This window comes from Centroberyx affinis, unplaced genomic scaffold (assembly GCF_046629955.1).
Source record: "Centroberyx affinis isolate AG114_WGS23_722 - 3 ecotype Tasmania unplaced genomic scaffold, CSIRO-AGI_Caff_v1 ptg001579l_1, whole genome shotgun sequence".
Lineage (NCBI taxonomy): Eukaryota > Metazoa > Chordata > Actinopteri > Beryciformes > Berycidae > Centroberyx > Centroberyx affinis.
In genome coordinates this window covers 7,120-79,208 of record NW_027280029.1, presented here as the reverse complement: position 1 = coordinate 79,208, position 72,089 = coordinate 7,120, and the positions used below count along the sequence as shown (strand labels likewise).

Sequence of the window (72,089 nt, the reverse complement as noted above, 5' to 3'; positions counted from 1 at the left end):
GACAGGTGAGTAATCATATGTGAATGTGGACTGGACCCGATTAAAGAAAGCTGGGAGGATGGTCCGAGCGTGACTAAAAATGCAATTGCAAAAGTGAAATTGCATGGGAGAATTTACTCCAGGCACTATATCAATATCACCTCAATCAGCAAATGACACCTCAATCTCAACCATGACTTGGGTTTTCACACAATTAACTGTGACGTGATCCAAGAATCAAACCCAAGCACCCAGGTGAACAATATTAACGTTGGACTACCAAGTCGCACAAGATTGTGCCTCAATCCATTGTGTTCATCTCAATCAATTTGTAAACCTACCTAGTTGTGCCAGGAGGTTCTCCACAGGAATGTCTTTACAGGAAGATGTGTTTGAACAGCTGACCAGGAAACAGATGGACTTCTCTTTCCACCACACATACCGCCCATTGGCACGGCACTCTGGGTTGGCTCGACCTGTAGCAAGGACAGAAACGTAAGAAAATACCGTCAGCGGTTGCCGCTTATCCCACATTTCTTCGTGGTTTCTGCGAACGGTGCCTTCTACATGGAACCAGAATGAATGTCAATGAACCTGACATTTAAACCCACAGTGTGTAATTTCTGCAGCTAGGGGTCTCTCAATCGAAAACGATAACAAAAGACGTAGTTTGATGACGTCGTGAAGTAGCGTGGGATCACGGGAGTTGTCGTCTTCACCACCATTGCCGGTGAAAATCTATCTGACGTGACTCAGGCAGAAATCATAATGTATTAAAGTTTTATTCACGTTCCGTTTAGTCCCGTTTATTCACGTTATGTCATTTCATTCTAATGAAACAGCCGCAAGTAACGTTAGCTAACGTATCGCGACATAATGTTTGCTTCACCCGTACGTTTGCGCTTTAACGGGGACGGCTTCGGCGACAGAACGCGCAGCAAACGGGAATGAATGATCGCGATCCGTCACGAGTGAGCGATAAAAACAATAGAATGAAAAAAACAACAAAGTGGCTAGAGCGGCTAGCTAGCTAGTTGGCCGACTTCCTTCCTCACTCTCTGACGGATCATCTGGTGTTTCCCGTGTTTCCCCGGAAGTTAGGGGGTAAAGGGGATATGACGCCATGACAGGAAGTTAGGGGGTAAAGGGGATATGACGCCATGACAGGAAGTTAGGGGGTAAAGGGGATATGACGCCATGACAGGAAGTTAGGGGGTAAAGGGGATATGACGCCATGACAGGAAGTTAGGGGGTAAAGGGGATATGACGCCATGACAGGAAGTTAGGGGGTAAAGGGGATATGACGCCATGACAGGAAGTTAGGGGGTAAAGGATATGACGCCATGACAGGAAGTTAGCGGGTAAAGGGGATATGACGCCATGACAGGAAGTTAGGGGGTAAAGGGGATATGACGCCATGACAGGAAGTTAGGGGGTAAAGGGGATATGACGCCATGACAGGAAGTCAGGGGGTAAAGGGGATATGACGCCATTGACAGGAGACCAAATGAAACGCACCGTTACCTTGAAGAAAATTACGGATTTCTCTGGGTTTGAACGTTGCTGGAAACATTTGGGATAATGTAAGTACACAACTCAACAAAATATATAACATACGTCTAGTCGTTTTTAGATATTTTAATGCGCAAATGTTACATATTATACCTTTAATGACAACTAGAGTGTCAATGCAACTACAGTTCGCTTATGTGGTTAAAAACACCTAGAACCCTAACCCTAACCCTAACCCGAAGGTGAGACTTGATTTCTCAGCTGCTAGCATAAACCCCCCTTTGACAATGCTCCTGCTGGTCCTACGAATTGGTCTCCATTCAAATAACCGGAGCAAAACGCCGGTCACATGTCAGTCAGATGTTCACTTCAGCAAACTGTGACCCTCATTGAGGCACTTGCTGAAGACGTTCTGTAATTTCTTTATAAATACATTTACTTAACAGAGGATTAACAGAACGACAGAAATAGAACAGACAGCCACTTTTCCTTTTACATGATTAGGCAATTGAATTGAGTTTATTGAATACTATACTGTATGAATTCGACACTTTGACACCCGTTGATGCCTCATAATTCAATGCTGGTTCCATTCAGTTAAACGCATTTTTAGAAGCCCAGCTGTAGCTGTGCATCGACAACCAGGATTCAAGCCAACTTTTTTTTGCTTTCTTGGGAGCTCTTCGCATGCTTAGGTCACGACACAAGGGTCTGGCCTTTCAAATCGGGCCTGAACGTCTGGTATCTGTCTTAAGACTACATCGGCTTCATTTGATCTGGGAGAGGGGACACAGCACACACAGAGATAGAAGGGAAAAGAGAGGCCTGTTTATGTTGCCTTTCAACCATGACACACACACACACGCACACACACACACAGGCCTAAGGGAGACATCTTGAAGCAGCACACCTCGGTCTCACCATCCGGACAAGGAACGCCTCATGATGTGCGCCTCTCTTTTTCAATCTCTCTGTTAAACCGGCCATCTCTAGTCAATCTCTCCCTCTCTCTTTCTCCTTCTCTCTTTGATGAGGAGACCAGGTGTGGGTGGAGCAGTGGAGCAGAGATTATCTTCTTTTCATAGAAAGAAAAGAAGAGAATCGGTATCTAAGAGAATCCCCGAGACTAGCTTAGACACTCTGCTCCATTAGCATTGCACTAACATCATAGTACCTATGCAAAGTTCCATCTTTATTTAACTCAGTCCAACCATTACTAAGGACGAAACCAACACTTTAAGAGGGTCTAATACTGGATCCTGATTGGCTAACAACACCAGCTCCTCTAATTCAAATGAGGTAAACCTGCTGAGTGGAGGCTTTCCGGTTCAAATGCTGCTATTTAGTGAAGGGAACCAATCAGGAGCAAGTCCAGTTGTGATGCGTTGACAGCTTTAAATTTAACTAGACAAAAAAAATTGAACAATTTCTTCATTAAAAATCTTTCATTGTATATGTAAATAAATAGAGGACAATTTTAATACATATAATAGCGCGCCTTTAAAAAAAATGTATGACAAAATTCTGAGTATTAAACCTTCAGATACCAACAAATTCCTTTTACTGAAAATGATAGTGTTTAGTGTTATTGGACAAAAAAATACAGAGACATAATCTATTTTCTCCTTTAGAGAGCAACATCCTTCCATGTGAAAAAAATTAAAATATAGACCAATTCCAATAACCGATGTATCATTTTTTTTTTTTTGTCTTTAGCAAGACTGGTTCTCTCTTCTGTTGCATTCACTCATCAAAATGATAACTAAAGTGCATATTTTCTGGAGAACTGAGATCCAATAATCTTATACAGCTGTGGTGCTTGGGGGGGATAATTCTAGTTTCTAAGAGCTTTCATCTTCTGACTGAAAAATTTGGAGTCCAGGAGAAAAAGACGCGATGCCAAATTGTAGTTTGGCTGAGCTATTCCAATTCCCTGCTTTTCTTGCTGTTCGTGTATTCAATGGGAATCGTGTTTAATAATTTCTACAAATCATAACCCATTGTCGTTTTGAAATGAAATGAAACGGAACATAAAAAGTCAGACGCACACCATCAAAGTCTCCACGGCAACGAAAAGAAAGTTTGCTGCTGAAGTTGACTGACATCTCACAATGCTGACCGTTATGGCTTTTTTTTTTTTAGCCAGAATGTGGACACAGCTTTACACCAAGTTAAACCTCTGTCCATCTCTCTCTCTCTGTTGCATCCCTTTCACTCCAGCTTTACTTCTATATCTCTCCCTACCTGCCTTCCTCTGTGTGTCCCGTCTCTCCTTTCCTGGTGAGCTGTAATTGGCTAATTAGACAGACAGCTGGCTGGTTTAACTGTTTCCACAGCTGCTCTCTGCTAATGGCCCAGAGAGAGAGAGAGAGAGAGACAGGGTGCACTTGTTAAAAGGTTCCTGGTGGAGCGGAGGCGTGCTGGCTGGCTGGAGTTGGTCCTCCTGGTGGCAGGCTGTCGACCTGCCCGCTATGAATCAGCAATGAAAACCGACCAGCAACCAAAACTGAAAACCACATGGTAGCGGACAAAGAATCTGACGAGTAATCACTCTGTAATGGCCAAATATATCAAAACAAATATTTGAAGTCCATGCACATTCCCTTATCTTTTGAGTTGTTGAAGGGGCACTAGCTTATCGATTACAACTTCGACAGGGACAGGTCTCTGGAACAGCTTATGGTAGCCTTAATGAGATCTTTCCTCATTATATCATGATGTTTAATCGTTAGTCAGTTGTTATGAGGAACGCCGGTCTTGTGTCTGGTGTCCCCCAAGGTTTGATTCTGGGTCCCTTACTGTTCTCTATTTATCTATTGCTTTCCTTTTGGTCACATCATTATAGGGCTGAACGATTTTGAAAAAAATATCTAATTGCGATTATTTTGACTGCTATTGCAATTGCGATATGATTTGCGATATTAGAGGGAATGATCATTTTTACATCATTATTCTCATTTTCATTGAAAAACGTATTCAAATGATTATGGTGTGACTTTTGCGGGGATCTGTACCAAACAAAGATGTTTTCTTAAGTCTGTAGAATATGATGTGTAGGCCAGGACATCTCTGCAGCACCACAATATTTAATTTAAAATGCTATTTTGACACATTTCACCTTTAACAAATATTTAGCCTCCTGCGATTTGAAAATTGCAGTAGGCCATATTGCGATTTCAATGAAATTTCGATTAATTGTTCAGCCCTACATCATTAGCAAGCACAATATATCTTTCCATACCCATGTGGCATCGCTAGATCCAAACCCATTATCACCCGACACACGCAAGCGTTTTGTACTGATCAGCTGTTAAAGATGCCGGCAACTATAGAAGTTTAGTTGTTAGTAGTTTAGAAGTTAACTATGCATACAGCTACTAGTAATTCAGACAAGCCTTCTAAAAAAAACTTGTCCAGGAGGAGGTAAAAAGGCAAAACGCAAAAAGGAGTCTTCAACAGCCCATATCTATGGACATGAGCTAGTAAGTGAGTTAGTGAACATAGGCCATACTACGATACGCCATAGTGAATGGTAGTTTCTGATTGGTAATCTTCGTGATGTAGCGTAACACTTTATACCACAACGTATACCACATAATGCGTAAGAAAGCCTGCTTTTTAAAGTATTCCTTTCACACAGCACAACAAGCCAGCTTTTAACCAGCTTCAGCAGGCGGTGGTATGAAAAATACCGACCTGACCCTTTCACACAGAACTCAAAGCCGCCAACAAGCCGGCTTCAAGACAGGTTGGCAGTACATCGTAGAACTGATTTGAAGATTTTACTGTTCGCCTCCAAGGCTCATGCTGAGCTGTCCAGCACCTAGCTACATCTCTGACCTTTAAAAACCAAGCTAAATATGAAGGCCTTCCCAGTAAGGCAGTGATTCTCAACCTTTTTCATATCAAGGACCCCTAATTTAGTCCACATTAGGGCCACGGACCCCCCATTTGATGAGATTTTGTCTCTCAAACCCATGATATGATTTAGTCCAATTCCATGACTCCATTCCAGAGTATCTGTATTGCAGGTAGAGAGATAACAGAGAAACTATGATCAAAACAGTCATTCTTCTACATTCTCTACTTGTGTTAACTTCTTGTAAATGAAATAATGCTGAAGTTTAACAATTCAGCAGTTTGCTTGGGGACCCCCTGGAACCCCCTCAAGGACCCCTGGTGGTCCCCGGACCCCACGTTGAGAACCACTGCAGTACGGGAACCAGTATTATGGAACAAGCCGCCTGAGGAGATCAGGCTGGCCTCTTCAGCTTCTTCTTTTAAATCACTCCTAAAAACATCCTTTTCTAAACTTGCTTTTATTGCTATTTTATCATCTGTTTATCAATGCTGGGTTTTTTTTGTTGTTCTATGAAGCACTTTGTTTCGAAGAAAGCGCTCTATAAATTACGTTTATTGTTATTATGGGCTCGATTAGCTAATGTTAGGCTAAGTTAAACTACATTCAGCAACAGTGATGCTCTTCGCCTTAAAATGAGTGCAACCAGAGAGAGAGAGAGAGAGAGAGAGAGATGGGGGAGAGAGAGAGACTTAGGCGGGATGTATGTAGAGGGAGTGGTTAACTCTTCTGCCTCTAAACATACCCTGGGTGTCTCCGTACACTGTGCCACCCACACACACACTCACAAACATACACACACACACACAAAAAGGTCTTCTACGTTGGAATGCAGAATGCACTGGTATTTATAGCTGCGTGTGTCACACCACACACATATACAGTAACCATCAGCCACATGACTAGACTGACCGTGTTTTCATTTTTTTTTGGCTTGATGACTACACCAACAGCTTGACTTCTGTTGGATCCTCAACGCCCGCTCTGTGTGTGTGTGTGTGTGTGTGTGTGTGTGACTAGTGTTGGGTAAAGCGGGCTATGTGTGAAGCAAGGGAGCCGGTAGAGATGCTGGGATTTAATTAGGCCTAAAACATAAAACATGTCCTGACACTGGGGTGGGGGTGGGGGGGGGGCATGGGGGGTCAGAGAGAGAGAGAGAGAGAAGCAGACAGAAGGAACAAGATGAGAAAAAAAAAGAAAAAGAGGACAAACAAAAAGAAAGGGGGGTGCTAGGTTGGCCAAGGAACTGCATATCTCTCTCTCTCTCTCTCTCTCCCTCTCTCCCTCTCCTCCCCCCCCCCACACAGCGGCCCCTTTTATCCTCAATCAGAGCCACATGGCTGCTTTGAAATTATACCTCCGCCAAGTACGGAGATGTGATTTAGGCAAAAGACCAAGAGGACATATGGCTTTAGTTCTTTTAAGAGAAGAGCGTGATAGTGTGCAGACAGACAACTCCCATATCTTACATCTCTATTTCTCACTTGCTATCCATGTCTCTCTCTCTCTCTCTCTCTCTCTCTCTCTCCCATCTCTATCGCACACTTCCTAATATAGTGCGAGCGAGCGAATCCCTGACGTTATCGCTTTGGAAAATGTCGTGACCTGATCCCGGTGCAGTCGCCGAGGCTTGTTTTGTTTTGTTTTGTTTATTAAAATGACTGAGCATCTAAGCCGTAATTGGAAAAACGTTCGCAGTTTGGCAAACTATTGTACAAATATACAAACTGATGCTCCAAAATTAATATTTAACCAGTTCTGACAACTGTATCAATTCGGACTTAATTTACAGCAAATTTAATGGGTCAGTTTTGACAGTTTCCATGGAGACGGACACTGACGCTCCATCCCGACTGATTCTTAGGATTTCCATAGGCTGAGCTTCTTAAAGACACTTACATTTGAAATTATGAAAATGTAATTGTAAAACACCAATAAAATATTTCACATATTGAGTATTACACCTTTTTTTCCTAGATATATTTATCATATGTTCCTGCTCAATTCTTTTATTTCAAGTTCAACAGCTTATGTTAAGCTGTCTATCCTTTTGAACTTGTTTAATCTTATCCATGTGGTATTTATGAAAACAAAATTATACATTTCTAAGGGTGCGTTTCATATTCAAGCCTATTTGTCTATTTCCAATCATATGCCCTTGCCCATGCGTCTTGTTTTTGCCCACGATTAAAGTTAGGCCAATAGCTCACAATTATGTTGATTTTTTGAACAGCCTTAGTGTAATTTCTATACTCCAAACACAGTGGTAATAAGCTGCCATGGAGCAATTATCAATATCATTGTTGATGTAAATGAAGGAGGGGATAATTCTCACATTCAAATGATGTCATTTGAATTTCAAAAGTTTAGAAAAAGGCTGTATTTGTGTTTGAAAAAACTATCCAAATCTGGGATGGTGTTTTTTAGAAGCATTTTAATAGGCGACATAAGGCAATATAGCCTTGTAACAATTTAATATATTCATTACAAGTCATTACAATTGAATTTTTTTTTTTATATGAACAGTAGATATTAAAGTTTTATGTCATTGTCGGTTACTATCATCCCATATAAATCCCCATTTAGGTCCTTAAATGTATATAACTTCACCTTTTTCTGACGTTTCAAAGAGCTGCCCCCCCTGTGAATGACTCCCGTTCCCAGACTTACATTCACTGGAGCAGTTCGTTGCGTCTGCTGTGGTGAAGTGGGCTAGGATGCCGGCATGGTCCGGCCTGGGCTCCTTCTTGGCCACCGTGGAGCACAGGGACGAGCGCGGGAGGAGGAGGAGGAGGAGGAGGAGCTGCAGGCAGAGGAGGTGAAGACCCGCCGACGGACAGAGCCGAAGCACCGAGGGATACGGGGACATGGTGGTGGAGGTGGTGGTGGTGGTAGAGGGGGGGGGGGGATGGTGGCATACACACACACACACACACACGCTCACATGCACAAGCGCGCGACAACACACTCACAGGGGAAGGAGGAGGAGGAGGTGGCCAACATCCAAGTTCTGGACCTATGCAGAACACACAACAACACAACAACACATTTTCAGTGGTTTGCATCTTGGCCGGCACATGGTCTCGAGGTTTTGAAATTGCATCTTTGTGGGTGTTGATCAGGGCAAAGGGCGAGGGTAATGGTTCAGAGGTCATTCAGCATTCTGCATTCAGCCTTTCACTGCAAATCTAGGCAAGAGCTTCTGTGTAAGGCAGAGAGGATTTTGGCTGAAGGCTTCAGAACACAAGGCTGAGAACAGCAGGTCCACCAGAGGCCAAATGTGACTCATGACTACCACCTAGTGTCGTCATGGTGGAAATCTCACTTAGTCTTACTAGTCATCTGCTCTGTAGCACACAGTGGACAATTTGTTCATATAATAATAGTGTGATACATTAATTACAGCATACCCCTCTTGGGAAATGAAGTGTCCTTGAGCAAGACACTGAATCCCTAGGTAGGCAAGCAAAGAGTTTCCCTGTAGGGAACAGGGATCAATTAAGTATCACATTATTATTGGTAGTAGAAGTAAGGGCTGAACAATTATGAAAAAATATCTAATTGTGATTATTTTGACTGATATTGCAATTGCGATATGATTTGCGATATTAGAGGGAATGATCATTTTTTACATCATTATTCTCATTTTCATTGAAAAACGTATTCAAATGATTATGGTGTGATTTTTGCGGGGATCTGTACCAAACAAAGATGTTTTCTTAAGTCTGTAGAATATGATGTGTAGGCCAGGACATCTCAGCAGCACGACAATATTTCATTTAAAATGCTATTTTGACACATTTCACCTTTAACAAATATTGCGCCTCCTGTGATTTGAAAATTGCAGTAGGCCATATTGTGATTTCGATAAAAAATGCTGTTGAAAATATTGTAATTGTGGGTACAGCGCACTTGAACGACCCAATAAACTGTTGAATAAAGTGTTACCCAGCATGCCGAGATGTGACATTCTCACTTTTTGTTTAACTTGTCACGCATGTACAACAACTTTTAGCCAATAAACTTATTAAAATATTACAAAACTAATGCGAATATTCTGCTCTTAATTCTGCCGTTGTAGCATCAAGTAGCTCTGTACCACCTGGTTTCCAAAATGGTCACCAAAAAGCTACTTTTATTTCATTTACGAATTTAAAACTCTCTTAAGTACGAGCTGATGAGGAGCACAAGAAGGCAGCAAGACTCTTCCACCAGATCACTGTAGGGGGAACAGACTTTGTGAGTGGCAATATCCAGGAGATATTGAGGTAAATATTAGACTTTTGGACCCACAGTGCAATCGTTTGGCTTCAAAACACTTGGATTATGCTCCACAAATCTGGAAGATACCAAAGGGATGAGAGAGGAAAAAGGTCTAACGTTGGTGAGTCCAGCTTTCTCTGGACAGAGTGCTGCTCACTGCTGTTTAGGAGACACTTTAGGTTGGAAATGTCAGACAGAAACAGGGACATTTTTACATGCAATTTGGGAGTGTAAACTTGTTTACCCATTTTGGGAAAAGGTACTAGAATACATAGGGAAGTGGTTGGGTTCGACAGTACCTGTATCGCCAAGACTATGCCTACTGGGGGACCAAACAGAATTGCCCAATATATCAAAATATGACTTTGCAGTGATAAATGTAGGGGTTGTCACGGCTGCCCGAATGATCCTCAGATTATGGAAAAGTACATCCTCTCCAGATCTTAAAAAAATGGGACAGAATCTATGTTAGAAATAGTGTCATAGGAACACATGTTAGCTAGGGTCAATAGTGAAGGTGAGAACTTTAAGAGGTCATGGGACCACTTTTTCACTCATAGCATTGCTGGGACACGGTGATGATCTGGCTGTATTGCTATAATTGCTAAATGTTTATTTTGGTTGTTCTAAATATGTGCATTTACCATGGGCCTTTGGATGTTTTATAACTAAAGGTAATAATACTGTCTGTTTGTGTATGAGTTGTGTGTGTGAGTTTCTGCTGACTATACCCAACACCAGAAATTCATTTAGGATAACAGGGTGTCTCAATTAGTGGGGATGGGACTCTCTTCTCTGTTGCAGTCCCACTTAGTGATTTATGCTGATAGGAGGGGTGGATTTTTACAGAACAATCTTGCCTAGTCCAGCTTTAACACCCTACATACTCACGAATTACAGCCTATCATTTATCCATTGGCATCAGGTTAAGAGGGGCCTTTGGGGCCTTGAAGGTTGGTAAATTGTTAAATTGTTCATTGGAGCATATCATTTCACCACATTGATCTGACCCAATTTGCAAATCCCCATCCCGGCTGAGGCAAATATTGACTATTTAACATTACTTTGTGTCAAGTATTGCTCGTGTATCAACACCTAAAGTGCACACAATCAGAGAGGCACATTTAAGGCAACTGACTCTGCAACCCATGCACGGCTAACGTTACAGATCGAGTTTATCAACTTAATATGGAAGCAGTTCTATGTCAGTGGAGGCATTCTGAGTGGGTGACAACGTGACGAGCAATGACTTCATTCAACTGTAGTACAACACCTCATTGGCGACCTGCCCTAAGTGTACACAGGATTAAACCGCAAACATTCAAAGGTTAAGGTGCCAACGTGGAGGACGGAAAACACCAACTACACTGACTGTCTACACTGGAGCAAATTAGCCCCCATACTTCCCGTTCTCTCTAGAAGGAGACCTTCACACCAAACTTCATTCAAAAACCTGACAATTTTATGTTGCCTTACTTATCAGCAAAGATACACACTTTAAAGAACTGGATGTAACACCTTTAACGAAACGTTAGGGTTCACTTTTCGATTCGGCATACATTAAACACACGGCGCAGTTATGTATTTCAATAACGTTACAACATCAACTTTTCGAAATAGTCCACTTCATATCCGCAAAGTCTTCCACCAAAATGACATTCAAACCAATGTAAAAAGTTCGCTTGTATGCCAAACTGACCAGAAGATTGTAACGATTCATAAAAGGTATTGAGTCGTGTTCTGCCCCGTGTGAACCTTTGCTGATAAGCAACCCAACATTAAATTGCCAGATTTTTTTTAATGGAGTTCGGCATGATATTTTCTCCATACAAATGGAACGTCTCGGGGCTAACACTTGACCAAGTGGAAGCTAACTACTTAGCTATCTTGTTAATTCCCTGAGCCCAAATTCGATCATTTCCCTCAACCACGCATTTTCTTCTGAAGTTAACTTGGCAGTAAGCTATAGCGTTGTTAGCTAGCTAACTTGGGTATCAGGGTATGAAGCAAGTGACACGAGTCAAAATGCCAAAGCTAGTTATCACTGAACGCCGCAGCCGGATGTGCAAGGCGTGAAAGTGGTGAAAACACATTTCTACCATCAGTAACTAGCCAAAGAAGATACATTTAACGCACCCAGTCTGCTAGCTAACGCTAACTAGCCTGCCTCGGCAGGGTGGGATATTTAGATAATGCTGACCTATTGCCAACTGTTACCCTATCGCTAACATGCAAGCTAACAGTTCTGTAGTTTTGGTGACTTACCAGCTGCCAAGGATGAATATGCTGTCCTTCATTTGCGGAACACATCAAACACGCGTATCCTGGTTGGCTTCAACACTTCCTTGTGGTAAGTGCTTTGAAAGCCCAGTGTCATGTTGTCTGGCTAGTAGCTTCGCTAGTTGCTACAGTTATTGCAGTAACTGAATGGCAGGTGACTCTTCATGTGATCATCCTGCACTTCAATAAAAATCCACCAGGTGGTGTCATTACCCTAAAGGTGCTCCTACTACTACTACTACTACTACTACTACTACTTATACTACTGCTATTACTACTAATAGTACTGCTGCTAATAAAATATATAAATTCATTCAAATATATTAATTCATCCTTGTGTGGCATTCGATCAAAATATTATGTTAGAATGAATTCTGGTTAAGGGCTTCCAGTAGACAACCACTGTAGTATTGATCAATACTGTAATAACAAAAGGCCAATATCAGCCCAATCTAATCCTACTCATGAAAAATTAAACCCACTAACATCAAGAAGGAACCAAGAGATAAAAGATGGTAAAATAATATAATTGCAAATAATAGGATAGAATGCATCACAGAAATACTAGTCTATCAAAATAGGTTTTAATAAGTTAACATGAAACAACCACGAATATTGGTAACAACAACAGATGTGTTTTCAGAAATGGATGAATTTCTATTTCATTTTATTGAAAAGATCATATTTTTATGTAGGCCTGCTTCATTTGTAATTCACAGTATACATCTCCTCAGGTACCATGACACCGCTGACACCACATTTGATACAGGTTGCATTCAATACAGGTATTTGATCAATGTAAGAAATTATTATATGTAGAGACTGACTAGATATTAATTGATCAGTGTGATGAATTATGAAATGTAGAGACTGACTAGATATTATTTGATCAATGTGATAAATTATTAGATGTAGAGACTGACTAGATATTATTATGTGATCAAAGTGATAAATTATTGGCTGTAGGTCACCAAACTATCAGTTTAGAAGGAACATGGGTCCTGAATTTTTCCCTGATGTCACTTCACTATATATGGCTTCCAAATGATTTTCCCTTGATCTTTGCTCTCCATTATAATGATAAAAACTAAAAGATCAATTTTGGACTCACTTAGACTAAGGTATGGACCATGCTTTGCCATAGCCAACCGCAGCCCATGAAAAAATGTAAAATGTGAAGCCTAGTTCTGGTAAAGACCACCTCAGTTGAGACCAAGGCCTGTCGAGATGTGTCAAGATAGTGTCAGTAGACGTATGTAAAATTACTGGTGTAAAATCTGCTTAAGTAAATGTAAAAACTTGGCTTTATAATGTACTCAAAGTAGAAGTTACTGAGTTACTTTGAAAAAACAGACGTTGTTGCATATGATCTTTAGTGCAAGCGAGTGGCATCTAAGGACAAGTCTTATAATTAGGTTTGTCTCGGTTGTGTGGATTCAAAAATCATAAAAAAGAAATCAACTAGTACTCCCACACTGATAAAAAAGGAAGAACTCTAAAAGAGGTTAACTGATGCAAAAAAAAGGAATGGCATTTATTTACATCAGAAGCGAAGAGACAGAAAGTGCAAAAACTGAAAAAGTGCACAAAAAGAATGATTCGGTCAGTAGGCCATCAACAGTTCTCAGAAACTGTGAACTTCTCTTTTAGATTTCTTCCTTTTTTTTATCAGTGTGATGTCATTGTTTTTTATTAGATCTGATCTTTTCCATGTAATATAAAAAGGATGCAGAGAGGACAGAGAGTTCAAACTAGGCTGTTTAATTGTAGAGATTCAAGTAAAACATGAATACACAACAAGCCCAGCCCTCTTTCCTTTACCAACATACATCATTCATGCAGTGTTTTCAGAACCAAATAAAGGTAGATACAAACAGGTCAAGGCCATGGGTTTGGATCAGATGGCATTCACTGACCTCCCCTTACCAATAGTCCTGAATGTTCTAGAACTCCATTATGATGAAGAATTCCATTACAATGTCCCACATGTCCTAAACATTCTAAAATTCCATTACGGTGTCCCAAAGCGTCCTAAACACTCCAGAACTCCATTATAATGTCCCACATGTCCTAAACATTCTAAAACTCCATTACGGTGTCCCAAAGTGTCCTAAACATTTTAGAACTTCATTATGATGTCCCACATGTCCTAAACACTCTAGAACTCCATTATGGTGTCCTAATGTGTCCTAAACATTCTAGAACTTCATTATGATGTCCCAAGTGTCCTAAGCACTCTAGAACCACATTATGATGTACCAAGTGTCCTAAACATTCTCAAACTCCATTATGAAGTCCCAAAGCACCCTAAACACTCTAGAACTCTATTATGATGTCCAAAAGCACCCTAAACATTCTAGAACTCCATTATGATGTCCCAAAGTGTCCTAAACATTCTCAAACTCCATGATGATGTCCCACGTCCTAAACATTCTAGAACTCCATTACAATGTCCCAAGTGTCCTAAATATTCTCAAACTCCATTATGATAAATATACACACTCTAGAAATACATTATAATTTCCAAAGTGCGCTAAATATTCTACAACCCCATTATGATGTCCCAAAGTGTCCTAAACATTCTAGAATGTCATTATGATGTCCCAGGTGTTCCAAAAAATCTAGAACTCCCTTATGATGTCCCACATGTCTGAAACACTCTAGAATTCTATTATGATATCCCAAAGTGTCCTAAACATTCTAGAACTTCATTATGATGTCCCACAGTGTCCTAAATAATCTAGAACCCCATTATGATATCCCAAAGTGTCCTAAAATTATAGAAGTCCATTATGATGTCCCATGTGTTGCAAACATTCTGGACTTTCATTATGATGTCCCCAAGTGCCCTAAACACTCTAGAACTCCATTATGATATACCAAGTTTCCCAAGCATCCATCCAATCATTCTAGAACTCCATTATGATGTTCCAAGTGTCCCTAAATATTCTGCCATTATGTGCCATTATGATCCTGAACATGATGGAACTCCATTATGAGGAGACAATAATCTCAAACATTGTAATGCTCAATTATTGTAGAATTATTGTTATTGTTAAGCAGTTATTTCATTCATGATTCCCACTCTTTCTTTGTTTGTTTGTTTGTTGTTGTTGTTGTTTTTTTTACATTCATTCAGTGTCAATTGGTCTTATCTTGTGGTGGCATGTTCCACAGATGCCTCTATACCCTTGAACAGATCACTCCAAAAATAGGGGGCATTAAATAATTCATCACTGTTATCGACCTCTATTGGTGACCAGTGGGAATTGCAACAACATCGACAGGTCTCTGGCACAGCTTACTTTTCATTGACACAAATAAGTCAATTTTTTACGAGAGGAGCAAGCTGTAGCTAATTAGAGCAGAGGTCCAACATAACGTCTAGGGAAGAGCTAATACTGTATATCACCATGTTAAATACTGGAAGAATAATACTGCTTTATCGTTTGCTTTTTTGGCTTGAGAACAAGGCTTGAAGTGTGTTGATGCCGATCGCCCACTGGTTCCGTTCTCTATCTATTGAGCAGTTAAAAATGTGACCATAAGCATATTAATGATAATTCTATGATATACTTTCTCTTTGATCACACATTTTTCATTTATTGTAGTTCCCCTTTTTATGCCTACATAAGTGTCATTGCTAATGGCACAAATCTGTAATGTGATGACATATTCACATTTTGACACAAACAAAAACGGACTGTTTACAGCTACAGTGTGGATTCCTGTGTCATTGCAGCCCCGGCAACAACAGCGCTGCAGTTCTCTACGCTGGCGGCAGATGAAGGCAGCGCCTGCGGGCTGCAGAGCCTGACTGGCGGGGTGAAATGAGGACACGCCGCGGGTCGGTTGGTCGGCCGGTCACGGTGTCAAACATATCTGGCAGCGAGACGGCCAATTAAATTCCGACGCCGCCTTCGGGCTTCCACTCCTACGCTTATACCAAACAGTTTTAGTACATTACCGCCCCCCTCCTCCTCCTCCCCTCTCTCTCTCTCTGACCTCACATAACACTCCGCGCTTGGCAGGTATTAGACACCAACTGAAACCAATAGGACTGTAGACTTTAAGCAGACCTCATTTGCCATCTTCGTTTCGTCTCAGTAGCCGCACCAAGGCATCAGCTATGTCTGCTCTGGCCGTTTCTAGCCTTCTGAGGAGCGCGGCGAGGACTCAGCTGGTCCCCGTGGCCAATCTGACATCCAAACCTGCCAAACACAATATCACAGCGGGGGTAAGTTGACAGTCACTTCGCTGAATTATTACAGTCCAAAGCGCATTGGCTCTGAATGACTGCAGCCGACACATACATGGGCAACAGATATTGTCTGCAACCGTTACAAAATCGACGTGGACAACACAGTGCGTCGGCTAATGAGAGATGAAGTTATTGCATTAAAAAATAAGTGTAGGTCGTCATTGTTGCCTCACGGCCATAACATGACATGGCATCATAACTGGCGCACTTTCCCTTAACTGCGTCAAAGTTTGCGTGTTGGTCATATAGTTTTTTTTGTGTCTTCATGCTGAAAATATTTTATGTTTTCAATACGAATGTGAAAGAAGTCTCTTTTTGCTGTGTACCTCATGCATAAACAGTAACTTATCTAAACGTTATGCTGGTCGACAGCCGTTGTGCGTCAGTGTGTATAACGCCATGATACCGCCTAATTCCTACACGTAGTCATCAATACACCCAGGCAGCTCAGACCTAAATAGTAAGTAGGCTATGAAATGTCGACTGACGTATCGATAAATACATATAATATAGTCTAATATGTCTTTTCTCACAATGCCCGAGATAACACTCCCATTATGTGGAAGCTTGCTCTCTTTGAGACTGTTACCCAGTTGAACAGGTTCCAACTCTGCGACCTTGCTGTTGAACGGTCATACCAACCAAATAGAGACAGAATGGGCCCAAAGTTCATTACAGTAACTGACTGTACAGGAGGCTGGCTTTGGACTAGCTGCCGAGAGACTTCGGCATTTAGGACTAGCCTTATTTACCTTAAATTCATGTGATTTTTTGACTAATACAGCTATCAGTAACAAGTCGTTCATGAGACTCAGGGGCGTCAGTTCACCAAACCAGAAGCAAAGAGCCTGTATATGGCACCAATTCAACCTCCATACTTGCAAAACCCACGTGTATCCATTGGGGACAAAGTGAAGATATTTGGTCAATGTTATATGTAGGTCACCAAACTATCAGTTGAGGGGGAAACGTTGGTCCTGAATCCTCACTAATGTGATTTATTTTTTTTAGAAATTGCCCTCCATTCATATAAAAACGATCAATTTTGGACTCACTGCTGCTGCACGAGCAGTTCAGATCTAGGCCCGTCGTTGCCTGGTCGGATTTAAAATAACCGTTCTCAGGAGTGTCGGTTTTGGATTTAGTCCTTATACAGACTGGAGAATTTGGGACTAGCTTGATTGTGCAGCTGTTTGTCTTTGCTTTCTGCCAAAGATAAGTGCCACTTAGATTGCTATTTTAGGGCCAAAATATGGGTCAAGTACAGTTGTTGTTTCAGTGGAAGGTCATTGCTATGCATAAACATTCATAAAGAAATATACAGTATGTTTCATTTATTTCAGGTAGTCATAATACAGTAAAAAAGACTGGAACAATGAGATGTAAAACAGTTGAGCTCTCAAGATATTTGTGTCTGAATTAGCTAATAATTATAATTCTATTATTAGGCAAATTCTCTTTTCTCTCTTCTCTTTGTTTCGCTATGACAGAGATCATATCAAAACATTCTGTCACTAAACCTAGTCTGAATCTGCAGTTTATACTCTACAGACATTTCATGCAGTTTAGTATTAAACCTACAGAAATGTTTTCAAGTAGGGATGAAATGTAATAATCCAAAATATTGTTATTATTAGCCTATGAGATTCTTGCAAGAAAATAATCCTGGCTGCCATGTGTATTGTATTGTTGCTGATGTCATCTTAAAATGCAGTTGGGGCGGAGCTTGTATGTGGTGGGGGGGTGGGTGGGGGTGGGTGGGTGGGGGGGGTGGCATGCAAAAACACTTCCTGAAGGGAAACTCGAGTGTTTCCTCCGACAAAAGCTGCTACGAGGGAGACAATGAAGCAGCTATTGCCGTTCAAAAATCAACCATGTATTTGTGTCCCCCCCACCCCCACCCCCCACCCCACAGGAGCAGGGGATCGCACTGACAGTCATGTTCGCCACCATCCTGGGTCCGTCCGGCTGGATCCTGGCTCACCTGGAGGACTACAAGAAAAAAGAGTAGAGAGGAAGAAGAGGAAAGAGGGGAGTTAGAGGAAGAAGAAGAAGAGGAGGAGGGAGAATGGGGGCATCAAGCAGGCTCACACCACATAGCTGGGATATGAAGGATTTGTTGCATCTCTTGTTTCTCTCTCTCTCCTCCGTCTTTCCTGAGAGAGAGAAAAAAGAAAAGAAGCGAGACCAGTTTTTCCCGCCGCTTTTTCCCTTCCATATGCTTTGACTGCTGACAGTACACAACTGTGAACCTATCAACCACTTACCAATAAACGAATGTACCAAACAATACCTGCACTGGATGTGTGTTGTGTATAGATGCTCATAAGGCATCATAATAGCACATTAATAGAAGCACATTGTGAGTGCATGATAATTATTACAGAGCATGATATAATGTGCGAAAGATGTATGGGGATTGAATGTACGGGGTCATTTTGGTGTGGTGGGACAGTAAAAATCTGCCGTACTGCACCTTTATTTTTCTCAAGTCTCAAAATATATGTGGGATTCTCATCATATGAATCAAATATGTGCTAGCTAAGGTGCCATTGGCTTTTCTATGGGGACATTAGCGGGTCAAGTTGCTAATCCAAGCAGCTTAGATTGTGAGCCAGACACAACAGTCTAGTGCTATTGTATTTATTTGCACCACATTAATCCCATTTTGAGCAATAGTAAGCAGCAAGGTAAACAACCTTATAGCTATATAGCTTCAGCTGTATACTGTACCATACATTTAGATACACACACAGTCACACATGTATCATGGCCTAAACCAGGGTTTGGGCAAGGTGTCTAAATTTACAATTTTACTTTACATTAGTACTATGTAATCAGTGGTGGAAGAAGTACTGAGATCTTTTACTTAAGTAAAAGTAGCAATACAACAATGTAAAGATACTCCATTACAAGTAAAAGTCCTGCATTCAAAAGTAAAGTAAGTCCTGCATTACTTCAGTAAAAGTACATAAGTATTGGCAGCAAAATGTACTTAGAGTATCAAAGTAAACGTACTCATTATGTAAACTGTCCCCATTTAGAGAGTTATATTTTTCATAAATTATTGGAATATTAATACTGATTTATTGACATACATGTACATGTAAGCAGCATTTTAAAGTTGTCAACGTGAAGCTAATCTTAACCATCTAGCTATACTTTTGGGTAGTCTAATCTATAACAATGCTATTTTATAGTTATTTTATAAAAATGATCAAATGTTTTAAATATAAAATATTGATCTGAAAAGTAACTAGTAACTATAGCTGTGAAATATGTAATAGAGTAAAAAGTACAATATTTCCCTCTAAAATGTAGTGGAGTATAAGTAGAAAGTAGCATAAAATGGAAATACTCAAGTACAGTAGAAGTACCTCAAAACTGTACTTAAGTACAGTACTTAAGTAAATGTACTTAGTTACTTTCCACCACTGTATATAATTACACACATAACAGATTGGACTACACTTTTCTGTGTGCAAAAGTTTACAATGCCTTTTATGGCTCATCTGTGTTTAGGTCAAGTCTTCCTCAGGGCATCTTGATGAACACTGAAAAAAAACAAAAAAACAAACAAACAACATACAATACTAGAGGTAGCTGGGAAAATTCAGATACACACACACTTACTGATCAGTACTACAAGGACTTTGGACAGGAGCGTGCAACCAGAACAAAACAACTTCAGATGTCAATAAAGCAATGGATATTAACAATGCTTACTACTGGACAGAGGACTCTCAGGCATAATGTATCCACTGGCAGCCATATTGGAGGCCCTCCACTATTGGATAACAGTAGCTGTGAACAGGTGGTTGCTGCTCTGAAGCATAGGCTACACCTTGGCCATCTCAACAGAATTAAAACAGAAATAGTTCATTTCTGTGCTGTTTTTGACTGGGAACTGATCATTTCATCACAGATACATCTGATTGATTTTGTATTTAGATAATGTTAGCTTGTTAGCTATCTTACTGCAGTGATTCTCAAACTTTTTCATATCAAGGACCCCTAATTCAGTCCACATTAGAGCCACGGACCCCCATTTGATGAGATTTTGTCTCTCAGATCCAAATCTGAGAATATTTTTATTGTTAGATATGATTTTGTCCAGAATTCCATGACTATCTGTATTGCAGGTAGAGAGATAACAGAGAAACTATGATCGAAACAGTCATTCTTCTACATTCTCTAACTGTGTTAACTTATTGTAAATGAAATAATGCTGAAGTTTAACAATTCACCAATTTGCTGGGGACCCCCTGGAACCCCCTCAAGGACCCCTGGCGGTCCCTGGACCCCACGTTGAGAACCACTGGCTTACTGTATACTGGTCAGCTAACTTAGTAAGCTACAGTAGCTAACATATCTAGTAGAAGCTAGTGTGGGTAGCTGCATGTTAACATTAACAGAGGTTGCATTGCTAAATAAGCCTGCTGGCTAAGTTAGTTAGCTAGCTAACAGTTTGTTCAGGTTAACTGAGCTGACTCTTCTCAAGCTAACTCAGAGTGTTTTGGAGTAGACTGTTTACTGTGGAAAAATATCCACCTTTACTTATCAGACTATTCACTTTGACTTAGAATGTTAATGGACCTACAGCCACACCACAACAACTTCTCCAATGAACCTCCATGATGAAGCCAGACGTGCAGGTTTGATATTATATTTTTACATTCATGTATGTATATATCTATGTATGGATATGAGATTTCTGGTGTGTGGACATGGAGCCAGGACGTCTGGAACATTGTTGATGTTAGTCTTACCTAAGAATCATTGCTTATATTATCCATATGTGTTTCGGCACCATGTAAGGTTAAGGTATGTACTTTGGAACTGAGGGAGCGAATAGAGGTTGCTTACTCTGATCTATATAAAAGGCCTATCCCTATCCTTCCTTTGTCAGTTCAGTGCTATAGCTTGTCTGTAACATTGAATTGAACCGAGCTCGTATTAAACCTGCAAGAAGAAAGCTACTCTTGTCTGAGGAGAACATCATCCCTGGGAAACACCCAATTACAAGGTTGTAGATTTTTGACACAAGTGGAAAGCCTCTATACCTATACATGAATCACATAAGATAGGGAAACAATGTCAAGTACATTAGTTTTGTCGCTCTATAATGTTTACTTTATAATGTAACTGGACTCTGACTGTAGGCTGCTCTTACTTGAGATTAGACTAACAGCAATGTAGGCTATGCATGGCTGCAAATATCTGAACCAGCAGGCTTATCTGACCACACACACACACACACACACACACACACACGTACACTTCAGAACCGGCTGTGTGTGTTGGTTTGCTATTTGCTATGTGTTGGCTTTCAACGAACATAGCCTTCTGGTTCGTAGCCAAACACACACACACACACACACACACACACAGCCTTTCTGTACACATTAACCACAGACTACCTTTGTGCAGCTGACAATAGAAAAGCCCTATCTAACCCCTCCCTGTAATAGCATTCAATACATGAAAGTTGTTACAGTTGTTTTGCTCATAATACTGTATACAGTTTTCAAATAATGCATTACATTATTCTGTACGCTTAGTGGTTAGTTAGACTTTCTGGTTTCTGGATTCATCAACACAAACCTACAGGAAAGGAACTTTTATTACCTTGGTAGAATGTGGCTAGTACCTTTTTCCACCCATCCAGTTTCTCAGCTGGTCTAGAGAACTGATTTCAGCCCATGTCTTTATTTTTTTAAGTTAAAGCTATAAAGCTTCACCAATGCCATTGTTCTCAATTGCTCTCAACTGTCTGGTTAAATAAAAGTTTATTTTAATATAATGAGGATTAAACATCTTCAGACTGTACACCAACTTTTAGAGTGTACACCAACTTTTAGAGTGTACACCAACGTTTCGGCTGGGCTTCAACCGATATGGAAGTCTCATTAGAATCAGTTCAGGTTAAGGTCTTCCCATAGACAACCAGTGTAGTATTGATCAATTCTACAATAAATATGTAATCTGTCAAACTGCATCATATCTATTGTATCAGAGGTGGAGCACACTGACCGGACCTGTCCTAATACCATCAACTTTAAACACGTTCACTATACTAGAGCCACATACAAACAAATACCAATGAAACCCAAAGAAATATGGGGAAAATTATGTAGTACTGAACTTACTCTTGTTCACCAAGTTATTTCAATGCAAAACAGGGTGACTGTCACATTAAAAATAAGACATAAGAGACAAGTATGTATTTTTAACCAGTTTTACTTTAAATTACAGTCCACATTAGAGTTAGTAGTTATATATACAGTTACAATATAAATAGGGATACATTAAATATATATTCTCTCTGTTTCATAGACTCGTTCTTTTGCATACATCACAATATTTCAACTTCACAGTCTATGATTGAATGTCTTTCTCCTTCTGCCCTTCTGTAGGTTCATATTTTACCATCTAAAAATAAAATATTTGAAGTGCGTCATTCCAAAACGTTATATATATCCATTTGGAGAAAAAAACAACAAAATGCATCTAAAATTCATAAGTCTATTGCAAAAATACAGCTGATTCTGTGTCTTTGGCTAACTTTCAAATTAAATGACAATCCATAGTTGGCTTTATAATCTGCCTGCATTTATTTGGTAAGAGAAGTAGTCACTTTTTTTCAAATGGTGGATGTCTCGTTTGATAGTATATTCTGTATTTGTTCGTTTTCTCCCTCTGAACAGTAGAAATCACCAGTGTCTTCATCTAATCATGAAATATTCTTTAAAAATTACCCAGTATTTCCAAGTCAGATGAGTCCATCTTCAAAAAGAGACTTTGCAAAAACAAGTATGTTGAGTGATAGCAGGCTCCATGCTAACACTTTAGCACACTATGTTGAGTGATAGTAGGCTCCAAGCTAACACTTTAGCATACACTATGTTGAGTGATAGTAGGGTCTATGCTAACACTTTAGCATACACTATGCTAGGGCTGGACGATAATTCAATATTATCGTTTATCGTCTTTCAGTGGGATTATATTGTGATGATATGGTGATTTTGGGATATTGAGACGCACAATTCTGCTGTCTGAACTGATGAGAACAAGCAAATTTTATTTAGAAACTCAGACAAAATGAGGTATGGTAGGAATATTATGTGAAAATTGACATGATTTCGCTTATGTGAGCCATATCGTTGTATATATCGATATAAAAAAAAATCCTTATGATTATCGTGATATTCAATCATATCGTCCAGCCCTACACTATGTTGATTGATAGTAGGGTCTATGCTAACACTTTAGCATACACTATGTTGAGTGATAGTATAGGGTCTCTGCTAACACTTTAGCATACACTATGTTGAGTGATAGTAGACTCCATGCTAACACGTTAGCATACACTATGTTGAGTGATAGGGTCTATGCTAACACTTTAGCATACACTGTTGAGTGATAGTAGGCTCCATGCTAACACATAAGCATACACTATGTTGAGTGATAGTAGGCTCCATGCTAACACATTAGCATACACTATGTTGAGTGATAGTAGTCTCCATGCTAACACATTAGCATACACTATGTTGAGTGATAGTAGACTCCATGCTAACACATTAGCATACACTATGTTGAGTGATAGTAGGGTCTATGCTAACACTTTAGCATGTTGAGTGACAGGAGGCTGCTAGCAGTATCTCAAATGTGTGTAGCATGGAGCCTGCTATCACTCAACATAGTGTATTATAAACTGTTAGCATGGAGCCTACTAAAGTGTTAGCATGGAGCCTACTAACTTAACATAGTGTATTATAAACTGTTAGCATGGAGCCTACTAACTTAACATAGTGTATTATAAACTGTTAGCATGGAGCCAACTAACTTAACATAGTGTATGCTAAAGTGTAAGCATGGAGCCCATTCTCATTCAACATAGTACATGTACATCAGAACCAATGATCTACTGGGGACACGTGGATGATTTGAGCGATCATGTTTTCATTAGGCTTTCTTAATGGGTAAGTTGACCAACAGAACAATCTCCCAAAAAAGAAATTCCATGAAGCTGTCCCAGCCCAGGAACTAAAATGAGTACATTTAATAAGACAGTAGTCTACTAAATCGTATTAGTAGACTACTGTCATGTGAGGCCCTCTAGGTCACGCTCTGATGAAGGCTGCACAGGAGAAACGTCTGTCTTTTTAAACTTCAAAAATGTCTGTGTTGGCATGCCAAGGCATTTTAACTCTTGATAAAGGAAGACAATAGCCTGAGTTTTCTCTCAACAAGCCTGAGAGCCATTTTAGGACCTGACCCACAGTGAAACTGACATGTAGGATCCATGAGGATGTTGGGGAACTTGGCCTTGCCTTATCTTAAAGGTACAATAAGTCATATTTTTACTGCTCCTATAGCATAAAATGAGCATAATATATCTGCAGGGGGTTGATAGCTTTGTTGATCAATAGCAGTATTTACTCAGTGTTTACTTGGCCAGGTGCTGAGATTTCTGGCTTTCAAAACTATGGTCTATTATATGGATTATTGGTCCCAGGGAGTAATAATCAAAGTCATAACATAACTTAAATGTGTAAGAAGTAATGGCTTTTTTTCAATAGCAAATCCACACTGCTAATGAGTGTCTGTATGTTCAGCCAGGAAAATCACCCACGCTGCGTTTTAGCTCCTCCCCCCCCTTTCGGGCAGACCTTGCAGTGAACCCCACCCCGACGCTCCCGAATTCCCCTTTCCCCTTCAGCTCCACGACAAGTAGTAGGCAGGAACAAGTTGGACCATGTAACGTGTAACTATGTTAAAAGGACGAGGCAGACGTCGTCGTGTCGGTGTCGCGGTCGCGGGTGTGCGTGTCGTCTGCCTGTGCGCGCCTCGCGGGTTTACTGAGCCTCGTCTTCGCTGTCTGAGCGCGGCGGGTTCTGAGGCTGGACCGCAGGGTTGTGGACCAGTTTGCACAAGTCCTCCGGGTTGATCTCCCTCAGCTTCCCGTCCATGCCGAGCTGCATCGGCTGGATCAGGTTGTTCCTGCGGAGAGGGAGAGAGAGAGAGAGAGAGAGAGGGAGAGAGAGAGCAAAGGTGAAAGCTAGTGTGAGTGTACGCATGATCGTTTTTTAAAAGGTACAGTGCAACGAGATTGATATTTCCCAATCTCGTGGTAATGTTTAACCAAGGGCCGGTTAATGTAACGTTATCTAAAGCAGTGGTTCTCAACCTTTTTCATATCAAGGACCCCTAATTTAGTCCACATTAGGGCCACGGACCCCCATTTGAAGAGATGTTGTCTCTCGAACCCAAATTTGAGAATATTTGTATTGTTAGATATGATTTTGTCCAGAATTCCATGACTCTGTATTGTAGGTAGAGAGATAACAGAGAAACTATGATCAAAACAGTCATTCTTCTACATTCTCTAATTGTGTTAACTTCTTGTAAATGAAATAATGCTGAAGTTTAACAATTCATCAATTTGCTGGGGACCCCCCGGAACCCCCTCAAGGACCCCTGGTGGTCCCCGGACCCCACGTTGAGAACCACTGATCTAAAGTGTTATAACTGTGTAAATTTCTGGTTGTTAACGGAATCAAAACAAGAAAATGCAATCTACTTTCTGGTGTAAATTACATCAAATTAACAAGATTGTAAATAATCTCTGATTGGTTGATAGTATGCGTAGTTAATGAGCCAGGGATAGGGTGTAAGAAAGAGAGGAGTAAGGCAGTTGAGAGCATTGGAGGCTGTTGTAAAAATGACAACAATGCGATGTAATTCTGTCCATTGCAGGCCACCGTAAGCTGTGCCAGAGCCCTGAACATGTTGCTGGTCACTGATAGAATATAATAAAAGCCTAGTCTATGACTTTTATCACCCTCTACCCGTGACTGTACTTCCCCTTTAACTCGCCATGCAATGTGCAACTGAGCTATTTTAAACGCTTCTTTTTTTTTTTAGTCCAACAGAGAAAAAAGTAGAAGGGGAGGAGATCATATATTATTTATTACATTCATAGAGTCAAGCCACGGTGTGCTGAGTCTTACCATCCTGTATCTGATGCCTTCATGCATGTATTTATTGGGCTGTGAGGTGTTTAGAGGCAACTATGAACGCCTCTCCCTCTGCAGGATAGCAGGGATGAATAATTGTAGGCTTTGTAATTACTTCAGTAAGATAGGGCAGTGATTCTCAACCTTTATCATATCAAGGACCTCTATTTAGTCCACATTAGAGCCACGGACCCCCATTTGATGAGAATCTGGCAATATTTGTATTGTTAGATATGATTTTGTCCAGAATTCCATGACTATCTGTATTGTAGGTAGAGAGATAACAGTGAAACTATGATCAAAACAGTCATTCTTCTACATTCTCTAATTGTGTTAACTTCTTGTAAATGAAATAACGGTGAAGTTTAACAATTCATCAATTTGCTGGGGACCCCCTGGAACCCCCTCAAGGACCCCTGGTGGTCCCCGGACCCCACGTTGAGAACCACTGAGATAGGATAATCATTTGGATTGAACAGACAGGTGATGAGCCTTTACTTAATATTATCACACTGTTTTTACTTGTTTGATACAGTCAAGTCCTATTGGAAATGCACTGACTATGGTTATGGGTTCCAAAATAGCTTAGGAATTAAACAATAGACGTGTCATAGATACAATTTTTGAAATGAATTATACATGATCAAATTTGTGTGTGTGTGCAGTTGTGTATGTGTTAACCTTGACAGTTTGTCAAACATGTTGACCAGCTTCATGGCCTCATATTCTTTCTGTTCCTCTGTCATCCCCTCCATGGGATTGGGCTGCTCCTCCTCTACAACTCCTGTTACTGGGTTTATACTGGAGAGAGAGAGAGAGAGAGAGAGAGAGAGAGAGAGAGAGAGAGAGAGAGAGTGAGAGAGAGAGATGAACTAACTTCATGATGAAGTCAAAAAACTTTTCTTTTTTTTTGCTTCGCTTGGATTTTGGGATGTAGGGAAAGCGTTGGTACTGACTGGGCCTTGGCCTCTCTGTACTCCTCCGTCTCTGAGTCTTCGTCTTCAGAGTAGATCCCGGAGTCTCTGCCCCCCCTCAGCAGCCCCCTGGCAGCCAGCAGGCCCGCAGCGTTACCGTAACCAGTGTACTTAATGAACCTGGAGACTGCAGAGACAGAGATGTACAGAATATTACAGTCATTACGGTAGTATTTTACACAGTAATAACTAGCCGCTACAGCAAGGCCTTTGGTTGTGCTTTTATGCACTTCCATCTTCCTCGGAGTATATGCACATAAAATATTCCAATTCATTTGGAACGATAAACCTGATAAAGTTAAAAGAACGTATATTAAATGAAATTAAATCTTAGGTTAAATAAATTAAGTTAAAAGGACAAAGACATTCAAATCTGATACCGAAACTACATGTAAACCATAACTGATTCTCTTGCAAATTCATTAAAAAGCTTCATCCCCTATGTGATTATAATCTTCTTCCATTTCTAAAGGTGAAGTCTGAACCCTCTGCTACGTAATATTCATCTTCAAATTAGGGCTGGGCGATATGGACAAAATCAAATATCACAATATTTTTGACCAAATACCTCGATATCGATATTGGGACAATATTGTAGGGATGACTATTGGTGCTTTCACAAAATATTTACACAATGAGATTTTTGATAAATAATCATCAGTAATGTGGATATAATGACTAAGTGGGTAAAGGCAAATAATAGAACAGCTAGAACAGTCTGGTAAGTTCAGAAAATGACATCACTTTACTGTAATGCAGCCTTTAAAACCAGGAAAAGACACTTATGCCATATCACCATATTACCATATCCAAAATCTAAGACGATATATAATCTCATATCACAATATTGATAAAATATTGATATATTGCCCAGCCCTACTTCAAATATCCCCCTTCTTGAAAGAAACAAAACATTTTCAGTTCCAACCACCGGGAAAAATAGATGATGTTGTGTTGTCTGTTGTTGTGTTATAGTTTAGCTTTTTTCCCCATTAAAAATAACACAAGATGGTGTGTGTGTGTGTGTGTGTGTGGGGGGGGGGGGTTGATAATAGACAGACAACAAACATTAATTCTATTTTGTTCTAGTTTGTGCTCTTAAACCACCAAATCCAATCTGCGATAATCTAATCCACAGAAAGAAAAAGCCCAGCAGCAATAAACAGACAAATGTGTTCTGAACAGATAGAGGTTCTGCTGTATCTGGGGTTAATTCACAGCATGCGTTTTTTTTATTTTTTTTATTTCTTGAAAGACTTGGGACAAGTGAGAAGATAAAGAGTGAGTCGCTGGGCGAATCTTGCCTTTTGCTTTTTTGAAACAAATTTCAAAAACTTAGAATGCGTTTTTTGAAATTCAACTGAAATTGAAATATTGAAATTCCTTCTGACAGCCTTACCAGACACTAAGAAGAAGACATTTACTTTACTGCCGTCCAGTGGTGGAAAGTAACTAAGTACATTTACTCAAGTACTGTACTTAAGTACAACTTTGAGATACTTGTAGTTTACTTGAGTATTTCCATTTGATGCTACTTTATACTTCCACTCCACTACATTTCAGAGGGAAATATTGTACTTTCTACTCCACTACATTTATTTGACAGCTTTAGTTACTTTTCAGATGGAGATTTGACACAATGGATAATATAACAAGCTTTTAAAATACAACACATTGTTAAAGATGAAACCAGTGGTTTCCAACCTTTTTGGCTTTTGACGTCTTACAAAAAGCAGTGTGTAGTCGGGTCACATTTCAGATGTCTATGAGTTGTTAACAGCTCCACCAAATAGTGATTTTTCCCTCTAAACCTCACATGGTTTCATTTCAATAAATGATCCAATATTTCAGCAAAAATCAAAGATTAGAGAAAAAGTCCAAAAACTGAAAACAGATTTGTGTATCAGAACTTTGTTTTTTCTTCTTTCCTCTCCCATTAATCATCTCACGACCCCTCAGATTTATCTGGTGACCCTTCGGAGGGGCCCGACCCCTAGGTTGGGAACCACCGGACTAAACTAGCTAACTGTATATAAAGTAGTTCAAACTAGCTCCACCTCCAGCAGCTACAACAGTAACATGCTGCTTACACACTGATGCTTCAGTATTAATAATCTAATGATGTCATATATAATAAAATATCAGTCAGAGGGACCAAACCACTACTTTTACTTTAATACTTTAACTACATTTTGCTGCTAATACTTATGTACTTTTACTTAAGTGGGATTTTTCATGCAGGACTTTTACTTGTAATGGAGTATTTTTACATTGCTGTATTGGTACTTTTACTTAAGTAAAGGATCAGAGTACTTCTTCCACCACTGCTGCCGTCACTTTCCAGGATTTCTGGGTATTGAAGTCCTCGAAACTCATGACATAAATGTAACAAATAAACGAGCAAACTCCCTCACCGCTTTCTTTGCAGAGAACAAAGAGGAGCTCGGCGGCACAGTTCTTGACGTCGGTGTCGATGTGTGTCATCAGGCGGACTAGCTTGTTCCTCAGAGCGTTGCCGACCTCCGGCCTGTTCTTCACGTCACGCAGCGGCGGCAGGACCTGCACACACACACACACACACACACATACATACACACACACACACGAGTCATCGCCTTTGAATCATCGTGTTCCTGATGAGCTTCAAGACTGGCATGAATGACACCGTGAGACAATTATCATAATCAGAGCCATCATACAGTACGCACAGTATGCAAAAACAAATCGAGTTCATGACATGATATTAAATTGAATGTCTGATGATTATATTGTAAGAAATGCTTATCTGTGTGTATCTGTACTTCAAGTTCAAGTGTTACCATATTTTCAGACTCATTTCCCCATAGAGTTCAATAGGAAAAGTACAGATGCCAGCCTGTGTGTGCCTGCCAGCTGTATATGGATGTACTGTCTGTATGCCAGTACACAGGGGCCTAGACCAGTATAGAGACCAGTATAGAGACCAGTATAGAGACATGGTGCATTGGTGTGGCAATATACTGAATAGGACTGGCTCTGGGTCACTTTCAGTTCAGTGCAGTAATTCAAGAAACTAGAATTTATAACCTCCTCCTCTCCTCTCGTTTCCTCTCTTCTCCTCCTTTCCTTGTCTCCTCTCCTTGTCTCCTCTCCTTGTCTCCTCTCCTCTCTCCTCTCCTCTCCTTGTCTCCTCTCCTCCTCTCCTTGTCTCCTCTCATTGTCTCCTCTCCTCTCCTTTCCTCTCCTTGTCTCCTCTCCTTATCTCCTCTCCTCTCCTTGTCTCCTCTCATCTCTCCTCTCCTCCTCTCCTCTCCCCTCTCCTCTCCTTTCCTCTCCTTGTTTCCTCTCCTCTCCTTGTCTCCTCTCATCTCTCCTCTCCTCCTCTCCTCTCCTTGTCTCCTCTCCTCTCCTCTCTCCTCTCATCTCTCTCCTCTCCTCTCCTCTCCTCTCCTCTCCTCTCCTCTCCTCTCCTCCATGGTGGGACACACAAACACAAAAACCGCTCTCCAATTACAGTAGTGGGATTGGATTTCCTTCTAAATCAGATTACAAATTTGGACATGAGAAGGTTGCGACAAAGCTATTAGAGGCAACGCAATAACTATTCCAAATCTATTTATCTGTTACCTAAAGCTGCACTGGATAACTAAAAATGTGAACTCCAATACCCAGAAATCCTGTAAGGCCATGTCAGCAAACTGCATTCTCACTTACGGAGACATGCAGTCATCAAACGTTCCCGCTGCTCATAATTCCTGTCACCCCTCTTCCTTATGCGCCCTCTCTGCCTCGGCCTCGGCTACTGACCTTTGACCTGAGGAACTTGCGGGTCTCTCGGTGGATCCGGGCGCTCTCCGTCAGCAAGTTGAGGGACGGGAGGAGGGTCTCCTTCAACTTGTTTCCCTGGGAGAGAAATGATTATTACTATACAGGGAGACTGGAGACAGGAGGGGAGCGCTCTCTGCCAATATGGACTATGGTTCAAGGTATTCAAAATCAAAATTATTAGTTGTATTCACACCAGTACAATCAACTCTACTTACAAAAAGCAAAAAGTAATCTGCTGCAGTTAGCGGTTGATTTGAAGTTCATGAATAAAAAATATATATAGCTATATATCTTGCTGTTTGCCTATTCACCAACACTGAATACCGCACTGAAACTTTTTAGCATATTTTAAGGCTATTAATTCAAATTCAGATTATGATGTTCTATCAAAACATATCAAACAATGGTCTTGGTCTTCACCTTGGAACCTTTTTCACTCATAGGCTTTTGTTCTTTCATTGCCTTAAGGAACATTATTTCAGCATTTCATAGTCAATGAACACACACACACACACACACACACACAGAGCCGCCTCTCACCCGGTCAAGTCTTTTCTCCATGAATTGCAGCAACATGTTGACGGCGTCCATGTTGACCCCCATGTACTCAATGGAGCCTTGTTGGACCTTGGGCATCAACAGCACGTCCAAACAGGGCAGGGGGAGGTTGCCTAGCAAGTTGACTGTATGACTGAGGGGGAGAGAGAGAGAGAGAGAGAGAGAGAGAGAGAGACAAGAAATATGATTACCATTCTCCAAACTGTGGAACCCCTCGGTTTAAAGTATCATCTTATCTTTGTTAAATTAAGTAATCAATCTATCATTCAATCAGTAGAAAAGCTGGTTTCAATGGCAGTGAAGTGAAGGAATGAGTGGAGTGAGAGACAGTGTGTGTGTGTGTGTGTGTCTTCCAACCTATGGAACTCCTCAGTGCGTTCCTCTCCATCTGCTTGGCTCATTAGACAGTGTCTCAGAATGGCCCCCAAATGTCTGTACTCTGCTGCTTCCTCCTACACACACACACACACACACACACACACACACACACACACACACGTCACTCATATATTCCACACACGTTCTGACACCCATCACCACTGGCAACATGTGGCTTTCTATTACACAAACCAGTAAATAGCTAAAATCTCATTTCCCGCATCTTCTTCTTTGGGAAAGGCTGAGCTAACCGAGAAAAAAACCCAACACAAAATCCCTTCTGTTACTTCTGCTGTTACAAATTAGCGCGCTGACAGTGACAAAGCGGCTAATAAAATGTCGAGAGTGCCTTCTGCAGTGATGATGAGTGCCTTCAAATCTTGTTCACATTTTGCAAAGTGAAGCATACTTTTCTTGCATATTCAGCAGCCTCCACCGAGGAGAGGAACTGCACAGAACTGCTGAGTGGAGTGAAGTGAAGTGAGGCTGCAGACACACCGCAAGACTTGAAGTAATACATGAAGAGAAGACTTGAGACTCGACTTGACTTGGGTTCTGGTGACTTGGGACTTGACTCTGACTTGGGTTCTGGTGACTTGGGACTTGACTCTGACTTGTACTTTGATGACTTGAAAAGGTTTCTAAAGTCTTGACTTGAGATCTTGTGTTTGTGTAAATGACTCAGATTGAAAGTGATGAGATTTGTTCCAGCAGACGACTGAATTTCAATTCTGTTTTCTGAATTTGTATGGAATGATTGGATTTATTGAAGTTGAAACTGATTCTAGAAATCACACTCATGATGCTCTTACCAAGTTTTAATCCTATTAAAACTACTAAAAACAACTGACTTGACTTGGTGTTCTATATTTAGAGTTGGGACTTGCCTTGACTTGTGCCTCAAGACTTGAGACTGACTTGGGACTCGTATCAGATGATCTACTTAATTACTCACTTCTTGTCTCAGTTCTGGAAAATCGGTACCGGTCTACCTCTTATTATTATTATCACTATTGTTTCTAGCAGTATAGGTGATATCAAAACAGTATTTCCATTACTTCCATGGCTAATACTGACACTAAAACAAATGCACTAAGATCTGTCCTCATCCTTCTCACCTCGTCGACCTTGCGTCTGGTCGTGTCAAACGTAATATTGAACAGTATCTTCAGGATTTCCATGGCTCGTTCTGTCTGCTGCCGGCTGAGGGGGGGCAGTTCTTCGGGTGGGACGCCCTCTGACTCCGCCCTGGCCGTCTCCAAGGTGTCTGGCCAACACAGACCCAACGTGGCGTCCAACTGGTTCCCTAGGAAATACACAGAACAGGAAGCCATCATCTTATGTTCTAACCCTAACCTTATCTTATGTTCTTCCACTTGCATTTGCACCCATTCTTGACTTAGTCCTTTGCCAATCTCGGAACCCATCATCTATCGGTCTGACAACGATTAGACTCTGGGGGCGACAGCCAATATTTCGGGGTTTCCGGTGTATCCAGCGGACATCCGGGCCAAGACTTCCTCTTCCGAAGAGGCTCTAATCATCGTCAGACCGATAGACGATGGGTTCCGAGATCATTGTGGTCATTTGCTAGCTTGTGAAGGCTTTTTCCCAATGTTTTTTGGCAGCTAACCCACTACCTTCATACATAAGGAATGGGCAGATGCTAACGCAGGGTAGAGGCTGGGCATGGTATCCTCTGGCAGGGCAGCTAGGCTGAAGACAAAAGGCGATTGGGCCATCAGGGCCATTGGGCTTTGGAACATCCTACCGCAGGAGCTGAGGGGTTTCCTGATGTTGGTTACCTAGGAGAGTGAAGTTGGTTACCCGGGAAACTAGTTACCTAGGAGACTGATGCCATGGAGCTCTTGGGCCAGCTGTGCCCTGACGTCGACTCTCAGGGCCGTCAGCAGAAAGGTGAGACGCAGGTCAAAGAAACGTACCTGAGAGAAGGCAGAGAGACCAGAGCTGTGGTAGACAGAACCTATCCCAGCAGCAGATAGTTTGGCCAGGTTGCACTATGGTACCATGTTGCTGTCTCTTCTCTAGAACAAGGAACTGTTGGCAGTTTCATCTATCTAAAGTTAACTCAGGGTTCCATCTAGTCATCTTCATAACTACACATCCATACCTCATGGTTCCAGGTGGGGTCATGACACTGCTTCAGCCTCTCTGCCACACCCTTCATCAGCTGCAGCTCGGCCGCTACCACCTGCCAGTCCACCAATCGGTCAAATCAATCAGTCAATCAATCAATGGATAAGCAACAAGCAAATAAAACCATCATATTGATTATTTGTCTGAGCCCTTTTACGGGTAAATGTAGGACAAGAAACCGAGCGGACCGACCTGCCCCGTCACGTTGTGCAGCAGGATGTTACAGATGGACTTCAGAGCCTCGACAATCACTTCCAGGTCAGGGTTTTCTGAAGGAGGCGGGGCTTCCTTCACCACCTGGGTCGCTCCTTCTGCCCCGTCCTCCCCCTCTCCACCCTCGCCTTCCCCTAGGAACAGAAAATAAGGTGAGGTCAAGCAGTGTCAAAATACTAGGAGAACGAAAACAGGGAGTAGTCAAGCACAACCACAAGGGCTTCGACATGGTCTTCCTACTCTCTACGCCACCTTGCTGCTAAAACCGTAAACCTGGAAGGGGTCAAGCAGTGTTAGAATCAGAATTTGACTGATATGAATTTTTGCAGCTGCCAATATTTGGTGCCAATATTCAATATCCTTAAATTTGAGTAGGCTATTCAGTGTTTCCCCCAGAATTCTATTCTCAGACTGTAAAAAAAACCTCATCTTAACAAGTCATTTAGTCTCATTTTCAACCTTCGGATCTTCATTTTCTGCCAATGAGGTGAGATAACTCCACTTGTTTCCAATGCAGTTTCACTTGTTTCGGGAATTTTCTACAAATGAGTGTGAATATCTTGATTCTACAAAATTCTTACTATAAAACAAGTTGATTTGCATTGGAAACAAGTGGCATTATCCAACCCCAATAGCAGATGTTTTAAGCATATTATGATTTTAGGACTCAATAGTAGATTTTTTTGCAGTGTGTCAGGGTGGAAAAGCCTCTGAAACAGCATTTAGACCATAATGGGACACTAAAACTCTCCACTGAAAGCCAGACTATGAAATAATTTTAGGTGGGTTAGCAGCTCCTTAATTGTTGAGGCAGGTTTCATTGCTGCTTTTACAGCCAGGTTTGCAGCCATGCTTGCTCCACATAACACTCCACAGTTGTTGCTATAGTAACTGGTGATTCTGTGCAAGCTTTGTCTTTACAACATTGAGCATCTTTTCATGGTGTTATGGAGGATATTGTTACTTAGTACTCAGGGTACACTCAGGATTGAGTTTGAATTGATAGAATACACTTTCTTGATGCCCCAGTAGGGAAGTTCTCTTTTTACCCTCTGGTTGGGGTGCAGGTTCAGCACCCCTGGAGCAGGTAAAAGTTTACTATCTTGCTCCAGGACCCTTCAGCAGGTATGGTTGCACAGGGGATCAAACCTGGCCCCTCCACCTGAGGGACGACCTCACTAACCAAGAAGCAGGCCTGCGACCGGAAGGTTGCTGGTTTGAATCCCAGGACCAGCTGGGAAAATGGGGGCGGGGGAAGTGAATGAGGAACACTCTTCCCTCCCCCACCAACTACCATTGAGGTGTCCCTGAGTAAAGCACTGAGCCCTCATTTTCTCCAGTGAAGATGCTCAGTGGTCACAAGTAGAATACTGTGGTTGCACTGGGCAGCTCCAAGGTGTGATTCTGTGTAACTATGCGAATGTGGAGCAGGATGTGGCTTGAAAAGAGAGCACATGATCAGTCAACTTTCCCTAGATAAATAAAGGTAAAAACATACTGGTATAACCCTCGGAGTAAAGCCTTGTTCTATTAATGGCTCTGAAACGGGTTGAGCAGCTTTATACCGGATACTTTTGACTGTAAAAATGGTGTCAGTGTGGCTATAGAGGTTTATGATACACATAGTTAAATACAGAATTAATTAAAAACAGTGAAACATTTACTCCACTTGTCATTAGATTTCATATTCATCATATAGACTGATCTATTGCACTCTGCCCAAGAGTCTGGTCCCATGTAGAGGACACCTTCCACACAAAAGTGGAGTTTGGCCAGGTTGTTCCCTCTCTTCGTCTAACACGTTAGTTCCAAATAGGTAACTTCACCATGGTGGGATACCTAAACATTTTGTTCTGGCATAGAATCACCATTTACATAGCAAGGGCCAAGGAGTAGGATTGCACAGCTAACATGGCTACAAATAAAAATGACAAAAACAATGCAAAGAGATTAGTGCCAGCAGAGATTGTATCAGAACTGCATACATTTGAATTTGTCATACTCATAATGAACAACTGAATTCAAAAACTGAATTTTTGTACGCCACAAATAGAAATTAAATGCTGTGGCTTGAAATTGGAATGCAATTATTATTGAATTTTACTTTGAACTATAATTTCAAATTACGTTTTCTCAATTCAGATTGAGCTCTATGAAACACACATCTGGGGACTCAGGAAAAGCAAAAGAGTAAAGATTCAACCCAGCTATGTCAGAGAGTGTTCTGGTACTAACTAGCTTCTGGTCGGGAACTTGTTGAAAAAAAGTTCCCGACTAAAAGAAAACCACGTCAGAGAATGTATGTCAGAGGCTAGCGGGCAGAGCAGCTAGTGAAAACTAACTTTCAAGCCATTACATTCAATTTCAAATTTTGCGTTACAAATTCAAATTAATGCAATTCAAATATAGTCTTTTTGGCACTAATCTTCCTCCATACAAACTTAACAAAAGGGGCTCTAAGAACACCTTCTGACACTGAATTACCTTGGTGGTCCTCTGGCTGGCTTTGGGCGGGCGTGGCGTTATGAACCACGGCGATGCCGGCGTAGCGGGCGAGGGTGGCCATGGCAGAGCGGCTGATGAAGGGATTCAGGCAGTGTTTGTCTCGGGAGAGGATGCGAACGGTTTCTAGACAGGCCAGCTGACACGAAGGCTGCAATTCCCTGTTCAGGAAGCCGAGCACCAAGTCCCCTAGACGCTGCGTCAGACAACAATACACCAGATGACATATCCCTAGGGATGGTGCGCTATATCGCAATTCAATATATCATGGTAGAAGTATAGGTCAATACGTATCGTGGGGCAGAGAAATGCTGTTCTGCTGTAGTAATCACAAATGAGACGAATTTATAGTATCTGCACTTCGTTATGACATTTTTAAATTGTTTTTTACATTATAGCAGCCAATGCTATTGCTAGAAAGATTTGTTTGATTGAAATAAACAGAATTCTGCTCAGTCAGACTTTGTTGTCATTAAATTTTTAGTTATTACATTATTCTTATCGTGGTTGTCTTGAATTGTGAGCATCACGCGCATCGAATCGTATCGTGAGATAAGCATATCGCCCCATCCCTACATGTTCCATTTGGAATTTATTAGGTATCAGGTTTTTAATTCTCAACTAGTTCTAATGCAAAATTGCCATCACTAGCCAGAGCTTGTACTTCTATAATGGAAATAGCAGATAGTAACTAGGTAACCCCCTCCTGCGCAAAATCCCTGAGCTCCCTAGATGGATCTCTAACTCTGTTTGTAAGAATCCCACTATGAACTCATCCTGTCCCTGCACTTTCTGCTGGGCCGACCAAAACAGCCGACCACACGCAATGTTCAGAGAAAGTGCCGACGACACAAATAGGGCAGTTCTGCCGCTGCTTCCCGATCCAACCCACAGCACTCGTAAGACCTGAAGACCTGATGAGCAATGAGAAAAAAAACGGGTCTGATGAGGTCGGAGCCAGTGAATTAGTCCTGCCTTGGCCTCCGGCTCTTGAGGCCGACTCATCCATCAGCGGGGGCCGGGATGCAGCGGAGACAGCGGGGTGCATCTTAATTTGATAGCAATTCATCTTCATCAAAAGACAAAATCCTGGAGCTAATATGGCAGAAACACTGGAAGGACACAGCAGGGGGGATTTTACAAGGATATAGCTCGTTTTCTGGTTTGTATGTGCTACAATTACAAATCAAAACAGGGTCTGGGATGTATTTGTTACTGATTGGCCCAGAGGGGGACTGCATCATTCACCGGGGGACGACATGTTTACTGCTGCCTCATTACTCTACCCTATCTCTCACCGTGACTGTCTGTTTGTCTGCCTGCTCTGTACCGGTCGGGCACAACGCTAACTTAATCCCTACCTAATGATTCCAAGTAAATCAAGTCATCGGCACCAAACTGCATCAGACAGAGAGAAGCGAGTTCAAAGAGATTAAGCTGAATGGCTGAGTCACAGGAATAGGATTGAGAATGCATGCCACCCAAACTGAGCTGGAGCAATCGCTGTTATACCTTCCTCTATCCTGCTTCTGATCTTCCACCCACAGTTGAACTCTTATTCAACCTGTTGAGCGCCCTGTTTTTGCTACCTGGGTTATTCTATATATCTGTCATTCCCTTGTTGCCTGTTGTCTGAAGGACCAGATACGCAAGAGTCAAGCATCACACATGAAAGTACTGCGCCTCTTCCTTTCCATTGTCTTAGGTCAGGTGCTTTGGGGTTTGTGGAAGAAAGCGTTTTTTTTTCAGAGGGCATTTTTCACCCTGTTGATTTGATTTTTAGGGGCATTTTGGTCCTTGTTGGGGGCTATTGCATTGAACTATGAAATACACTTGAATCGCAAATAAACACTCAATTTGTACAACTAAGATTTGTTGAATTTTAAATCATAATATACCCAGAGGTGGAAAGTAACTAAGTACATTTACTCGAATACTGCACTTAAGTACAATTTTGAGGTATTTTCAGAGGGAAATATTGTACTTTTTACTCCACTACCTTTATTTGATAACTTAAGTTACTAGTTACTTTGCAGATTCAGATTATTAATGCAAAATATAATCAACTAATAAATTGTGATGTATTATTATAGATTACTGTAAGCTACCCAGCAGTATATAAAGTAGTGAAAATACACATTAATGCATCAATAATTATAATTCAATAATATAATATATACTGTACTATTCTGAAAAGGACCATTCTGCATAATGAGTACTTTTACTTATGTTGCTTTAAGTACATTTTGATGCTAATACTTTTGTACTTTTACTTAAGTAACATTTTGAATGCAGGACTTTTACTTGTAACAGAGTATTTTTATCCTGTGATATTTCTACTTTTACTTAAGTAAAAGGTCTGAGTACTTCTTCCACCTCTGAATATACCATCACATAAACAGAGACAGTTGGAGTACACAAAAAGCGTACTCATATCTTACGTTTGCAGGAATTTTATGAAATTTTTGCCCCGAGCCCTCGTTCGTTTCATTATGTATGGAAGAAGTACCTCTTCTTACAAGCCTATCAATCAAAGGCCAACAATATTGTGTTTTCAAATGTATTCATATTCAAAGTCACTCATCTCATCTAGCTGATGTAGTGACCATATTTAGCCAGCTAAAACTGGCACTGATAAATGCGTCTGTTAAGCTGTCTTCCTATAGTCTGTGTGCATGTGTCTGTTGTGTAATGACAGCATGCAATGGCAACTAAGCTGTAGCCTTCTTCCTATCTAAGGCATAAAACCCCGTACTGTGAAGTGACTGACCTTTCACCTTTTTTCTCTGGACTCCAAGACCATTTTCGTCCTAAACCGTTTGGGTAACAAACGTTCACCGCCACACAGATTAGCCAAGGGTCAATCACAAAGTCTAATATGTGGCCAAAACCTCACGTGAGCCGGATAGTTGGCTGTTCTTTATTAGCTGTAGTTAGATCATTTTTAAATCGTTAGTAGGGCTGGGCAATAATTCAATATTATCGTTTAGTCTTTCAGTGGAACCATATTGTGATAGATGACATTGGGATATTGTGATACACAATTCTGTTGTCTAAATTGAGGATAGCAAGCAAACTGTATTTAAAAACTCAGAAGGAGGTGAAAATTTCAGAGTTTTGTTTGACTGTAATTTTGAATGCGTAAACCATATCGTGATATATATATCGGTATCAGATTTTTTCGCGATATTGATTTTGTTGAAATTGTTAGTATTGATAAAAGTGAAGGTCAGCCAAAGAAATCACTCTAGACAGGTTGATTCAGAGTTATAGGTTTCGCAATGCGTAAGTGTAACAAATGATATTAAAGAAAACATCCATTAACCTATTCATTCATTAATTCATGCATTTGTATCTCTCTGCAACCCAGATATGATTTTGTTGATTTTTAGCCTGTAATAAATATAAAAACATGTGTAACCTGTAAAAAACAATACTAAAACATCCATCCATTTATTCATTCATTTTACAAGTCTGAGATGATTCTTATCAAAACTACATCCTAACCTACCAGCAACATACTATTTCTACTGTTTCTACCAGGTCTGCCTTCAATTCACCTTCTATTTAATCAGTTCAGGGGTGGATTCTCACCAAAATTTAAATCTACTGAAAAATTGTTAGAGTTGTTATAACTGACAAATTAAGATAAGATGATGAACAAATCCTCTAGAGGAAAACATTTGTGCTAGGGTTTGACAGATATTGTTTTTTGAAAGCTGATACTAATATTTTTGTATTAAAAAAATTGCTTGTCCCAGAGCATATGCATGCGTACATTTTGGAATTTGCGTGCGTATATTTCATTAGAATCAGTTCAGGTTAAGATCTTTCCATAGACAACCAGTGTAGTATTGATCAATGCTACAATAAATATGTGATCAATCAAACTGCATCATATCCATCATATCAGAGGTGAACGACACTGACTGGACCAGCTCTGATTTCTAATAAAAGGACAATATTAATATATCCGTCTTAGCCTGATTTGTGATTTTTACTTCATTTAGAACTGATTGAATAGAAAGTGAATTGACCTGATGTCTATTTCTACGGAGAGAAACCCACAGTTTATCTCTGACGTTGTGAAACTTTTCTGTGTTTTTTTGCTGTAAAATTGCAGGAATTGTTCAATATCACTTGAAAGTGGTACTAAACTGGTACTAAGGTGATATCATGTGATTTTTACAACCACTTCCCATTAGGAAAGACTCAATTCCTTTCTGTAACAATAAGCATCCTGTACAGAAACTACTGGACATATTTGATAAACATGAGCTCAAAGTTACAACAAAGGAAAATAATGTGGTTCATCCCAGTCTTCATAAAAAATACCTCATTAACTCAACATGAGGATATTAAGTACAGCTAAAATCAGTCCATTTGAATATGTTTCATTGACATTAACTGTGTAGTTTATTTATAAAACGCCCATTGCTGTATGAGGCAGACTTTGTGTTCTTCTGAAGGATCAGGATGAATGGACACTAGTAGGATGCAGGTTAAATGAAAAACAAAGTGACTCAACTGATATTAATCTTAGTATTCTTACTCATATAAGACCTGCAGGGTGAATAAAACTCCAACTCATTATATCTATTAATATTAATAGTGAGAGACTGACCAGTCTCTCACCAAGATTGGCTACTTCCTCATACACATCCTATCTCATCAATTACCCCCTAATGCCTCCTTATATAGCAAAATCCCATTGGCCTTATCCATTGCGGTGTGGTAAATTAGCCAAAACGACAAACAATGTCCGTGTTGTGTTTTGGTAGAGACAAACTGTGGGCTCCGTTTCTCTAAGAGACAGGAGGGACACGTTGCCATACTGATACCTCTTGCAACTTCCCTTCCTAAGGCACCGAGCGCCAGAGACAGGGAGAGACAGATGATACAGAGGAGGTGAGAGTTACATTTAAAAAGGGTATGTGTGAAATTCCATGCGCTGCTCTACTGACGACTTCCATGTTAAAATATGGAAATGCACGGCAGGGTAGACGTGCCAGTTAAAGCTGCACTAGGCGAGATTCGTCTTATCGGTCTAAATCACAAAGTGAGAAGAGCGTCCCATCTCCACTAATTGAGATGCAGTAGATTCTCCTTATTTATCTATTTTAATGAAGTTTTGGGTATGGACACTGGGAGGAAATCTCCACACAGGAGGGGATGAATCAATCCAAAGTGTCTCCTAAACAGCAGTGAGCAGCGTTCCATCCAGAGAAAGCTGGACTCACCAACATTAGATCTTTGGTATCTTTGGTATAAAGCAGTGGTTCTCAACGTGGGGTCCGGGGACCACCAGGGGTCCTTGAGGGCATCCCAGGGGGTCCCCAGCAAATTGATGAATCGTTAAACTTCATTATTTCATTTACAAGAACAACTACAGAATGTAGGAGACTGACTATTTTGATCATAGTTTCACTGTTATCTCTCTCCCTACAATACAGATAGTCATGGAGTTCTGGACAAAATCATATCTAACAATAAAAATATTCTCAGATTTGGGTCCGAGGGACAAAGTCGTATCAAATGGGGGTCTGTGGCCCTAATGTGGACTAAATTCGGGGTCCTTGATATGAAAAAGGTTGAGAACCACTGGTATAAAGCATCACAGACGTGCTGTGTGACGTTTACTGACCTCACCTTACAGGATTTCTGGGAACTGAGGGTCAGATTTCTCAAACAGTTAGCCGCCATTGTGTGAAGTTGTCTAGTGCAGCTTTAACATCCGTGAACTACATCCAAACCTTTACATGTTACATTCAATATTGTTAGCTGATTTGCATCACCAAATAATGGGAAAATTGAAAACATTACAACAAACCACATCACATATTCCGTTATACGAAAGATGGAGCTGTATCAAATTTTTTGCAGCATAGTATCTGATACGCAAAAGCACTTCAAATTCATTTATTCCTTTTCAGGGTGGCAGGGGTTTGGAGCTTGTCCCAGCATGCACTGAGACACCCTGGACGGCTCTCCAGTCCATCACAGCGCTAACACAGGTAGACACACACTGATATTCATAGCTGTGGGCAATTTACAGTCTCCAATCTGACTGTGGGAGTGAAATTGACCTATGTCTATTTAAAGAATGGTCTTTCACAACATCAGTTTACAGTGATGTATACATGAATTTGATTTCTAATATCTGAAGTAGTATCATCCCTGGGTAAGTAAAAGTTTAAAAATCTGTTTTAAAATCTGTATCTGTAAGTAATATCAATGTTGTCACTATGAATTTCCCAACAAAAATAAGCATTTCTCAGTCAATCAATCAATCAATCAATCAATCAATCAATCAATCAATCAATCAGTCGATTAATCACTTGATCCATCAATCAAAATAGTGAAGATGAGGACTTAACAAAGGTAGAAATACCTCTCTGTCAGCTTCCTCTTCCTTGCTGAACGTAAAGCATTGGTTCTTCTGTAGGGAGGAAGGAGGAGAAGAAGAAGAAGAAGAAGAAGAAGAAGAAGAAGAAGAAGAAGAAGAAGAAGAAGAAGGCAGAGAGGGAAAGGGAGGAGGAGAAAGAGAAAACATTAGAAATCTTGAGGATGTAGCAAAACACACATATATACCTGCATGAAGATTAAAAAGGAAACTGTAAACTTGGGAAACCGCAAATAGCAGTGCCAAAAACACTTCCTGTCAGTGTCCAAGAACAGGGTCCTGTCCTGTGTATTTTAGTGTCCTGTCCTGTGTATTTAGTGTCCTGTCCTGTGTATTTTAGTGTCCTGTCTAGTATATTTTAGTGTCCTGACCTGTGTATTTAGTGTCCTGTCCTGTGTATTTTAGTGTCCTGACCTGTGTATTTAGTGTCCTGTCCTGTGTATTTTAGTGTCCTGTCTAGTATATTTTAGTGTCCTGACCTGTGTATTTAGTGTCCTGTCCTGTGTATTTTAGTGTCCTGTCCTGTGTATTTAGTGTCCTGTCCTGTGTATTTTAGTGTTCTGTCCTGTGTAATGTAGCACTTTTTTCTGTGTATTTTAGCATCCTGTCTTATGTATTTTAGTGTCCTGTCCTGTGTATTTTAGTGTCCTGTCCTGTGTATTTTAGTGTCCTGTCCTGTGTGTTTTAGCGTTCTGTCCTGTGTATTATAGCATCCTATCCTGTGTACTTTAGCGTCCTGTCCTGTGTATTATAGTGTCTTGTCCTGCGTAATTCACTGTCCTGTCCTGTGTATTTTAGTGTCCTGTCCTGTGTATTTTAGTGTCCTGTCATATATTTTAGTGTCCTGTCACTGTCATGTATTTTAGTGTCCTGTCCTGTGTATTTTAGTGTCCTGTCATATATTTTAGTGTCCTGTCCTGTGTATTTTAGCGTCCTGTCCTGTGTATTTAATGTCCTGTCTTCTATATTTTAGTGTCCTGACCTGTGTATTTTAGCGTCCTGTCCTGTATATTTTAGTGTCCTGACCTGTGTATTTAGTGTCCTGTCCTGTATATTTTAGTGTCCTGACCTGTGTATTTAGTGTCCTGTCCTGTGTATTTTAGTGTCCTGTCATATATTTTAGTGTCCTATCCTGTGTAATGATGATCGGTCGTAAAAGGTGCAGGTTTCCTCTAACAAGCTCGGCAAGTCCTTTCGAAAGAGTTGCCCGTCAGATGTGGGCATGGAGACGGAAGCAAAAGCAACGATCCAGAAGAGGAAATGGATACGCTTGCAGGCACTCACAGTGTGGGCCGGTGTGTGAAGAATTCCACTAGTGCGACTGTCGAGCCTGTTCACACTGTGGAGTCTGAAGCCTTCGTCTCCTTTTGTCTGTACAAACCTGCCGAAAAGTTGCTTCCACGGCAAGCATACCATTACCATCAGATTCCTAGGGCATTGGCAGTGTTGTCAAATCCTTCCTAAGTCTGTGCAATGTTCAGTAGGCAGTGCTGAATACTCAAAACGGGGACAATTTTGCAAAAGAAAATGGGCATAAACCGAACTCAAATTCAGCATATTGAGGTATACCTACACTGCCCGTCAAAAGTTTGGACCCACCTGATTGAATGTACTATGTTTTTCATTCGCTTAAAGCCATTTTGATCTAAAGGCTTAGGCTTAAATGCTTGAAATTTCTTTCTTAGACAAATATAAATAGTGAAGTTGATCCTATGTATGAATTTCTTTCCAAAGCCTTTGCCTTTCCATCAAGGCAAAGGGCGGCTACTTTAAAGAATCTAAAATATAAGATAGTTTGGATTTGTTTAACACTTTTTTGGTCACTGCATAATTCCATTTGTTCCTTTTGATGTCTCTACTATTATTCTAAAATGTGAAAAATAGTATAGCGGTATATATAGCAGGCCGTGCAGCCTACATGGCAGAGCCTCATGTCACGTTAAGCGCCTCATCTCTCGGAGCTCTTTAGTAGAGTAGGATTTGACTGAGCCACAGGAGACTATTTGTGTATCAGAGTATCTAATCCTATTGCCTCCCAGCTCAACTCCCACACAGCTGAGGGTCCTGTGGCCGAGAAAATCAAAACGTGCCTCAGCGCTGATCTGGGGTTAGTGGACAGCAGTCGTACAGTTGATGGAAAACGACGCAACGTTTTGGCTCCGAACTCTGCAGTGTGAACAGGCTTGCTGTCTGAACTAGCTGAATTCTCCTCCACTAGTCACTGGGTCTGTGATTGGTTTAAAATATCATGTCACTGGTTGTGTTGCCTTGTGGAAAAGCATCTCCAGTTCCTTTTCCAGTTCAGCCAACGGAGTTGGACGAGGGTTATGTTTACTCCCTATTCCGTCTGTTTGTTTGTTGTGGGCACTCGAGTCACATGACTTGGACTCGAGTCACAATTTTTATTGTTTGAGACTTGACTTGACTTGGGTTCTGGTGACTTGGGACTTGACTCTGACTTGTACTCTGATGACTTGAAAAGGTTTCTAAAGTCTTGACTTGAGATCTTGTGTTTGTGTAAATGACTCAGATTGAAAGTGATGAGATTTGTTCCAGCAGACGACTGAATTTAAATTCTGTTTCTGAATTTGTATGGAATGATTGAATTTATTGAAGTTGAAACTGATTCTAGAAATCAAACTCATGATGCTCTTACCAAGTTTTTATCCTATTAAAACCATATTGCATTGAAAAGTCCTAGATATTTAGTTTTCTTTAAGATATTAAATTGATACTGGACTCTTGATTTGTTCTGACTTGGCTTGCTGTTCTACATTTAGACTTGAGACTTGACATTAATGACTTGGACTTGACTTGGACTTGACTTGGTAATCTACATTTAGACTTGAGACTTGACATTAATGACATGGACTTGACTTGGACTTGACTTGGTAATCTACATTTAGACTTGAGACTTGACATTAATGACATGGACTTGACTTGGACTTGACTTGGTAATCTACATTTAGACTTGAGACTTGACATTAATGACATGGACTTGACTTGGTAATCTACATTTAGACTTGGGACTTGACATTAATGACATGGACTTGAATTGGTAATCTACATTTAGACTTGGGACTTGACATTAATGACATGGATTTGACTTGGTAATCTACATTTAGACTTGAGACTTGACATTAATGACATGGATTTGACTTGGTAATCTACATTTAGACTTGAGACTTGACATTAATGACATGGACTTGATTTGGTAATCTACATTTAGACTTGAGACTTGACATTAATGACATGGACTTGACTTGGTAATCTACATTTAGACTTGGGACTTGACATTAATGACATGGATTTGACTTGGTGTTCTACATTTAGACTTGAGGCTTGACATTAATGACATGGACTTGACTTGGACTTGACTTGGTAATCTACATTTAGACTTGGGACTTGACTTGAGACTTGTGCCTCAAGACTTGAGACTGACTTGGGACTCAAGCAAAGTTGACTTGGTCATACCTCTGTTAGGCTGTTAGCAGGATATCTCAAAGAGTTATCAATGAATTTGCACGAAACTTCGAGGAAATGTTGGTCATGGAGCAAGGCGGGCCTGATTAACTTATCATACCAATTGGCCAAAGGGAAGCATGGTGGTGGGCGTGGCTTCACCCTTAAAGGCATACAACGTACGAACGGATTCACGTAACAACATCAAACTTTGTGTGCCTATCAGCAGACAGAAGAAGAAGCAAACCCTCCGTTATTGGCCCAATCAAGAGGATTTCTGCACCTTTATTCTCCTCAGATTCCCTCAGTTGCCTTTGTCGCTCTTTCACCACAACCACAGTTCTTGTTTTCTGAGTTTTTGTCATTGCTATTTTCAGTTTCTCAAGGTTATGGTTATCTTTTTAACCTTTGTTCGCCCCCACTGGTGTGGAGTGTAAATAAACTAACAATACAATGCCACGGAGAGTTTACACACATTTCTATGCGGTGACGCGTTCGACTGTGTTTCTATTTCGGGAAAGTTTGACTTTGACGTGTGCGGCACGCCACAGACGTGACATATCAAACTGCCCAATGAATTTTCTTTTTTTGTTAGACAAGCCAGCTCTTTCTGACGTGTAGGCCTACAGTCAAGGAAAAAGGGATCATTTAAAGAATTTATACATTATTTAATAGTTTATAAAGATGACTATTAAATAATGTATAAATTAATACCTTAGTTAACATGAACACCATTAGTAAATTACACATTAGTTAACTGTTAATTACGGGTTAGTTAATGCTTATTAAGCATTAACTAACCCTTAACTTAGTGACCCTTATTGTAAAGTGTTACCATAAAAACATTGATACAAAGTGATGATGATAAATGAAGATGATAAAAATGAGTGTGCATTTCAGTTCTGGAGAGGCAGTGGGAGTCAGATATTGTAGGCCTTTTTGAAAAGGTTGGTTTTGACTTTATTTTTGAATAAAGGGAGTGAGTCCTATGGGCACTTAAAGTCACACTGCAATGGAAAATGACTTTTTTGCCTTTTTCGCTAATTCTATCACACCATACATCGATTTGACAATTTATGCAAAAAAAAGACAAAAAATGTATTTAATTGTATTTTTATATCAAAATCTCATTACTTTCACTTTCCTCCTTTTACTTTCCTGAAAAACAGAAAAGCTTTAGTGGTGACATCATCGTGTACCAGGACGCGTATATAAAGATTCCAACCAATAAAACCATCACAGATTTTTGTACACTCCCACCCCTCCTCCCCTCCCATTAAATAAAACTGTGTTTCTCTCCCTGACTGATATCCCATTGGTTTACACTTTTGAATGATTCCTATCATTAAAAAAAAAAATCATCGTTATGTCCCGACCCAATATCCTGTTTCAACAGGAAATACATCATATTAAAGGAAGCAAGATGCTCTCAAAATGCAGTTTCATTATGACTTTAAAGAATAACAAAACGCTAGACCACTTTTGTGGGTTTGCTGCCATCTCATGATTTAAAGTAGTAGTAGTAATTAGGGCTGAACGATTATGAAAAAATATCTAATTGCGATTATTTTGACTGATATTGCAATTGCGATATGATTTGCGATATTAGAGGGAATGATCATTTTTACATCATTATTCTCATTTTCATTGAAAAACGTATTAAAATGATTATGGTGTGATTTTTGCGGGGATCTGTACCAAACAAAGATGTTTTCTTAAGTCTGTAGAATATGATGTGTAGGCCAGGACATCTCTGCAGCACCACAATATTTCATTTAAAATGCTATTTTGACACATTTCACCTTTAACAAATATTGCGCCTCCTGCGATTTGAAAATTGCAGTAGGCCATATTGCGATTTCGATAAAATTTCGATTAATTATTCAGCCCTAACTCAAATCCCACCTCATGCTGTGCGGTTGCTTCTCTCTTTTCCCTGTCCTGTCTTGCTTTCTGCATATTATCAGTGAAACGGGTCCTCATCCAACACCTAAGGCCCGAGGGATTTTCACATCAGATCCTACAGCGTTTCCTCTAAATACATTCACCAGTGGTGGGCCACCGAGGCAATGCTGCTAGAAAGCATAGGAAATAGATCAAATGCTTCAATTTATTTAATGTTTTTAGAATTTGCGAAGAAGTCAGTCTCGTGACAAGACCACCAAGATTCCCTGTTTGTAACTGAGTTCCCCTGATATCAAGGAAAATGAAAAAAAAAACTGCCTGTGTTTACTTCAATACACTGTTTTGGTGCTTCACATTTATCATGACATTTCTTAGCTTAAAGGGATACCTTGACATTTGGAATTTTAACACTTGTCACATTGTGTATGTTTCTACAGTATATTTGTCCTTCACTTCCCCAAACTTTGTATTGTTAACATTCCTCATTGAGCTCCAAGGTCACAAGCAAGTATTCATCTGTGTGTGTGTGTGTGTGTGTGTGTGTGTGTGTGTGTGTGTGTATGAGATACATGAAAATGTTTTTGTCTCATAGTCATTTCTCTTATTCAGGCTACTATCCACTGCAGGCAAAATGTGAATTAGGGATGAGTTTCTCTTGGTGTCTCCCCTTGCAATAGGTTTAAAATGATTCAGAGTGGTTTCCAATTGCATTATTTTACTATCCTGATGCAAGACCCACCTTACAGGAACTTCTTCACTTGTAATAGCGGGGGGAAAAAACCCCTGATGTAATCAAAAGTTCTGATTTTGAATTTCAGACTCTGTAAACTGTACGCCAGACTGAAGACATTTTCTGCCTCATTAGGATCTCCTCCTCAGTTCGGCATATATTCGATATACCAAGCACAAGCAGCGTGTATTTTTTAATACAATTTCAACTTTTAGAATGTGTTCGCCTATTATTCCCCCCGGGTCTTCAAAAATGCACCGTTGAGAACGACAGTGTAAACCAAGGCTAACACTTGATATTTTATTGAAATAAAATGTTCCTCACTGGGGAACTTTTATGCCAAATTTCCCGGTGGTTCAACGATTCGTAATATTCGTAGATACTTGAATAGCGTTTGGCATAAACTATCACATTAAATAATTACTACAAGTTCCCTTCAAAACCCCTTAACCTGGCCGACAAATTCAATGTTCAGACTTAACAAAATGTCATGAATGTTTGTGAAAATAAGTACACAGTTTTGTTATAACACACTGGACACTGCACGAGACCAGGAACATTTCTCTACTAGCTTAAATTGCTTTTATCTTTGCGCGCGCGTGCGAGCGTGTGCGTACAGGATTATCAAACGAGCCGCAAAAAGCTTCAGGTAATAATGATAATGCAGAGCATCACCTAAATTGAAAACTAATCTGTTTTCTAAGCTAGGGCCTGAAGCTCGAACAAAATAACTGTCATTATTCAGGCTACAGTAGAATAGACGCAGCGAGTGTTTACAGCATTACGGCGTCGGTTTTGTATAAACTTTAGCTTTCAAAATGGATGAGCGACATTGGGCCGATTTGAATTGAAGTGGGGTTTTTATCATTTGGCTGCTGTCGTGATAGAGATGTTTATTTACCTCCTGGTTGTAGGTTTGTAGAGCCACCAAAGCAGCGTCTTGCTCTCCCGTCTCCATTTGCTCTATAATGGCATTTAAATCCATTTTCATCGCTGTTCGGCTGGCTGTACTTCTCTCCTGAAATCGCGTACCGTTACAACAGGACTGTCAACGCTCACATATGACTGTATGATGCCTGAAGCTCTCCAGCCAGCGACAGCGATTAACCTAACCGAGAGGATTTGTGCAAGCTTATGCTGCATTCACGTCCTGGGGGAAAGACGGGAGATACGAGCTTTCCTCCTGGGAAAGGTTACCTCAGCTTTCAGATGGTAAATACTACTAGAAAATACTGTTCACCTCAGCTTTCAGATGGTTAAAACTACTTAGGAACTTAGCTTTTTTGGTTTGTGGTTGACATTCCAGTGTGTGGTTTGCTGTAAAACATGAACTCAAATCTATAATCACTAAGTTCATGTGTGTTCAGTGTGAAAAAGCTGACCAGGAGCAACCAAAGTCTATAGAAAACTTCAACCGTGGCATCATGACGGCTTCATATTGGTTTAACTGTTCCAACCCGGTGCTTTTATCCATCAAGTATCTCCAATCATTATTCCAATTGGACCCGAATGCAGCATTAGCTTCCATACCAGCGCAAGGCATTTTGGGTCATGCAGTTTTCAAGCAAATGTTTTCTGTGGTGGATGCGTGGGAGGCTGACTGCTGGCTGCCTTCAAGGTCTAATTATAAGCTCCTACTTCTGAGTGCCAAAGTTATGAAAACATCATGTCGCTCATACATGCAGAATAATAACAAAATGGACCCTGTGACAAAAGTGTTTTTTTTTGTGGCTGTTGTTTAATTTTAGTTATCAAGCAGCACAGAGACACCTCAGGCATGTAACCGACATTTTAATTAATTTAATAGCCAAAAGTTGTTATATGTGTAGGAGAACAGACACATTATTATTTCCATAGAGTGCCACACAGTAGTTTATAAGGATGCATCACTTTTGCCATCAGTAGTTGACAGGGCTCCCAAGCTCTCTGCAACATATACACAACATAAATACAACATATTACAAACTTTTCCAGTCATATATAGCCTACTACTTGTTCGGCTAAGTTTTTTTTAACTAACTTCACCCCTCAATTCATTGTGGTTGTTTTTTTCTGGAGACTGCTAGCTAATTTGATAACTGTTAAGTCATAACAGTGTTAAGAACACATAACATGTTAAGTTTTTTAAGTTTGATAACAGAAGTAATGCTATTTTTTTTATACATGCCAATCTGGGTAGACTTTCCCACCCTAAGTGTAGTCAAAATGGCTGCTGTGTCAATAGATGAATACATAAATAAAATAGTCTTAGCATAAAACTCATTTAAATGCCTGGTTATCTATATTTTGCAATAAAAAAAAAAACAATAGCCTAGGTATGCTTGACCACAACAGCTTCTGTGCCTTCCTTAGCTCGACCAAAAGTGTGTAAAGCTAGAACAAATGTTATATGAAGTCAATCTTAGGTTCCATAGGTCCATTTATGAGATACTGATATTGATTAGAGCCTCGGTTTCCTGGTTTGTAGTTTTGGAGGGGGGGTTGTTTGTGGTAACACATGTTTGAAATGTGCAGGATTATAGAAATAATTCTTTTTTTAGGGTGGGTTTAGCTTTAAGGAGCACTAGAGGATCCAGATCTGCGTGTTTGCATCCTGTAGACTGCCTACTGTCATCTCTGGTTTTCTTTGAGTAAGGAGTAAGGACTGCATCCTCTGGTGGTCAAACTGCACCCTCTAGTGGTCAAAATAATAGTTCCATAATACAAACGTAATCAAACTTCTCTATCTTATTTATATCCTAGCGCATTCTCAATCTTTTTCATATCAAGCACCCCTAATTTAGTCCACAATGGAGCCACAGTAGGACCCCCATTTGATGAGATTTTGTCTCTCAAACCCAAATCTGAGAATATTTTTATTGTCAGATATGATTTTGTCCAGAATTCCGTGACTATCTGTATTGTAGGTAGAGAGATAACAGAGAAACTATGATCAAAACAGTCATTCTTCTACATTCTCTAATTGTGTTAACTTCTTGCAAATGAAATAATGCTGAAGTTGAACAATTCATCAACCCCCTGGAACTCTCTCAAGGACCCCCGGTGGTCCCCGGACCCCACGTTGAGAACCACTGTCCTAGTGCGTAAGACAGCTGTATTATTCATAGCAGAGGTCCAATTCAGACTATACACAGATGGCTGTATACAGAGAATGCAATGCAGTGGGTGGGGAGTTTTTGTTCCGAAACAGGACAGCCAGAAATCTCAGCAGCTGGCCAAATCATGGTTGAGTCACTGGTATTGATCAGCAATCCTATCAGCCCCCATAGATACTACAGTATCTCTAGTACTGGGTGTCCTTAGTGTCTTTCTCTGACAGATCATCTCTTAAATCACATCTTAAAAATCACCTTTATAGATTGCTTTTATGTCATGTTTTTTCATTCATTGTCTTTGACCTTAAAACTAAAATGCACTTTATAGTATTGGGCAATGGCTTAAGGAAATGTCTCTGTGTTTCCTTTCCCCTGAGTCTGGGGAAGGATAATTAGAGCCTCTGCAATAGAGGTCATTTAAGCCAGTGGTTCTCACTGTGGGGTCCGGGGACCACCAGGGGTCCTTGAGGGGGTTCCAGGAGGTCCACAGCAAGTGGATGAATTGTTAGATTTCACGATTATTTTATTTACTAGAAGTTAACACAATTAGAGAATGTGGAAGAATGACTATCTCTCTACCTACAATACAGATAGTCATGGAATTCTGGACAAAATCATATCTAACAATAAAAATATTCTCAGATTTGGGTCCGAGAGACAAAATCTCATCAAATAGGGGTCCGTGGCCCTAATGTGGACTAAACTAGGGGTCCTTGATGTGAAAAAGGTTGAGAATCACTGATTTAAGCAACTGTTTTAGATGAATGTAGTGCAATATAAGTGATGAATATTTCGGTATTGTAAGTGCTTCTGTTGTAATGTACCCCCTCTGTGTTACTATTATTATTTTACCAATTATGTAATGGGAGTTAATTAAAAAATGTTTAATCATTTTAATATTGTTTGTTCATTAACTATATGTATCTATGTATATATCATGTATATGTTTATGTTTTTATAATATTGGATATTTGTATGTATGCATACATGTTTTTTTTTCTTTTACTTTTATAAAATGTTGAAAACTCAACAAACATATTGTTGAAAAAAAAAAACATTTTATGGTTTATTTCTGTATTCTATTGGGGGATAAAATGTATTCAGGTGGCTGGTAACCTGTAAGAGCCTGCTTTACTGATGTGGTGTGTTGTTGTGAAGAAAAAACACAGGGCTCGTCCGGGATTTGAACCCGGGACCTCTCGCACCCAAAGCGAGAATCATACCCCTAGACCAACGAGCCGATCTGCCAATGAATTTGACCAGCGGACTATTTGTCTGTAGCTTCACGTGACCGTCTATCACTATCTGTGAAAGAGTACCGACATCTAGTGGTGGGAGGAGAGAATTACGTGTAGTATTTGCATTTTCTCTTTTATCTTTCTTTCTTTTTTCTTTCTTTCTTTCTTTCATTACACAGCATTTTAAAAAAATGCAATAATTTCTTCTTTCTTTCTTTCATTATATACCTTTTTTTAAATACAATATTCTCTTCTTTCTTTCTTTCATTACATAGCATTTAAAAAACTTACAATAATATTCTCTTCTTTCTTTCTTTCATTACATAGCATTTAAAAAACTTACAATAATATTCTCTTCTTTCTTTCTTTTTTCTTTCTTTCATTCTTTCTTTCATTACATAGCATTTTAAAAAATTATAATAATATTCACTTCTTTCTTTCTTTCTTTCATTACATAGCATTTAAAAAAATGTTAATAATATTCTCTTTCTTTCTTTCTTTCTTTCATTACATAGCATTTACAGTAAAAAAAATTTTTACAAGGGAGGAAAAAAACAGAACCATCAAGAGACAATCAAGGTAGCTCAAGTAATACAATATAATATAGTAGTAGTAGTAGTAGTATAATTGGCTTTTTACTATTTATTTAGAATGAATTGTTGATATTATAATATTCTATGTTATATGATATTATGTTATTATAAATATTTTATCACTTGTTACATTTTTGGTGGTACAGACTTGTGTAGCACACAAGTTATGTCAATGTTGTTGCAATTCCTGCTGGTCACCAATAGAGGGCGACAAAGCTCATAGATCACTTAATCCTCTTAAAACTGGATGGAGTATACAAAGCCTGATTTAACCTTTGGCCCCACGGACAGTTATGAATTTCTGTCACTCGGTGTGTGTTTTGTTTCTCCCTCTCTCGCTCACTCCCTTTCTCTCTGTCTTTCTCTTTTTCCCTCTCTCTTTCTCTCATGTTTCTTGACTCTCCAACTACCTGTGTTTCTCTCTAAAGGGCGATTTCCTTGGGAGAGTAGGCGTCACCTTGTGTGTACCTAAATATTGTATTTATTCATTTTCAGAAATTGTTCTATAGAATGAAGGTTTGAGATGTACACTCTGCTTGGCTTCCTATTCATTTACAGTGGGAATCATATTGAGTAATTCATGCAAAATTAGATGTTTTGAAACGTAATACTGAAAACGAACTGTCAGACAATACTAGGGTACAGATCAGTTTTTGGGAGCTGTCCATCCTCTTGTTTATCTTGGGTGGAAGAAACAAATTACATTTACTCTCATTATTGTAACTAAGTAGCTTTTGTGTGTACTTGTACAAGTCTTTTCTAAATCAGTAGTTTTAGGCTACTTGAGTATGTTTTGACTTAAGTTTGTACTTCACTACATTTTAAATCACATCCATTAGCCCAGTGATTCTCAACCTTTTTCATATCAAGGACCCCTAATTTAGTCCACATTAGAGCCACAGACCCCCATTTGATGAGATTTTGTCTCTCAAACTCAAATCTGAGAATATTTTTATTGTCAGATATGATTTTGTACAGAATTCCATGACTATCTGTACTGCAGGTAGAGAGATAACAGAGAAACTATGATCAACAGTCATTCTTATACATTCTCTAAGTGCCTTAACTTATTGTAAATGAAATAACTGTGAAGTTTAAAAATTCATAAATTTGCTGTGGACCCCCTGGAACCCTCTGAAGGACCCCTGGTGGTCCCCGGACCCCATGTTGAGAACCCCTGCATTAGCCTACAGAGTACAGTAACATGCTAGCTTGTTTGACAGCTAATAGCGAAAGAAACATCAATGTAGCAACATTATTGGATAATGGGGATGGACAAGTCTGTCAAATTTATTACAGATTTCTCAGTTAATATTGTCCTATCACATAATACATTCTTGTGTTGATTCATGTTTTACTTTAAGCACTTTATCAAGGAAAAAGTAGTTTCAATTAAAATAACCTAATTTGAACTAATTTGTCCTATCCTTTTTGCACTGAGTATACTGAGCAGGATAATTTGGTAGTCTACTGCAGTGGTTCTCAACGTGGGGTCCGGGGACCACCAGGGGTCCTTGAGGGGGTTCCAGGGGGTCCCCAGCAAACTGATGAATTGTTAAACTTCACCATTATTTCATTTAGTTAACACAGTTAGAGAATGTAGAAGAATGACTGTTCTGATCATAGTTTCTCTGTTATCTCTCTACCTACAATACAGATAGTCATGGAATTCTGGACAAAATCATATCTAACAATAAAAACATTCTCAGATTTGGGTTTGAGAGACAAAATCTCATCCAATGGGGGGTCCGTGGCTCTAATGTGGACTACATTAGGGGTTCTTGATATGAAAAAGGCCTCAAATGTACACCTCTTCTACTTCACCACAGATAAAGGAGCTGAAATGTGTGTCCCGCATCACATTGCCGTTTCCTTGGGAGAGAGAAAGAGTGCGAGGAGACAAATGAGGAATAGAGGGATGGATGGGGGGGGGGAAAAAAGAAAAGGGAACAGAGCCATGTGAGGCACACTCCAGGAGTGGAGCCAGAGAGGGAGACAAAAAACTCAGCCACTCTTTTTGGGGCCCTTTGACAGAGCTGCCATTGTTTTGAGTTGGGGTGCCCTAACTCTTTTTTTTTTTTTTTTTTTTTTTTTCTTGGCATGGACGCCCACAGACTCCAGTTCCACGAGGGAGGGAGGAAGGAAGGATGGAAGGAGGGATGGAAGGAAGGAAGGAAGGAAGGAAGGATAAAGAAAAATAATGAGAAAACACGCAACGAGTACTGAATGCACGACTGTGTGTGTGTGTGTGTGTGTGTGTGTGTGTGTGTGTGTATGTGGGTGTGTGTGAGTGAATAGCTGATTTCATGGCTCATGGATCAGAAGGACTGCCAAGCCAAGTGCTGGCCGACAGCTGCTCTACATACCAAGATGCACACACACACACACACACACACACACACACACACACACACACACACACACACACACACACAGCTTAAGCAGAATGAGTGGAAAGGAGTGGAGGTGTCAGAAAATGTCAGTGATGAGTTTTCATGATTGCTAACAGATTATTAAAGATTTCTCTGTCTTCAATAAGATAAGATCGATAAGACCGGATGAAACATTATTGATCCCTGTGGGGAAATTGAGTCATTGCAGCAGCAAACAGTAACAGCATAGGGCAACAGAATATAAACAAGAATCAGTGGTGGAAGAAGTACTCTGATCCTTTACTTAAGTAAAAGTACCAATACAGCAATGTAAAAATACTCCATTACAAGTAAAAGTCCTGCATGAAAAATCCTACTTAAGTAAAAGTACATAAGTATTAGCAGCAAAATGTAGTTAAAGTATTAAAGTAAAAGTAGTGGTTTGGTCCCTCTGACTGATATTTTATTATATATGACATCATTAGATTATTAATACTGAAGCATCAGTGTGTAAGCAGCATGTTACTGTTGTAGCTGCTGGAGGTGGAGCTAGTTTGAACTACTTTATATACAGTTAGCTAGTTTAGTCCAGGGGTTCCCAACCTAGGGGTCGGGCCCCTCCGAAGGGTCACCGGATAAATCTGAGGGGTCGTGAGATGATTAATGGGAGAGGAAAGAAGAAAAAACAAAGTTCTGATGCACAAATCTGTTTTCAGTTTTTGGACTTTTTCTCTAATCTTTGATTTTTGCTGAAATATTGGATCATTTGAACATTTATTGAAATGAAACCATGTGAGGTTTAGAGGGAAAAATCACTATTTGGTGGAGCTGTTAACAACTCATAGACATCTGAAATGTGACCCGACTACACACTGCTTTTTGTAAGACGTCAAAAGCCAAAAAGGTTGGAAACCACTGGTTTCATCTTTAACAATGTGTTGTATTTTAAAAGCTTGTTATATTATCCATTGTGTCAAATCTCCATCTGAAAAGTAACTAAAGCTGTCAAATAAATGTAGTGGAGTAGAAAGTACAATATTTCCCTCTGAAATGTAGTGGAGTGGAAGTATAAAGTAGCATCAAATGGAAATACTCAAGTAAAGTACAAGTATCTCAAAATTGTACTTAAGTACAGTACTTGAGTAAATGTACTTAGTTACTTTCCACCACTGACAAGAATATTAAACATAATGCAGCCTACAATTATCGCACAGCAACGTGTAAAGGAGAGCTATGAGAATGAAAAGTATATGAATGACAGCATGTATACAGGGTATTCAAAATAACAGTAGCAGAGCATATTGAAATGAAGAAAAAATGTACCAAATGAAAATATACCAAAAGTACTGTATATGCAGTATGAAAACAAGCAAAAGAATTATGTAAAATATGATGTCATGTTTCCATTGCAATGGGAAATATCTTACATACTGGTCTGAAAACAGATAGATGCTGTCATTCTTCTTACTTCACAGTTTCATTACAATCAGTGTTTACCATCTGCGCCTCATCTATATGCCGCATATCTGACAATTACTGGGACTTCTATCCATAGGCAGACAGACGGAAAGGCAGATAGACCAATAGATAAATCAACAGGTAGACAAGAAGAATATATGAATAGAATATTCATTACAATAACAGCTTCCATCCACATCTCATTAATAACTTAGATCAGTTCTGATTACATTCCTGTCTCTAAGTTGCCTACAGCAGCCAACAGGATACATCAATAATATTATGATCTGGTACATGCATACTGGTTGCAGCCAAAGCCTATTGTATACTATTGTCTGCTACTAGTGTCTATTGTATACTAACACCAATGTGGTGCTAATAATGTAGAATATATCCTATTTATTTGTTGTTATTTTTTTTTATTATTTTTTTTAACAATATGTTTATTGATTTTTCTTTTTTAACAGGAAATGTATAAGTAAATATATTACATGAAAAACAACATCAGCATAAGACAAACAAACGGCAATAATCACATAAAAAAAATTAACAACATAAAAAGAAAAAGAAGAAAAAAATAATAATAACAAAGTCAACTACAATAAATAAATGAAAAAAAAAAATTGTTTATTGTAAAATTTATTGTTATTTTATTTATTTTTCTTCCAGTCCCTGTTGTACTTGTGACATCATTTGGCACCAAAGATCAGCCAATAGCAGATGGCCGGTGCAGTACCCTACTTTTCACCATTAGGTGTCAGGCTTCAGCACAGATTTGGGTTTGGGGTTTAGTTACTCTTTAACTCTTTCTGTGCCTTTACCGTGTCACAGACAGCTGTAGAAAATGCAGGCTAGGTAGTCAAGTCTTTTCATTCCATTTATCATCCAATATCACCACCCACTGAATCTTTTATTAAAGAGTATCTAAACCCTAGACCACTTTTGGGGGTTTGCTGCCATCTGATGGTTAAAAGCATGCTATTGCAATTGCCATCTGCTATTGGCTGATCTTATGTCACCTTCTATATTGTAGGTGTATTCTGTATTGTAGGTAGAGAGATAACAGTGAAACTATGATCAAAATAGCCATTCTGCTACATTCTCTAATTGTGTTCACTTCTTGTAAATTAAATGATGGTGAAGTTTAACAACTCATCATTTCGCTGAGGACCCCCTGGAACCCCCTCAAGGACCCCTGGTGGTCCCCGGACCCCATGTTGAGAACCACTGCTCCATATGTAGACGCCGTCATCCAAAATGTAATCTAAGGGTTTGTGCTTCTTGTTTGTGTCTAACTTCATCGCTATTTAACGCTGCCGTTACTTTGTATGTTGAAACATTTATAGGTATTTATGAAAATGTGACATTTAGCTTCTTGAGTATGTATGAATTCTCATCACCACATCACAACACACAACACACACACAAAAACAACACACACACACACAAAAAACAACATACAGTAATATATCAAGTTCCAATTCACTGTATTGCAATAGAGGCTACACCTTAAAGAGTTACTAACCCCACCTAAATCTGTGGTGAAGCCTGACACCTAATGGTGAAAAGTAGGGTACTGCATTGGTCATCTGCTATTGGCTGGTCTCTGTGCCCTGTGATGTCACCTTCTATAGAGTACAACAGGTGGTGACATGACCTGGCACAAAGACCAGCCAATAGCAGATGGCCAGTTCAGTACCCTACTTTTCACTATTAGGTGTCAGGCTTCACCACAGATTTGGGTTTGGGTTCAGTTACTCTTTAAATTAAAAAACTAATTAACGAGGCAATATGTTCATTTTTACAAAAACCTCTGTACCAGGTTTACAAAAACTGTGGGTCTGGTAGCCAAGTGGGGTCTTGGCTACCAAGTGGGTCTGGTAGCCAAGTCTTAACAGGGCTCAGGTCTGTGTTGCTTGATAAACATCAGAGAGGATACACGCGGTATATGATTGCGTGAATGGAGCGGAGTTATAATTAGATCGGCTGAATGCTCCCATTCAGCCGAGCGGCATGGGATGAGCAGAGAACAGCTGATAAGGAGTCCAAGTCCAGGTGGAACTACACCGATAGAAATCACGCTGGAGAGTGCGTGACCAGAATCGGACACAGTTCCGCTAGCGTCGGATTCCTGCGATAACGCTGATCACACCGGGGCAAAAATAGTAGAATGATACTTTGAAAAAAAATATCAGGAGTTCTTTTTTCTTATCTTCTTAGTAATCCACCTGAGGCAGTTGTTGTGTGTGTCTGGAAAGATAATCAAGTGGATCTCATGTTTTTTTTTTTTTATATTCTTATTTATAGGCTGACTGAGCACGCTTCTAGTCTTCTACATTTGGGGTTTATGTGCCTTTCTCAAAGGAATTATAAGACAATATAAGAATAGATCAGGAAGAGAGGTGACAGGAATTATGAGCCATGGGACCATTTGTAGTTTGGTCTAAATGTTTAATAATTAATCTCATAAAGGTATATTTTCTATAACCATCATGTCTTGGTCTGACAATTGATTTGACAGAAGAACTAAACAAGTAAGTCTTTTGAGGGCCGATAATGATACTTTTTGATTGAAGCTGCAACAATTTTGTGCTGATATTCAATATCTTTAAATTGGATCATTTGAAGTATTCAGTGTTTCCCTCAGAATTCTATTCAGAAAAAAAACAAACAGAAAGAAAGCCTAGACTATCATGGGACACTAAAATCTCCAATGAAGCCGAGTGTCATAATAATACATATACATAAACATATTCATGCATACTTGTGTGGAATCTGATCAAAATGTCTCATTAGAATCAGTTCAGGTTAAGGTCTTCCCATAGACAACCAGTGTATTGATCAATTCTACAATCAATATCAATCAAACTGCATCATATCCATCATATCAGAGGCGGAGCACACTGACCGGACCAGATCTGATTTTTAATACAATATCACCCCCATATATTGGCAAACCAATATATCAGTTCATATATCACTTCTCAATGACTGCTGTCTTCCCCTACCAAGGTGGGGAAGGCGAGAGGGAATTCCCCCATACATTGTTAACGTGGTCTCCTTGTTTCTAGCATTGTTAATGCGCGCCTCTAATGATGTCCTCAGGCCACAGCGATGTGTGTGAACCAGCTCCATGGCAGTTACACACACACAGATGAGTGAGAGAGAGAGATGAGACAGAGAGTGAGAGACCTATTAGCTTTCTAAGGTTCCTTCTGTCGTCACATTTAGTCTATTGTATGTGTCACTGAAGCTAAAGGCCATTTCCACATTCTACTAAAATAACAGAAATACCTTCAGTGCTATTGTCGTTGCATTAGATGCTGCTACTGGATATGGGTCGTGCCTATACAGACACACTAACCTACTAGTGTGATATTGCGTAGCATTATCTGCATGTAAAACATAGTATTGTGTGTGCCTGCTCTGCATGGCTCCTGGTGTGAGCCATGTGTAAGTCCCTACCTGGGGCAACAGTCAGGTATAGAAATGGATCTTAGGCATGTCACTCTAGTAATGTTATGGAGGGGAATGTTGCATATTTGTGTACCGCTGCAGTTGGATGAAACCCGCGCATCTGCAACTTTTCAGGAGCTAAGCAATCTCGGAACCCATTGTCTATCGGTCTGACGACGATTAGACTCTGGGGGCGATGGCCAACATTTCGGGGTTTCCGGTGTAGCCAGCGGACATCCGGGCCAAGACTTCCTCTTCCGTGCGGCGGTCATTGTTTACAGTCCAATTAGCGTCTTGAGATGCGAGAATGGAGTCGGAGTTGAGAGATGACATCTCATATGCAGATATCTGTTTATAGAGATTAGCCGAAATGTCGTCTGCACCTAAAAAACTTGTGAAACTAATCCGGTCGTAGACGTCGTCTCTCAACTCCAACTCCATTCTCGCGTCTCAAGTTGTACACCGGAAACCCCGAAATATTGGCCGTCCGAGATTGAGAGCTAAGAAAAGCAACCTTGTTTTCAGCTTGACCACCATGCATTTTTGAGTTTGAAAGGGTTTCATAAGCACCAAGCGTGGCGACATTTTCTCAACCCATAAAGGAAGCATGTTTTTCTTCCACTGAAGTTCAACAAGAAAGCAGAGCGGAGATGTTATCGTAGGCTCCGTTCACACTGCAGGCCGTCACGCTCAATTCCAAGTTGCTGCTCATACCTGAAGTCTATTCTAGGATGTAACCCAGATCTGATACCGATATGAGCTGGCAGCCAATGTTGAAAAGACATGCATATGCAGAGGGACGATAACAAGAGACGAGAGAGAGATCTCATTTGTGATCTTATTTTCTCAAACCACAAGTGTCCATTGATTCTAAAAGGAAATTGTCAGGCTCTACATTCTACTGGTCTGGTCAGTCTACTGGCAATTTATTAAGCACATTTCCCCAATGATAGTTTTCTTTTGGGTACACACCGAAGACAAAACAAGGATGCACCACCAGGGAAATACAATATTTAGGGGTACAAATTTTGAGAGACGCTAAGCTGCTAAGTACCGCTTATCTGTGCAGTCCAGATAGGACTTGAAAAAACACGGCTCCATGCAGCTTTTTGCTGTTCACACTGATTAGAAAACGTCACAGATCTGTGTCATATATGAGGGAACAGACAAAAAAAATCTAACTTTTCATCTGCAGTGTGAACGTAGCCTTAATTGTAAAGAATGGGCTAGAACTTGGGCTTCAACTTGGCCAAACTCTTTGTAAGGTCTATGGGTGCAGTATGTTCCTCTGTGGCCACCACACCCTGTCATGGGAACCATTCTTTCTTATCAACACCAAAACATCAGCATATGGCCATCAGATGATGACAAGAAATATGTGGAGCAACACCAGAGAAAAAGAATGAGAAGATAGGGATGTGGAGAGAGAAAGAGACATGGAGGAAGTTTGAGCGCGATCAAGGGATACGTTTGTCTACAGGTAGACAGCCATCATCTGGAGTCCTATTCTATTTTAAACATCTGATTGGCTGCTAAAATAGCGGAAATAGCTATGGTGAATCCTGGGATTTCACCTGGTGAGAGAGGGCAGAATGTGAGGAAGGAAGGGAAGGGTAGAGAGAGATCGAGAGGGTAAATATGTCCGACTTTCTAAGACAGGCTGCCCAGTGTCTGAGCGCTGGGAAACAGTGAGGATTTCGTCATGGGTCATCTACAGTTTCATTGTAATCACCATTATCAGTATCGGTCTGCGATACTGTGGCTTTATGGGCAGAAGTATGTAAAAGACGCGCTCTGTCATACGCTCCTTCTCGTTCTCATACCCCATCCGCCTCCCTCGCTGCGCATTCCAGCTCGCTCGCCCTCCTTCTCCATTTCCTTATCAGTGGGGTGAATGGGTGAATGCCTTCATTGTGCACTGGAAGAGGGCATGCTTTAATGCCTGGCGGGAATTCCATTCTTGAAAAATAGAAATGAGACTTAAAGCTGCGCTAGGCAAGATTTTTGTGTAAAAAATACACCGATATTATTAGCCTAAATCCCAAAGTGGGGCTGCAACAGAGAAGAGCGTCCCATCACCACTAATTGAGATGTCATCGATTCACCCTATTTGCCCAAATTATTTGGTCATCAGGTATGATCACTGGTAGGAAATTTCGGCACACCGGTAGTGACTACCGTATTTCCTCTAATATTGGCCCGGGCCTTTATTTACCTCAACTGCAGAGGGTACAAGGCCTTTATTGGAAGCAGGCTTATATTAGAGAGAGGCCTTTATTTCTAATTCCCTCTGTTTGATAAGTATATTTGCTCATATTTTAGTACGAAGCCTCCTTGTTTTCTGATCTGCTTCTGTTGGGGTACGTTAGGTAGCCGTTTTTTTGTTACTGCATTACAATGCATTACCGATAATTACGGTAATCAACGACGGCATGCTCCAGAGACTTCCACCGGCCGAGCCGTCTTGTGACATACTGCCATCTTGTGGCACTTGTACGTTACTACAAACTACAGTTACATTATATAACAGGCACCAGGAGTTTACCGGTATCCACCGTTGTTTTTTCCTTTGTTTTTTTCCCCGGCCTGTATTTGGGGCCGGCCTTTATTTGTTTGTGTCTTTTAATTGACTACCGGCCACTATTAGAGGAAATACGGTAATTGAAATTTAAAGCTAGGCAACTTTGCGCATTGGCGGCTCCAAATGGCAGCAAGAGGATTTCTCTCTTAAATTTAGGCAAATCGGGTGAATCTATGGCATTTCAATTAGTGGGAATGGGGCTCTCCTCTCCGTTGCAGTCCCACTTTGTGATTTAGGCTGATTAGACGGGTGTGCAAAAATCTTGCCTAGTGCTGCTTTAAGTGTCTCCTAAACAGCAGTGAGCAAGCGCTCTGTCCAGAGAAGTCACCTTAAAGGATTTCTGGGTATTGAAGTCCTCTCACTGCCACTTGGGGCAGTTTGTTGGCTAGTGCTAAGGCTGCTGCTGTAAATGTTAGTGTAATGTTTGATTTGGAGTTTCAAAGAAATTCACTGTCTCACACTTTCAATGAATAAGGGGGTTGTTCAGTCTCCATCAGACTGCTGTAACTCCCTTTATTCCTGTCTTCGTCAGGAATCCCTCTCCTGCCTGCAGCTAGTCCAACAATGCAGCATCAGGCCTTTTCACCAGAACTAAGAGTCAGGATCATGTTACCCCTATTTTAAAGGTGAACAACTTGAATGAGCTGTCAAAACAAATCTGGTTCCAGTCGCTGTAACTTTAACTAAGCGTGATGGGTTTGTCTGCGCTCTTCTTCTCTGGTGTTCATACCAGTTAAGAAGACATGAAGAAATAGCTGAGTATGAGCATCAGTCCAGACTTCATTTTGTTACACTAGGCTTTCCAAGCACGAGGAACTGCATCTGTCTCCTTATACCCACAATCCCTTGAGTTCTGAGTTGTTTCCTTTACTTGGTCTGGATTACGTTCTCACTCCTAAAGAGATCTGTGGTGCAACAGTTCTCTTGTTAGAGGACTGAGATAAACATTTTCAGGTGTCTCGGTGCCGTTATTTGGTGCCAGCCAGAGTTGAAATGGCATTGTTGTCACCCGGCCAAACAAACTGAACTAAAGGAGTAAACGCTCCAGAGTTCAAATAAACTGCTCCAAACATACTTATTCTACCATTGCTCTCATTGTAAGTCACTCTGGATAAGAGGGTCAGCCAAATGCCGAAGATGTTAATGGGGCTTCTCTTGGAGAACAACCCGGTCTCACGGCAGTTCGTGAAATAGTCACGAAATTTAATCTATTGATTTGTGTACATGGACATGATTTTTCCATTTTTTTCGTGACACTCACGAAAAAAGCACGACTTTCAAACTAATGTATTTCAATTGGAAGTATCTTTCATGCCTGCAACACGTTTTTTTTTCTATCAGTCGGGACTCAGGAAGGAGTGTGACATTCAATTAAAATGTTGGCGGACGGGCGTATACGTTTGCCTTCGATGCTGACGACCAGGGTTCGATTCCCAGTGTGTTCAAAGTACATTTCAACCGTAAGCCACATTTAAATTTTTAACGAACGTTTTTCTTACTTAACCATGACCAAACCATTTCTCTAACCTTAACCAAGTTGTTTTAGTTGCCTAACCATAACCGTAACACAAGTAGTTTTATTTGCCAAAACTTACGTTTTCAAATTTGTGGTGGAGGAACGAAATTCAGGTCGTGGTGGAGGCACGTTTTTTAGGTTGTGTTCATTTCATGAAAAAAATGGCAAAATCGTGTCCATGTAGATGAATTAATAGATTAAATTTTCGTGACTATTTCACAAACTGCCATGAGACCGTGTTGTGTAGAAACACTTTTGAATCTCTTGTATCCTGCTTGCTTGTTGAAAGTGCCTCTTTTGTTACATGTCTTAGTCTTTGTCTTAGTGACTTCAATTCTATAAGGAACACAAAAGTCTTGCATGAACTCCAAAGTGCTGAGAACAGGGATGAGGTAAACATGCCGAGGCAAAGTGGGAAACTTTACAGTTCAGGTTGTCCAGCTGGCAGACAGGTGCTGAGGGCCGGACCAGAGACTGGGGAGAGGTGGAGACCAGCACTATAACTTCTACAACTTTTTGTCTTCTTTTCCTTTATTCTCTTTCTCTGCTCACCGCTCTGTAATTACACCAGCTGCCTGGAACTGCTAGGTCTTTCTTCTCTTTCCTCTCTGTCCCTCTCTCTCTCTCTCCTCTCCCTCTCCCGTCTTTTCTGTTTTTTCCTCCTTCTCTTCTCCTGAAATTCTTTTAATTCACTTTCTCCTCCCTCACCGCTGTTTCTTCTTCAGAAAGTGCTGCACCTGGCAACCGGCCACACCTATGGAGCTACAGCAATTGTTTGTGGTTTAACCTTGTGATGTTGTCAGGGTTAGACCGATATATGGGGCCAATTTTGGGCTTTTATTAAAAATCAGATATTGGCCACTTGGTCACTGTCATCCACCTTTGATATAATGGATATGATGCATTTTGATTAATTAGCATTTGTAATAGTATTTTGGGTTTCAGTGGAGAGTTTTAGTGTCCCATGATGGTCTAAATGCTGTTTTAGAGGCTTTTCCACCCTGACGAGAATATTTCCTGGCATGAAAATAGTCACATTTGAAGATATTGAACACAAAATATTGGCTCATCATATTTTTTGGAAGTGAAAATTCTGAAGGAGATATCACAATTTTGGTGCCTCACTTGTATTTACTCTTCAGCAGCTGAAAGCCATGTGTAAATGACTGACCACTCCTGCGCAAACAGGCCTGTTAGGCATGAACTGAGCACCATTTGGCAGTAGATAAGGTCCTAGTTCAGATGAAAGATCAATGACTAATAGACCTGTTTGCCTTTTATTAGAGCTACCTAAAGCAGTGGTTCTCAACGTGGGGTCCGGGGTCCTTGAGGGGATTCCAGGGGGTCCCCAGCAAACTGATGAATTGTTAAACTTCAGCAATATTTAATTCACAAGAAGTTAACACAATTAGAGAATGCAGAAGAATGACTATTTTGATCATAGTTTCACTGTTATCTCTCTACCTACAATACAGATAGTCTTGGAATTCTGGATCAAAATCATATCTAACAATAATATTCTCAGATTTATGTCCGAGAGACAAAATCTCATCAAATGGGGGTCCATGGTTGTAATATGTACTAAATTAGGGTCCTTGATATGAAAAAAGGTTGAGAATCACTGACCTACTTGTTACTCCCTGGGAGCAGTAATCCCTTACACTACTCATCATACTACTTTTTCGTCACACCCCCAAAATTGGTGGTTTGTATTCAGAGTCAGTCAGACTATGGTTTGCATTCATTAGTTAAAATACTATTTCTAGTCAATGTAGTGGGAATAAAGTAGCGGGAAAGTTATAATAGACACTCGTAATCGGTATTGATTGCTTTTCTTATAGAGGTATTAAGTAACATATTAAGTACATTTTTTCTGTTTTCTTCCCAACACTGCTCCCCTTCTACCGTCCCCATAGCTTTCCCCCTTTGAACGTGCTGCTGACAGAGAGACTGGCAAGGCGAAAGATGGCAGGGAGGGAGGTGGGGTTGAATTTTAACCGGTCAAAGCCGCTGAACTGAGAGAGGGAGGGTAAGGGGCAGATTACATGTGTTTCCCCATAGAAGCTGGACATATGGAGAGAACTATCTGAAACTCATCATTAGGGCATTGGGACATTGAGAGGGGACAGAGGGCTGGTGAAGTTCCTCTCAAGTTTCCCTGTTGAAGGGCAGTGGTTAAGGGAACCATGTCATTTACAGACAAGATGCTCAAGTTTCCATTCTAGATGTTTCAGTGGGCAAATATTAGCAAGACAGCCGGTGCAAACACGCAAGTCTGACTGGAATAAGATGAATAGAGCAAAGGAACGTTCTTTTGTACTAACTGAGTTTATCAGTTAGTTTTGAACTTAACAACAGTAAAGCAATAATACCTGCCATTTTCATAAATTAACATCCATTTTGCTACTCTCTATGTCTAATTGCTATAACACAATAGTGATTCAACCTATAGCCAGTTCATGAAAGCTTTTCCATTTGCTGTTCTAAACCCCTGGTGTCTGGTAGCTCTTTCCTGGGAAATATCCTGATGTGTGATGCAAGAAAACAATCTTATTACACTGGAAAACCATTTCCAATCTGTCTCCCATTAGCCTTATTTTCTCTTAAATTCTGTTAAACGTATTTATTATTTTGCTATACTTATCACTATCAATAAATGACATAAATCACTCCAAACAATACCCACTACACTCCGTAACCAGATTCATCCCACATATGTGTTGTATATTATATATATCTTATGGGTAACACTTTACAATAAGGGTGCACTAAGTTAAGGGTTAGTTAATGCTTAATAAGCATTAACTAACCCTTAATTAACAGTTAACTAATGTGTAATTTACTAATGGTGTTCATGTTAACTAAGGTATTAATTTATACATTATTTAATAGTTTATAAAGATGACTATTAAATAATGTATAAATTAATACCGTAGTTAACATGAACACCATTAGTAAATGATTACCAGACACATTAGTTAACTGTTAATTAAGGGTTAGTTAATGCTTATTAAGCATTAACTAACCCTTAACTTAGTGACCCTTATTGTAAAGTGTTACCATATTAGATATGTATTATATACCTGTGTATGTATGTTTTTTCCTCACTTCCCTTTAACTCCCTCTCTCTCTCAACATTTTCTTTTCATTGTTTTAATGGCCAATGTTTTTCATTTATTTTTCTCAAGTATTTTGCTTTACTTTGTTTTGCTCTCTGAACCTTTCATGTGTATGCATATTACCCTTCCTGACTGTTACAGTTGGGGCTGAAAGATATTGACAAAAAAAAATCCAATTCCGATTATTGGACAGAATAGTGCAATTGCAATTTAAACTGTGATTCATATCATCACAAATTTCCTTGTCATACCTTTATTTTAATTTTATTTTTATTTATTTTTTTCTTCTCAGTTTGGTCGAAACTCTCTCTCTGTTAAGCAGTTAATTCCAGCCTATGCGCTATAAAATACTGGTTCATTTAGACTACTATCATCATTATCCAATGATAATAATGAGTTCATCACAACCTACTAGGACTGATAATCACATTACCACAGCACACATTCTCACACTGACTATCCTCCCTGAGGTATCACATACAAGCACAGACACTGACACACAATAACCCCACCTCTTTTCCTCTCTCTTTCTTTCTCTCTTCATCCCCCCCCCCCCCTCTTTTTCCTTCCTCTTCCTCTCTCCTCCCCCCTCCCTCCCATTGTTGTTGGGCCCTTGGATGCTGGTGGGGGCTCCCTGGGTGCGGGGCATGGCGGGCGTCTCTGGTCTGGCGCCTGGGCCACAGGGCTAGAGCATGGTGGGGTGACACTGGGGGGGGGGGGGGGGGGGCTGGGGTCTGTATATGTGTGTGTATACTGTATATATATGTAAATACATCCTAACCAGGGCAAGTGAGAGCACAGTGCTGGCTGACCTGTGATGGGCAAGCTCCCTCCTGAGGGTCCGGGGGCCGCCCAAAGACAGGATGCCCGACCCCTGACCCCCTGACCCCTGCCTCCCTACTCCGCTTGCATGTTTAAAACGTCCCGCTTTGTGGTTGGGGTTCGGGGAGCCATGCTGGTCTACCCCCCACCCCAATCCTTCACTAACACCCCCCCCCCCCTTCTCTTCCTCCCTTGCATCCCCCTTAACCCCTAAAGAGTACACGCATACACATACATAGACTGACACACATAACCCTCTCACAAGCATATACTGTACATACATACATGTTTTTTTTTTTTTTTTCAATATCCTCTTCTGTTTTATTTTGTCTCCATCTTTCCAGCTATATCCAGGTATATCCAGTTGCCTTGCCTGCGTAGGCAAAGGCATTTTTTTTTTTTTTACTTTAACGTTTGTTCCTTTAACATTAGTCCTTTACTACTGTGTGTGTCAAACTTGGAAAGCAAGTGATAGTAATTGGGGTATTTACAGCTAAATAAGGCCAATGTTGGTTTTAACATACAGTATCAGGCTAAAAAGTTGTTTCCAACTCTTAACAGTCTATTTTTTCTATATGTAGCAACATGTATTTTTTTTCTAAGATAGCAGCTGAAAGTAATGCAGATTTAAGAATTAACATACCTAGTTTCTAACAGGTAGATTGCTCATTAATGTAGGAATGGCTGCACTCAGTTGCAGACGTTACTAAGCAACACCGACTATTTGAAAAAAATATAGAATGTAGATGATGTATAAGCATCAGGGCTAACAGCTTTGGCCCTGAGGATCTGGAAGGCCTAAGTAGTGGGGCTTGAGTTCCTGTTTTGGCCTAGGCTAACCCAGTGGAAAGGGGTCAGGAACTCTGGAACTAAGTTCAAGCACCAGGTCTGGCCCTCAGTGGAAAGGGGGCTAATGAGTAGGATCATTTTTGGATGAGTTTATGCTATTTCAAGGGGAAAAGAGTGAAGCCGAGGGTCGTCCACAGAGATGCAGCTCCGCCGTGGTCTGTAATTGGTGACCTGTCAATCACTGGACAGGCGACCTGTCAATCACTAGGAAAACAACCCTGTTTTACAACCCATATATCCCGTTAATGACGCAATTATTCTGAAAATTGCCATAAGGACACTCATAAGAAGAAGTGAAATTAGCTACTGAGACCATAACCTCCTGTTGAAAAAAATGACTATATATTTTGAGTTGTTAGGTTGGGTCCCATTGACTACACAGCACTGCTGGTCTGACTAGCTCTTCCCCTTGGCTCTGACAGCCCCGCCCCCACAGGAACTAAACGTTTCGCGAGGTAGAGTAGATTCTGATGAACTTGTGGTCTGATGAACTTGTGGTGCACACACACTCACTCAATCACACTTATTCACCTCTTTCTCCCTTACCTCAAAAATCTAGCCACAAGTACTGTGTTCATGGGAAAAAATGATTTGTTTCTCATAGCAGAGGATATGATGTGGTGAGAGAGGGGTGTGGACAGCACTACAGTTTTCAGTGAACTTCAAAGAAAAGGTCAACTTCCCAGCAGGTTCTGAGTCACATGGTTTTTAAAAAAAAATCAAGTTTCAGTCTTCCAGTATCAGTTCACTTTCACTTTCCAGGTTGGATTGCAACATGAAACTGTCATAGAGAGGAATTGAGTAAATTGTTATTAGTTTATTTCATATTCCTGATTAGTTTTTTTTTTTTTAATCTGGTAGCCAAGGAAAAGAAAGTTAAAGAAAGAAAGAAAGTAATTAAGAAAGAAACAAAGGGGGTTCATCTATTGATTGTATCTAAGACAGAAGGCTTATTTAATCCATAAACCCATAAGCAATTGCTAAAAATAGCAAAAATGCTATTCATTTTGATAAGCTAACTCCCCTCTGATGTTATGTTTACAGAGCAACATAACAATCTGTATTAGTTTAATAAATTAATAAAGATTGATTCTAAACAGTAAAGCTGTACTAAATAGTGTTTTGGGGTAAATTAATGGGTCATTAAGTACCAATTTTCTTAATAATGGTGGATGTTGAGGAAACACCGCTTTGACAATGGCTCCATTTCTCCTATTATACATGAATATTAACGACCCCTCTGTCCCGATTTCAAGAGTAAAACATGAGACACTGCAGCTAGGCGGCTACAGGTAGGGAAAACTCTCCTGTAATAAACAATGACAACCGCTCAACCGCTTTGAAAAAAACACTTTGTTAGTCTATTATTTCTTACAAAAATGATAATGAGCGAACCTTTATGACGCCACAAAGTTACGGAAGTCCAAACGGCTCGTTTAGAGGCTCGCTGCACTAATATGGATTGTGTAGATTTAGTTGGCGACCATGCGATTTGATACTTTCACCATGTTTAGATAGACCATCCAACTCCTTTATCATCACAGAGGCAAGGGGAAATGAAGAGGGACTCACTTTGACACAGATAAACAATCCCCCGGTCTTCAAAAAGTTCCCCGTATGTTGACAACAGTCAGTTGTGAATTTTGATTGTTTGAAAGGAAATAGCCGGTAATACTAAATGAAGCACAACATCGTAGCGAGCTAGTTGGTTCTTATTGGATTGTTCTA

The 72,089-nt window shown here is 40.2% G+C and overlaps 3 protein-coding genes and 1 non-coding gene across 4 annotated transcripts in view; 1 reads left to right on the top strand and 3 right to left on the bottom strand.

Moving 5' to 3' along the window:
* The window catches only part of cunh11orf24 (chromosome unknown C11orf24 homolog), a 14,413-nt gene extending 6,194 nt beyond the window's left edge, over window positions 1-8,219 (bottom strand). The window contains exons 1-2 of the mRNA XM_071527835.1: window positions 8,021-8,219; window positions 321-455 (exon numbers count right to left, since the gene is read on the bottom strand). Coding sequence (XP_071383936.1) covers window positions 321-455; window positions 8,021-8,219 — 334 coding nt within the window. The remainder of the gene's footprint in view (window positions 1-320; window positions 456-8,020) is intronic.
* A 7,671-nt stretch (window positions 8,220-15,890) lies between these two features.
* Window positions 15,891-18,446, top strand: cox8b (cytochrome c oxidase subunit 8B). The gene is made up of 2 exons (XM_071527834.1): window positions 15,891-16,130; window positions 18,070-18,446. The coding sequence occupies exons 1-2, from the start codon at window positions 16,023-16,025 to the stop codon at window positions 18,163-18,165; spliced, it is 204 nt and encodes a 67-aa protein (XP_071383935.1). The 5' UTR covers window positions 15,891-16,022; the 3' UTR covers window positions 18,166-18,446.
* A 6,566-nt stretch (window positions 18,447-25,012) lies between these two features.
* On the bottom strand, window positions 25,013-50,247 carry ric8a (RIC8 guanine nucleotide exchange factor A). Its single transcript, XM_071527833.1, has 14 exons — window positions 50,164-50,247; window positions 43,154-43,201; window positions 36,745-36,958; window positions 34,240-34,388; window positions 34,022-34,102; window positions 33,734-33,833; window positions 33,009-33,196; window positions 31,870-31,964; window positions 31,495-31,645; window positions 30,934-31,029; window positions 29,562-29,706; window positions 27,130-27,274; window positions 26,855-26,974; window positions 25,013-25,157 (listed from the first exon to the last, which is right to left on the bottom strand). The coding sequence occupies exons 1-14, from the start codon at window positions 50,245-50,247 to the stop codon at window positions 25,013-25,015; spliced, it is 1,761 nt and encodes a 586-aa protein (XP_071383934.1).
* A 3,278-nt stretch (window positions 50,248-53,525) lies between these two features.
* Window positions 53,526-53,597, bottom strand: trnap-ugg (transfer RNA proline (anticodon UGG)). The gene has a single exon. It is a non-coding gene; the product is annotated as a tRNA-Pro (tRNA).
* Window positions 53,598-72,089: the final 18,492 nt, after the last annotated feature.

Coding starts and splice junctions, on each gene's coding strand:
- cox8b (XM_071527834.1), top strand. CDS start 16,023: ATGTCTGCTCTGGCCGTTTCTAGCCTTCTGAGGAGCGCGGCGAGGACT. Junction 16,131..18,069: donor AACACAATATCACAGCGGGG/GTAAGTTGACAG, acceptor CCCACCCCACAG/GAGCAGGGGATCGCACTGAC.
- ric8a (XM_071527833.1), bottom strand. CDS start 50,247: ATGGATTTAAATGCCATTATAGAGCAAATGGAGACGGGAGAGCAAGAC. Junction 36,959..43,153: donor AAGAGGAAGCTGACAGAGAG/GTATTTCTACCT, acceptor TGTCTGACGCAG/CGTCTAGGGGACTTGGTGCT. Junction 33,197..33,733: donor CCATGGCATCAGTCTCCTAG/GTAACTAGTTTC, acceptor TGTATTTCCTAG/GGAACCAGTTGGACGCCACG.